Source organism: Phragmites australis, chromosome 5 (genome assembly GCF_958298935.1).
Source record: "Phragmites australis chromosome 5, lpPhrAust1.1, whole genome shotgun sequence".
NCBI classification, from domain to species: domain Eukaryota; kingdom Viridiplantae; phylum Streptophyta; class Magnoliopsida; order Poales; family Poaceae; genus Phragmites; species Phragmites australis.
Genome location: NC_084925.1, coordinates 24114689 through 24186777, shown reverse-complemented (window position 1 = coordinate 24186777; position 72089 = coordinate 24114689). Strand labels below are relative to the sequence as shown.

General features: G+C 43.6%; 3 protein-coding genes across 4 annotated transcripts; 1 reads left to right on the top strand and 2 right to left on the bottom strand.

Annotated features, from left to right (window-relative positions):
• Positions 1-41655: 41655 nt before the first annotated feature.
• LOC133918982 (acetolactate synthase 1, chloroplastic-like) lies at positions 41656-43974 on the bottom strand. The gene has a single exon (XM_062363160.1). The coding sequence runs from the start codon at positions 43887-43889 to the stop codon at positions 41940-41942; it is 1950 nt and encodes a 649-aa protein (XP_062219144.1). The 5' UTR covers positions 43890-43974; the 3' UTR covers positions 41656-41939.
• Positions 43975-44070: 96 nt separating this feature from the next.
• Positions 44071-46680, top strand: LOC133918983 (uncharacterized). Its single transcript, XM_062363161.1, has 3 exons — positions 44071-44426; positions 46220-46284; positions 46370-46680. Exons 1-3 carry the CDS (start codon positions 44215-44217, stop codon positions 46456-46458), a joined length of 366 nt encoding a protein of 121 aa, XP_062219145.1. The 5' UTR covers positions 44071-44214; the 3' UTR covers positions 46459-46680.
• Positions 46681-47334: 654 nt separating this feature from the next.
• On the bottom strand, positions 47335-50730 carry LOC133918981 (uncharacterized). 2 transcript variants are annotated; one of them, XM_062363159.1, is made up of 3 exons: positions 50584-50730; positions 50214-50447; positions 47335-50079 (listed from the first exon to the last, which is right to left on the bottom strand). In XM_062363159.1, exon 3 carries the CDS (start codon positions 49944-49946, stop codon positions 47775-47777), a length of 2172 nt encoding a protein of 723 aa, XP_062219143.1. In that variant the 5' UTR covers positions 49947-50079; positions 50214-50447; positions 50584-50730; the 3' UTR covers positions 47335-47774. The 2 variants fall into 2 exon arrangements, with proteins under 2 accessions (XP_062219143.1, XP_062219141.1); XM_062363157.1 differs by lacking the exon at positions 50214-50447.
• Positions 50731-72089: the final 21359 nt, after the last annotated feature.

The window sequence follows — 72089 nt, the reverse complement described above, 5'->3', positions numbered from 1 at the left end:
CGGTTTCGCGGTTTGGTCTCAAAACCGTGGGAGGACTGGAGGAGTATGTGGCATCATCGCGAAGCTTGCGTCGAGGTGAAGCTAAGTTGTGAAGACACCGTGGCCGCCCGATGAATGGAGAAGAAAATGGACCAAAATACCCTCGGTGGTAGATAGGAGTGCACTACAAGAGAGGGATATTTTGAGGAAAAGCTAGGAAACTTAAGTGCCAAGTTTTTTAGGCCTATAAATAGAGGGATAAGGCTAGAGAAAGCTTTGAACTAGCCACTTGAGCCTCCTTGTGCCACTCATTTAAGAGCCTTAGAGCTAGATTTTTAGAGGAGAGAAGGATGAGTGCTTAGCCTATGTAATATGTGAGAGTTTTAAGAGATAAATCTTTGTAATCCGCTTAAAATATGACTGACCTCTTTTAGTAATTAAGTTTATGGTTTTGCATATGCTTGAATTCCCCTCCTTCTAGTTTCCCTCTATTGGTTCCCTTGCAAGTTTGCAAGTTTTTCGATTTTCGGTTTTTAATTTTCCTTTTGGTTTTTGGGCTGAAATTTCAGCACCTTATGAGATCATTCTTCTTGTTGCTAGAGATATAAAAACTCACATATGAGTGTATGCTTATGGGTCTTGCCCTTGCCTCTAGATCATCAACTTGGAGAGGTTTCTTACCCGGTGGTTTTTTTCTTTGAGCTGTAATATTTCACCTTTGCAGGGTTATTTTTCTTGATGTTAGTGGCTTAAACACTCACATATTCATGTATTTGAGCGGGTCTTGAGTCCCCTTGCCACTAGACTATCATCTTGGAGGATAACTTTGTCCGGTGTCCATCTTATCTAGTTTCTTTGGAAGTTGCGAGTTTTTTTGCACAAAGGCACATGGAATGATTCTGAATGGAACCTATGGTTCATATTCCATCTATGGAGTCATATTACCATGGAAGTAGTCTTTTTGCTTTATCTCTCTAATTTTTTTTCTTCCGCTTGAGCGTTTTGAGGTGTGTTGGGTGAGAAATAGGAAAATGCCATCTATTTCAAAAGAAATTTGTTGATGCGCCTATTCACCTCCCCTCTAATCGCCATTCTTGTTTCTACAAAATGTTATATACTTGGCTGAAATAGAATGCATGACATGTTTGATTTGTGTCTAAGTTTATCACATTTAAAGTTAACTAAATGTAGCTTATTACAAAATGTGTGGCTAAGAAATTCTTAGCTACAAGTATGACAAAGTTGGTAAAAAAAACTAAGTGTATAGTGTGACAACAGAAAGTTAACAAATTATTGCTACAGTTGTGAAAGTTACTCAAACATCTGTCATACTATTATGATATGATTAATCTTAGACGTGATAAACTTAGGTGTAAGCCAAACGGGCCGGTAGTGTTCGCCTTATAGACAGTTAATTAGAACATATGAGTAATTAACTGTATCATGGAAAAATCACATTCAATTCCTGAGTCCCATATAGACATGATTTTGAGAGTAAGCACTAATAACTCATTGAGTGATAGTTCTACTTTGTTTACCCTTTTCATTTTTTACAAGGGTTTGCATTTTTTTTAACATGTCTTATATGAAAACTGAAACACGTGATTTCATACCATGGTTTTGAAATGGGATTATTTGCTTTTGTTCAAAACACAAGGTCAACTATTTTTTTCACAAGCTTCATGGGAAGCTTCACCAGTATTTTGTACCCTTTCTAACAAGAAGCGTTGGTTTGTGTATTTAGACATTAGCTTGATCTTCAGCATGCAGCTTTGGCAATGCCTCACTTTGCATGGAAAATATGTTTGTGAAAACTAGTAGGTTTATTTGATGTCTTGAAGTAAAAAAGTGTTCTCTTTTATTTGATACTAGAAGGTTTCAAGAAGACGCATGACTACTTTTTTATAAAATGCCATTCATCATTTACTTTGTGCTGTAACTAATTTACAATACACAAATCGTAATAAACTTAGTGAGGTACTTCATCTCCTTTCCAGTTTCTTGCTCGAAAAGCACCGATATTTGTTACAGCTAATACTACAATTATACACAAACGGGAGTAGTAGATGACAGAAACATTGGGACACGCGGAATAACAGAAAAGCAAGAGTAGGCAACGGAGAACTTTTTTTTTTTACTCGATAGTCTGAGCAAATAGTTAATGTGTGACGGCAAGGTCGGTGAAGACAACGCATTGCGTTGCTCGAGAAGTTAATGTGAGTTTAATTTATTTTTGTCAGTGTCCAGCCCTTTCACCGTCTGCAGCACAAAAATGGCTTATACTACGAGTACTTCTGCATGGTCTAGCTTAGTTTGTATCTAGCGAACCAATTTCGTAAAACACCAAGAGCTCATTTAGTTGCCCGAATGGTTAGCCTGGCTCGTATCCAGTGAATCAATTTCATAAGATATCAATGGTTTATTTGGTTATCCGTAAAGCTCAGTCTGGCTTGTATATTCAGTGAGCCTAGCTCAAATATGCTGTATGCATATAACGCTATTTATTTGGTTAGCTACATATACTTAGTCTAACTAAAAAAAAATTATGTTTGGTTATCCGCATTAAGTATATGTTACATGAGATTGAAATAAAAGAACAAGTGTTAACATGACATTTATTTTGCATAAATACACTCTATAGTACTTATTTTATCATATTAAACCTTAATCCAATTTAAAATATAATACTCACCAATTATATGTTAATATCATCACTGTTGCAGCTTAGCTTGGGACAAGCAGATTCAAAATCCATTTCCCACCTGCTAGGCCTGCACAATGTTTTTGGATCCACTAGGAAAGACCTATTCGACCGTCCAGCCAACCAAACACCGGTGCCCTGCATGCACAGGGCCAGGCCGGTGCTGGAGCAGGCAACCAAGCAGGCTACACTTGAGTGTGAGCTTCGCGAGATTCATCTCCAAAACCAAAATTTCACAATAAGTAATGAGAGATAAGATCCAACCCTAACCAGGTTTGACGGAGTTTTCTGTAACTTCAAATAGGGATCCACCTTCAACAATCATGTCCTACACACTTTCCACCTCCCACTTGGATCACTATCCACTACTTCTATCAAACTAAAGAGGACCTAGATGTCCCAAATCTTTGAAATTTAAAAATTTCTAGGTCCGAATATTAGGTTTTATGAGAGTTGTCACCTCTGCATGGAATATACATACAAATCATACTGATCCTTCCCGCATCCTCATCAAAAAGCTCCATAACACGACAAAAAACCTCAAACATGGAGCAAGATGCTAATCTCAAATGCTAAGCTACAACGGCTCATGGCCCTCAATGTTATCTTACGGCTGGATACCTTCTAGGAAAACAAAGCATTGTTCATGAGGATCAGGCAACCGAGTTCTTGTTAGATTGTTTGTAGTTCTATCTGTCAACTTTTTGAAGATGTGCGTAGGTGTACAGAGAACTACAAGGCTTATAAAGTTGATATTTGGAAAGGGTATTAAATCTAGTATCTAACAGATCAAACGACATAAGACTTGTAGTTTCCTACTAAGATTGTTTTTCTACTAAAGAAAGATTGGGTGGACAAAATCTTGGACTTCAGACCGATCAGTCTAAACCACTCAATAGAGAATAGCATCTCCAAATTCCTCACTCTAAGCCATACCCTGCACATGAACTCCGTTGTATCATCATGTCAAAGTGCCTTTATCAAGCGACAAAGTATTCATGACAACTACATGTTGGTGAGAAACACGACAAGACACTTTCATCAAAACAAGACACACATCTTGCTTTTCAAGCTTGACATTGCCATAGCTTTTGATTTAGTTAGATGAGAGTACCTCCTTAGTCTGTTGTAGTACTTGGGCTTCCCAGCACATTAGCAAGATGGGATCACAGTGCTCCTCACCACCTCCTCTTCTAGAATTCTCTTAAATGGCATAGCTAAAGCACCAATTAGGCATGGTCGCAGGCTCAATCAGGGGGACCCCCTTTCATTGTTGCTCTTAGTCCTAGCCATTGACCCTTACAACGCCTCCTTGACCTTGCAGTTGAGGGTGGCCTACTCAGCTATCTCAATGGGTGCACCCTGTGCATGCGCATCTCAATATATGCTGATGATTCGGTTGTTTTTATCTCTCCAAAAAGAGATGAGGTCTCAGCTCTCACGTAAATCTTAAACCTCTTTGGTGCGATGACCGGATTAAGGACAAATTTTCACAAATCATCGGTGGTGCCTATCAGATATGAAGACCTAAATTTAGATGATATTCTCAAAGAGCTGCTAGCCAACGCACACATGCTTCTCCAACAAATATCTGAGATTACCCCTCTTTGTCTAGAGAACTTCATAAACATCTAGAAAGCCGTATGCTTTAAAGGAAGCTTGTATAGTTTGGGAATGTTTTTTTAGAAAAAGAAGAACCATTTGATGACTGAAGTGAGAAGATTTTCAACCCTTAGTAGACAATGCAATTGGAAGCTTCACAGGCTGGAAAGGGTAAAATATTGCCACTAGCATACGCCTGACCCTCATCAAGTAAATGCTTATCTCCTTGCCAATCTACTTCCTCACAAACCTCAAAGCTCCAAAATAGGTCCTCAAAGCCATTAACAACAGGCGAATGCAATTCCTTTGGTCCGGAACAAAGGTATTAATAGGAGGTAAATGCAAGGTCAACTAGAAGTGATTATGCATGCCAACAAACAAAGGAGGCTTAGGTATCCTCCACCTCGCCAACTTTTCTAGAGCTCTCTGACTGTGCTGGCTGTGGCAAGAATGGAAGGCTCAGCAGAAATCTTGGATGGGCTCAGAAATTTCGTGTAATGATATGGATAGGCTCATATTCATGGCTTCCACCAACATTGTCATCGGCAATGGTGACACGACATCATTCTAGCACTATGCCTGTCTTTACAGACAACAGCCAAAAACATTTCTCCACATGTGTTCTCAGCACCTAGAGTGAAACGACAAACCCTGCGCAAAGCCATCACAAACAACTCATGGGTGCAAGATCTCATGATTCTTCCAAGCATCTCAGGCAAACACATTGTTGAATTTGTGCAGCTATGGACCGTCGTCTAACAGGTGCAACTACAACCTAACATCCAAGATGACATCACCTGAATTCATTGAGCATGGTGAGTACATAGTGGCATCTACCTACACAGCGCAATTCCTAGGTTCAATGGATACAAACTTTGAATAGCTAGTTATAAAGCATAGGCTCTAGCAAAATGCAAATTGTTTGCCTAGATCACAAACTAGCAGATTGTGGACCTCAATTAGGTTGGCAACCAAGGATGGCCTCGAATTTCTCATTTTTTTGATCTGTAGACGGGGACTATAGACTAGCCACCACCTGTTTGCCGGAAGCAGATTCACCAAATGTATCTGGTAATGCCTGGTGTAGTGGGTTTCACAACCAACACTTCAACTTGATTCCTGGCTGCACACAATATTTTGGTTCACCAATGGTGGACCATTGTCGTGCTCCAAACATGGGCATGCACGACAGCCACCACATAATGATGGATTAGAAACCTGAGAAACCAAGTGGATATATACCTTGGTTTATATGTGATGAGTCATTTACAAAGATTAACTAGAGTTAAATTTGATTTGCATAAGAATGTCTATGTGGATCCTAGCTATACACATGAGAAAGCAAAACTTGAGAAGGTGGATGAAGACAGCGTGTTGACAAAGTCAAGCAAAAAAGTTATCGGTGCAAGTGACAAGGAGGCCCGAGGGATCAAGAGTGAGAGATACTTACAGACGGTCGAGATCATAAGACAGAGTAAACACGTTATTATCAGGAAGGTTACTTGGGATTCAAGAAATCTAGGTTACTTAGGATGCAAGCAATATAGGAAACTTGAAATGTAAGAAATCTAGAAACTTGGGACGCAAGAAAGCTTATAAAGCCTATAAATATGAGGGGAGGGATGTGAGAGCCTCCTTGAGCCATCCATTTGAGAGTTGACTTCTAGGGTTTTAGAAGAGAAAGAGAGGAATATGAGAGCCATCCATTTGAGAGTTGAGCCTATGGTTTATGTGAGAGTTGTGTATCTTAAGCCATTTTGTAATCAGTTGAAAATAGGATGTTCTTTTTCAAAATAATGAATATTGTGTTGCATCTTACCCGTGTGCTCATATCCTTATAGTTTCCCCTTCTTGGCTCCATTGCATAATTGCAAGTTTTTCGATTTTGTTGTGTTTTTTTGTTTTTGTTGGAGAGCTGAATTTTTGTATTGTATTGAAGTTATTCTTCTTGTTGCTAGAGGGATAAGAATCATCTATAAGTTGATTGTGAACCATCCCTTACCTCTTGATTCATCAACTTGGAGAGTTTTTTCAGCCGGTGCTTAGTTATTTGGATTTGAGTGTTTCCTCATCGAGTTGCAAAATTTTGTGAGCTATGTCAATTCGAATGGTTTATATAGAAACTATAATTCAGATCCATCCATTGAAGCTACAATCAAAATAGTCTTTTTAGAGGTGTTTGGTGTATTTTTGTTTCTCTCAGTTTCTTGCTTCTGCTTTTATTTGAGGGCATTGGGTGAAAGATTAGGATATGTCATCCAATAATTTGGTGAGGCTCCTATTCCCCCACCCTCTAGTCACCTTCCTCGGTCCTACAATTGGTATAAGATCCGAGTTTGATCACTAGTTGGCCCAATCAGCTTTGTGATCCGTAGACGACAATAGAGAGAAATATAAAAATACCATTCTTTGACGGTCGTTACTATTTGTATTGGAAGGTGCGCATTGAGGTTTATCTCTTAAGCTAATGAAGTGCTATATGAGAAATTATTGACTCCAACTATGAATTTCCTATTCCTCATACTTCTCAGGCCCAGACTAATCAATATGAGGCCAACAGCAAGGCTAGGAATATCTTGTTCACCAGTTTGGGTCATAGCTAGTTTGATAGGGTTCAACACCTTTGCATTGTAGAGAGATTTGGTCCACACTTAGTATTTTTCATGAGGGCACAAACCATATTAAGGCTAGCCATCAAAGTACTTACAATCAGGAGTATTAGATATTTGTTTAGGGTCCCAGAGAGTCTTTAGATGTCATGTTTGAGAGGTTCGATGGGATTCTGAGCAATCTTAGAGCAACTGGGGTTTTGCCTTATTCTAATCATGAGAGGACAATCAAGCTTCTTTATGCTCCTGATCATAACATTTGGGAGGTGAAGATATCTACTATTGAGGAGTCCTCTAGCTACGATACCCTGACTTGTGATGAGCTTGGCAAGCTTAGGTCCACAGAGATAGTTAAGGCAGCTAGGATAGGTCTAGGAAATCCCCTGTCCCATAATATGGCATTGATTTTAGGATCTAGTGGTGCCAGTCATGCGGGAGGTAGTTTTTCTTGTGTTAACTTTTCACTTGGTGGTTTTGCTTTGTCTTCTTTAGTCTTTGTTACAGAAGAGCAGATAGACGGACTTGATGATGAAAATCTGGCATTGATTGTGAAGAAATTTACCCAGTTCTAGAACAATCGACGAGACTAGAGGAGATATAGTCCTCGTGCTTGCTATGAGTGTGGTGACATCACTCATTTCAAAGCGGACTGCCCCAAACTCAAGAAGAAGGAAGACCTCAACCATGACTATGACAAGCACTTGAAGAACAAGAAGCCTTTCTACAATAACTGTGATAAGATGGCTAAGAAGGTGGCCAAGGCGGCTTCACGAGCCTTTGTGACAGTGCTCAGCCACATCCACACTTCCTCAGGCGAGGATGAGAGCTCAAAGGAGGGGGAGCAGCCTATGAAGAACAAGAAGGAGAACAAGGACTTCACTGACCTATGCTTCATGGCCTGTGAGAACAACATCGAGCCTGATTCACATGAGGTACAACCATCTTATGATCAACTTTCTTTTGATGTAGATCATTTAACTGATGCGCTGGTTAGTCAAGATAGGTTGGTTTGTAGTGCGGCTAGAGAGGTTAAGGAACTCAAGTATAAGCTAGAGTATTCGATGTTTGAGCTTGAGTTGCTTAGGTTTAGGGATAAGGATGAGAAAGAGTGTGAAAGTTGTGTTGTAGTCATGATTGAGCTTACCGAACTTTAGACTTTGCATGCTCAAGTTGCTAGTTAGCTTAAGACTGCTGAGAAGAAGTGTCTTGAGGAGCTTTTAGGTGCTTGTAAAAATTGCCCTTTGCTCGCAAAGGATGTTGAAATGAAACTAAAGTGCATTAGGAAGTTAGAGTCTAGATTGGAGAGTACTGAGTATTATAAGGATATGCAGCCAAATTGTTCCACTGGTATCATCTTTAAGGACAAACTCAGCTGGGTAAAAGAGCATGTTCAGAAGCTCATAGTTGAAAATGAGTACATCTTTTCTCTTGTGGAGAAGTGCTCAGAAAGTAAGGACAAGATGGATTTAATTTTGGCCAAGACCAACATGTGTGCAGATAACACATGATTAGCTCTACGTTTGGGTTTTGAGAGAGTGGCTTACAACAAGCTTGATAAGATTGTGTTCACCACATCCAATACCCTTGAGACTGAAAAATCCAAGATCAATACTACACATCTTGTGCCAAAAAAGAAAAATCCCATGCCACAACCTATGAAGAGAGATTTCACAAACACAATCGAGGAGAGCTCCTAAGCTTAAGTGGAAAGCCCCTATGTAGGTTTGTGAGGAAGCTGAAGGTTTCACACTTGAGAGTATTTGGCTATCGTTACTTCATCCTAAAGCATGGCAATCTTGATAAGTTTGAGTCACGTTCTTTCGATGGAAATTTTATGGATTATTCAGTTCATGGTCATACTTACAGGGTTTATAATCTTGACACTAATATTATCATAGAGTCCTGTGATGTGACTTTTGATGAATCAATCCCTTATGCTAGCTCTATTCTTGAGTGTGCAGGTGATGAAGAGATGAGTGAAAGCATCTTTATAGATGGAAAACTTCCAGCTCTTGGTGATGATAAGGATAATCTACTACTTCATGCTATCACACATAATCCCAAGCTAGCTCCTGCTTCTTCAATATCAATAGAGGGTCCTGCAGTCTCTACTTCCAATTCAGCTGCTTTTGAGTCTGCATTAGCAGTGTTTGAGGGAGAGATATTCTCACAGCGTGAGGCCTCTAAACACATTCAACGGAAACATCCCTCACAACTGATGGTTGGTGATCTCAATGAAAGGGTAACTAGGTCTAAATCTACTTAACATGTTCATTTCATAGATTATGCATTTGTTACTTCTTTTGAGCTCCATGATATTGGACACACGCTTTCTAATTCAAATTGGGTCAAGTGTGTTTTGAGAGAAACCAAGTTTGGACCTGTGTAGAGCCACCTCTAAATATCCATACCATAGACATCAAATGGGTTTTCAAGAACAAGCAGGGGGAGGATGGGTCTGCAGTAAGAAACAAATCTTGACTTGTGGCCCAGTTTTTTAGCCAAATAGAAGGCTTAGACTTTGGAGAGACATTTGCACCAGTAGCTAGATTAGAAGTGATTAGGATCCTCCTTCCAAGGGTTTCATGTTGTATCAAATGGATGTCAACAGTTCCTTTCTAAATGGGTTTATAGAAGAAGAGGTCTATGTCAAGCAGCCCCTGATTTTGAGCACCCCAAATATCCACATAGAGTATACAAGCTTCATAAGGCTTTGTATGGGATTAAGCGGGCTCCTAGGGCTTGGTATGATAGGCTTACGACCTTTTTGTTAGAGCATGAGTGTCGGAGGATTAACTCCTGTCGCAGGGATCCCGAGAGACCCCTTTTTAGAGATTCGGTCGGGGGGATGATCCTGAATAAGTTCGTCGGAGAAATGAATGAGAGTAAATGCGACGGCTGGTGGTGGGGGTGACGATCTAGTGCAAAGAGAAGTAAATGCACCGGAATTTAGACAGGTTCGGGCCGCACGGGGGCGTAATACCCTACTCCTGTATGGATGTAATAACTGTCCTGAGGAAGTCCCTCAAGGATGTTGCTGGTTACAAGAATATTTGTCTAACTAAGAGCTTGAGGCTCCTTGTTCTTGGGCAGGGACTGTGCCTTGAGTTGGTCTATGGTTCGGTTTTTCGATTGCTTGTTCGCCCTTTTGGGTCCCCCCTTCTCTTCTGTGCTGCCGGCTCTTTTAAGCACTCGCCGGCTGTGACATGCCCCAAACAGGAAGGAGGGGAGCACAAGTTCCAAGACGCCATGACTGGGAAATGCGTCATCATTTCTTCTGGGTGAAGTGACCGGGGGGGGGGGTGGAAAACGCGACGCACGCCCGGTCACCTGTCACCATAAATGCCCTGGCAACGGGCGCCGTAGAGAGGGCCCACCGGGCAGCCGCAGAGCAACCCGGCGTGCCTGCCCTGTCTTGTTCCTCTGCCACAGCAGGGCGGCAGACGGAACGCCTTGATCTTGGCGATGTTATCCCGAGACACACCGGATGATACGGGACGGGACCCGTGCAATTAATAGCCCCACGCCTCTCTGCCAAAACATGGCAGGAACTGACACTGCGGCGGGAGCAGTTGGGGATGTCAGGCCATGCACGCTCATTGAATGCGGCCTCGGACCTCTAACTGATTGACACCCCATCGGTGGGTGCCTCGGGGGTCTTTCTGAGTCGTCGGGGCACCGAGTGCTCGGGGGTACTATTCACCTCCCCGAGCACTCTCTCCCGAGAATGCCTATCCTTGCCCTCGGGGTACCGGGTGCTCGGGGTGCTGTTCACCTCCCCGAGCACCCTCTCCCGAGCACTCTTGCACGAACCTTCGGGAAACCGAGTGCTCGGGGGCTGCCACGTGCAGCCCCGAGCACTCTCTCCCGAGCACTCTTGCACAGATCCTCGGGGAATCGAGCGCTCGGGAGCTGCCACACGCAGTCCCGAGCACTCTCTCCCGGAACTTGGCTCTTCTGATCGTCGGGGGACTAGGGCGCTCGGGGGTGACCGGGCACCTCCCCGAGCACTTTCTTCCCGGTACTTAAACTCCGCGGATCATCGGGGAACTGGGGTGCTTGGGAACCACGAACTGTGGCCCCGAGCACCTTCTCCCGGGACTTGAACTTTCCTCACCCCCCGGGAGGGACCTTGCGGGATGATGACACGTGGCGGATGGCCGGTCTGGCCTCGGGACTCAGAGACCCCCGGTTCCTGATACACTGACAATGAGTATGTGATGGGGTCGATGGACAAAACCTTGTTCACCTTCAAGCATAACGATGACTTCCTACTTGTTTAGATATATGTGAATGATATCATTTTTTTTGGCTTTTCTCATACTCTTGTGGTCAAGTTTGCAAAAACTATGAGTAGGAAATTCGAGATGTCAATGATGGGCTAGCTCAACTTCTTCTTTAGGCTTCAAATCAAGCAATGCATATTTGTACACCAGATGAAGTACACAAATGATCTACTGAAGAAGTTTGACATGAGCGATGTGAAACCTTTAGCAACACCAATGCTCACCTTGACTGCGCTTGATCTGGATGAAGATGGTGAGGTAGTAGACCAGCGAGAGTACAGGAGAATGGTTGGCTCCCTCCTGTACCTAATGACGATAAGACCCGACATTCACTTTGTCGTCTTCCTATGTGCTCGCTTCCAAGCATAACCAAGGACATCTCACCGCCAAGTGGTGAAGCGCATCTTAAGGTATCCCAAGTACACCTTTGAATATGACCTTTGGATTTTTGTGTCTTCTTCGCTTTCTCTACGAGGCTTTCAGATGCAGACTTTGCTGGATGTAGGATTGATAGAAAGAGCACCTCAGTTACATGTCATTTCTTAGGTATATCTCTTATTTGTTGGTCTTCTCGCAAGTAGCCTAGTGTTGTCTAGTCTACTATTGAGGCTAAATATGTTGATGTTGCTAGCTGTTGTTCTCAGATCTTGTGGATGGTTGCCACTTTGAGATATTTTGGGTTATATTTCAAGAGTGTGCTACTTTTTTACGACAACACCAGTGCCATGAGTTTATCCAATAACTTAGTCCAACACTTCAGAATCAAACACATAGATGTGAGATTCTATTTTTTGCGAGACCACAATGAGAAGGGAGACATTGACATGCGCCACATAGATATTAATCACCAGCCTGTAGATATATTTACCTAACCTCTAGATGCAACTAGGTTTGTTTTTCTGATGGGAGAGTTTGGAGTGTGTCATCCCTATGGCATTGTGTGAGGGGAGCAATTTTTGAAAATTCTTTTCTTTTGTTTAGAGGGAATAATTCTCTTTCAATCATCTTTTGAAAAATGATTTTTTAATGATTGGTTTGATGGGGAGTTCTTGAATATTAAAAACAATGAAAATGTAATGAGCATTGTACTTTATACATGTATGACATTTAAGCCATATTTATGCTACAAGGTTGTTGCACTTTCATATCTATACATGTAATTGTGTAGTTTTAGTCATGACTTTTTAATTGAAATAAAAAGTTGAATTAAATCTTGTCATGGTCAAACTTTCTTAACTTCTTTGATCTTTTCTAAAAGTGCTAAATGTGAATTATTAAAGTTATATGCTAAATGCTGAAAAATAGTTAATAGACAAAAGATCAATGAAATATGCATTGTCACACTTCTTTACAAGATTGCTTAACATTGCACTTTGATACATAATTGAAAGAAGTAGTATATGACTGAAACCATTGATCTTAAGCGTCTAATTATCTTTTTGACATAGGTTTGGCATGGCTGAAAAGTAAGGCTGATGGTGCATATAATTTCTTGCAAATGAATTATATCTTATGTGTTTTCAAGCAATGAATTAGTTTTTTCAACCACAATGAAGTGTTAAATTTCAATGTTTTCTAAGATTGAAGTAGTTGAGGGAGACCATGCCTTGCAAATAAATTGTTAAGTATACTTGATGAGTTGTGCTTACACCACATTTTTACATGTATAGATGGGTTAGTGTAATTATTTTTGATAGCAGGGCTTGGTTGAGTTTTTGCTTCATATGTGGATGATTTATGATGCTTGTTATAAAAAATGACAATAACAAAAGAGAGATGGAAAAGGTGTCTTTTGAATTCTTGATGAATCCATTGTCAACAAGGGGAAGAGGTTTTGGGCTTTGGTTTCAGGCTTTTGCAAATCCATCTTATGCTAAGTGATCTTGTTCTTATTTTTCTTTGGCTTTTGATCACTAGATATAACAATTGGTTATTGTGCTTCAATTCATTCTTTGTTTTTCATGTATGTTGTCAATGGACTCATCAAGGGGGAGACTGAGAAACCAAGTGGATTTGTACCTTAGTTGATATGTGATGATTATTGACAAAGATTGAGTTGAGTTGAATTTGGTTTGCATGAGCATGTCTATGTATTACAAAGCACTTTGGGAGGAAGTCACACTTCTTATGACTTGTATTTTGGGAGGAAGCCGGAAGTTTCACACTTGAGAGTATTTGGCTATCGTTGCTTCATCCTAAAGCGTGGCAATCTTGATAAGTTCGAGTCACGTTCTTTTGATGGAATTTTTTTGGGTTATTCGGTTCATGGTCATGCTTATATGGTTTATAATGTTTACACTAATACTATCATATCTAAGAAACCAAGTGGATATGTGCCTTAGTTTATATGTGATGAGTCATTTACAAAGATTAAGTTGAGTTAAATTTGGTTTGCATAAGCATGTCTATGTGGATCCTAGCTGTACGCGTGGAGGGCAAGCAAAGCTTGAGAAGGTGGATGAAGATGGCGTGTTGATAAAATCAAGCAAAAGTGTTACGGTGCAAGTGACAAGGTGGCCAGAGGGATCGAGAGTAGGAGAGACTTACCAACGGTCGAGATCATAAGATAGAGTACACACATTATTGTCAGGAAGGTTACTTGGAATGCAAGAAATCTAGGTTACTTAGAATGCAAGCAATCTAGGAAACTTGAGATGCAAGAAATCTAGGAAACTTGAGATGCAAGAAAGCTCATAAGACCTATAAATATAAGGGAAGGGTTGTGAGAGTCTCCTTTGTAACACCCAGTTTTAAAGGAACAAAACTAGGTACAACACATGTATGTCAGGATCAAGTTTCATACACGCGTTACATCATTAGTATATCATCAAAGTGTCATTATTACAATAACATTATAACTTATCACAAAAGGACCCGAGGGTTTAGAAGAAAAACACAGCAAAAAAGAGAACTCCAGTAGACGAGTGTCTTCATCTTCCACAGGCGTCACCGGGGATCACCAGTGTAGAAAAGGAGCTTTGGGTCAATGTTGTCTCCATCAAAGGGTGCAGCTTCATTGACGGCTTTTGAACAGCAGAATAATGCAAGAAAGGGGGCGACAGGTGTGAGTACATAATATACTTCGTAAGGGTAGGGAAATCATGATATGACACTTAAGTCAAGAAAAGGTTAGACACTGGTTAACTGCACTAAGCACCCTTAACCTATGATTTCAACAACAGGCATCATATTTACTAAGTGTGAAGACACTACTTAAACAAGAAGAATAGCTCATCGAATCCCATCCGACTATCTAGACTCACCAGATAATTCCATTACCTGGCTACCCAATCCATACCAAAACCCTGATTCCCAACTAATCAAAAAGAAGTCCAAGCCTGCTCTTGACCGTGAGCACGACTGATCGATCAATTTTATACTCTGCAGAGTTTGCATACTTTACCCATGAGTCATGATTTTATCACCCGCATTACCAAGTGATAGTCTCTATGTTGCTATGCCGGCCAAGCACTTATACACTTCCTATGGTGTGTCCCTACGAGATCACTAAAAGGTCTTTACGAAGCTTCTGCCGACCTGTAAGCACCCACTGAGGTTTTACCGCTAACAGTAATTCCATCACTGTAGAAGTCCCCTCTTATGCTACTCAACCATCCAATGGATGGCTAATTAATTGGTCAGACCGTACCCATATAGGCCTCATGGTTGCGCCGTTTAGCCTGGTTACATGTTCAAGAACTGGTCCTTAGGACCCCACATAGGAACAGACACATTCCCACCGTGCAACACAACACATGCACCTTCTTGCACCAACCTCAAACCAACCATTCTGTTAGAATCCGTATACCATATTGCTACCAAAAGATTACCATATCTGATTTATGTTGCATAAATATTAGTCAAGTTTAACTTCTAACCCAACCATAACAGCGACTAGCATATCTACCCTTTACTTCCCATGACTCATCAACGGCGACAAGGATAATCATACAAAAACTAGTAAACTCTAAACATAGGTTTCCAATTTAAACAAGCATGTATGAAGGATAAACAACTAACACATAAATCCTAGAATAGGTGCAAGATGTTCAAGGACACTTGTCTTCAGCTAAGGGTTGCTCGAAGTCTTCAAAAACTTGATCTTACAGGTTCATGAACTGCTCACCTCCTAATTGAAACACCAAAAAAGCATACAAGATAAACCACTAAGAACAGTACACCAAACAGTAAAAAAACTTGGTAAAAAAAACCCTATAAAAAGATTCTACACATCGCTATGAGAATTTAAGCGTGAAAATTGCTCAAATCGAAGAAAAGCTATATGCATTAGAAGTTCTAGGGGGTTTTCTGCAAAATTTACTTAATTTCGGAGATTAAACCAATAATTTTTATACTTACAAATCTCTTTTACTACACATGCTGACATCATAAATCAATTCTGAAATATTTTTAAACCAGAAAAAGCAGGGTGGATCAGGCCTATGTACTATGAACCGAGAGAAAAGCTTTGGTCCACAGGTCCACCGTGGACCATAGGCGCCGATCGAGCTCGGTAGGGCGGCAGGTGGCCGGAGAGCTGCCGAAACAGTGCTCGGCGGCCGGGAAGCTCAGGCGAGCGATGGAACATGGAGAGGGGGCACCGGTGAACTCACATCGGGCGAGAACAAGGCTAGAGAGGGGTCGAGGCTGCCGGGTGATGAAGAGGATGGCGGCGGCGATCGGTGTGGCATCGGGAGATGTGCTCCGGTAGCCGAACATCGACAAAGACCCACAGGATCGACTCCGAAGGGACTTGCGGTGCCGATGAGAGGGTTAAATTGGCTGAAGAAGGCGTGAAATGCGAAGAAAGGTAGCAACGGCGCAACCTCACTGGAGATGAAGAAGATGATGGCGCCGACAGGGAATTCAAGTGAGAAAAAGGGCATGAGTGGGTGGTGGAGGTGCGGAACTTTGCCGTGGAGGTGCATGGCGGCTTAAATAGGGGTGAGGGTGAGCAGAGTGATTGGGGCTCAGAGATGAAATGACGACAGCAATGGCTGCGATTACCACGTCAATTTGGGCATTAGAGAGGGAATAAAGTGGGGGAAACGGATGAGGGTGCCTTAATGGGGCTTATTGCTTTGAATCCAGCTGTTACAACAAGGGAAGAAGGTGCAGGGAGGTGCGGAAAACTCGACTGCCGATGGAGGGGATCAGAGCCAGCGGAGGAGGAAGAAGGTGAGCCGATGACTGGGTGGCTCTATGTGGCTGTGGCTCAAAGTGGCGGCTTGGCTTGAGCCGGACCCGCACGACAAAGAGAGGGGAGGGAGGGAGGGAGGTCGGCTCAGCTGCGGGGAGCAAGCGCGGGTGGACGGGCTCAGCTCAAGAGAGACAGGAAGGGAAAAGGAAAAAGCAAATGGGCTCGGCCCCACGAGGGGAGAGGGCAGGGAGTTGGCACGAAAGAGAAAAGGAGAGAGAGAATGGGGGGTTTGGGCTGGTTTGAGGAAGGAAAAATGGCCTAGGAAGGTTTAGGGATTAGGAAATTTCTTTTTTCTTTTGATTTTTGAACCATTTTCACAAAGGACTTTTAAACGAGCGCCTTCTAGTGAATTTTACAACCATTTACCAGTCATAAAAACCTATTGCAACTACTACAACATGAATGTATCAAATATAAATATAACCTATGAAAAATTAAATTTACAAATTAATTTTCTTCTAATTGAACAAAGATCTACAACTCCTATTTAATTCTAGCAAAATTTTAAACTATTGCAAAAATTGTGAATTTAGGGTGTTAAATCCTTGAACCATCCATTTGAGAGTTGAGTTCTAAGGTTTTAAAGAGAAAGAGAGGAATGCTTATCCTATGATTTAGGTGAGAGTTGTGTATCCAAAACTACTTTGTAATTAGCCAAAAATAGAGCATTCTTCTGCAAGTAATGAAATTGTGTTGCATCTTACCTGTATGTTTATCTCCTTCTAGTTTCCCTCACTTGGCTCCCATGCATAATTGCAAGTTTTTTGGTTTTATTGTGTTTTTAGTTTTTGTTGGAAAGCTAAATTTTTACATTGTGTTGATGTTATTTTTCTTGTTGCTATAGGGATAAGAATCTTCTATAAGTTGGTCATGAACTATTCCATACCTTTAGATTCATCAACTTGGAGAGTTTCTTCACCCAGTGCTTAGTTATTTGGATTTGAGTGATTCCTCATGGTGTTACAATGTTTTGTGAGATATGTGACTTGGAATGGTTTATATGGAACATATGATTTAGATCCACCCATTGAAGCTATAAATAAAATAATCTTTTCAGAGATGTCCAGTGTATTTTTTTCTCTTGGTTTCTTGCTTCTATTTTTTATTTGATACGTGTTGGGTGAAAGATTTGGATAGACTATCCAAGAATTTGGTGAGGCTCCTATTCACTCCCCTCCTAGTTGCCTTCCTCGGTCTAAAAAACTCATAACCATGTTAAGGCAAAAATAGAAGGTTTATATGTAGCATCAGTGGTTTACAGAGTAACTAGTAGAAGCTTTATTTATACCAAACTGTTACTGTTTATGTGTATACCTTATTCTAAAGTAAACAAACTATTAAAAAAATATGCTATTGGTGTAACCCAAAAGTTCATGTCCAAAACTCCTAATCGGTGATGCCTTGATCATCACTTCAAATTCCGCGTTAAACACCGAAGGCAAGCATGAGTATAAAATACTAAGCGAGAAAAAAGCACTTGAAAACATAATTTCAAGTAATATTAATGCATAAACATGATTTTCTCATATTAACATTAATTTCCCATCATTTCTTTATTTAGCTCTGCAGAGATTGTCAAATCACTAATATCACATCGCTATCCATCACGATGTGATTTGAGCTTTCCTATGGATAGTCCTAATTGATACTTTCAATGCACGTGCCATGCCCACAGATATGTTATATCTTTCAATAACCATCCAACTTCATGAATAGATCTTTTACTCGACACTCCCAGTGAATCTCAAAATTAGTGAGTATCCATGTCACTACCACTCTTACGCTAAAATTACCAAACTAGTGATCAACAATATTTATGGCTAACTTAACTAGACCTTATGTATTTATACTCTAGAAATATTAGTATCACAACCATAACTTCATGTTGTAATATTGATGAATAATAATGTGTAACAAAATATTAAAAGCATTGAAGTATAATATACGGTCTCTCAGATGAAATATATAAAACATAGCTTGTTGATGAAAGCAATAATAATACGGCTATTAATGCAGCTTGCTAATAAAGTTACAATAATAATAGGGCAGGGGTGTCAATGCGGCTTACCTCATACTAAGAAAACCAAGATTCCTTTCTCAACTACTAGCGAAATGCTCCCTTAGCCCCAATATGAAAATCCGGTGTAGTCGATGCTAGATAACCATATATAGCTCGATAGAAATCTGGAGCTATAGCTTAACCACTAACTATAGAATCATAACGGTATACTAGAGATCTAGACTACTACTAATATATATGTGTTTATGATGTAGAAGGCTTGAGCTGGTGTGTGGTTAACATAAGGTGATGGTGTGCTCTATTTATGTGAGAAACCGTCCAAATAGTATTTCAATTAATCATCAGGAAGATTATTTACTTAATCACAATCTTAATGATTAACCGGAATACCATCCCGGTAGTCCTGGCATGTGTTTTCTATTTAAGATCGGAACACATGTCTTTCCAACATATAACATCACAACAAAGCTTAAGAAAGAGCAAGTAACTAACCTTAGATTACAAGTTCATAAGCATTCAACCATTTACAATAATTTACACAAAAGATTAAATCAACTACGTAATGGAAACAAAACTATACATAACAAAAGAAGAGTAGAGCCACATGTCCTTAGGCTCCACTCCAAAAGCTTCGCTATTTGAGAGTAGTTGCCTACTTAGGCCCACCACCAACATCGATAGGCATGAAGTAGCTAAACACTACCTCTTTCTCACCAGCAGAACCTGAAAAAAGCAGCATGAGTACAAAGGAACTAGCAAGACTTAATCCATATAGGGCACATATAAATAGTCCGACTCCAAGGATTATGCATTGAGCTATTAGCAAGAAAATGCCACATGGTTAAGTAGAACAAATGTGACTGCAACCTAAAGACATACATGTGAGCACCTATACTTAACCAAACAAACCTTTCCAAACCTGTAAACAACATCAACATAAATGTAAACGGAACCATATCATGTAATCAACAACCATCGACAACCATGCCCAACAAAACTGTACCAACCATCCCACATTCGTGACTCTACGACTGATGCAAAAGGACATGAGCATACTCATGACCAAGAGTGCAACAATTCAAATTGTTTTTATACCCTGCAGGGGAACAACTTTACCCACACGACACGAGGACCATATGGCTTGAGTGACCACATAGGCCCACCCAAGGAGGGTACTTGTGTCAACCTTTCTCGTACCCTAAACCACCCACTTGCAATGCCCCATGGCACTGGGGTTACCGCGAGCGTGTTCCGGACACCTCCAGCTCTCCGCCACCTTGCTTCTCCTTTTCTTTTTCTCTTACGTGTCGTAGGGACGCAAGGCAAGGGTCAGCATGGCGTATGATATTCGGCTTACCTTATCATTAGGTCAGCATGTGGTTAGTAAGAAAAGTGATAGACCAACTGCACCGACGGACGGTGCTTAAACGAAGCAAGCGGTCTATGGTGCTCGGGCTCCTCTCCCGACTACCCCGAGGAACTCCTCTGAGGTAGAAGACACCACTAGCACCGCCCACATCTCTTCTCAACCTCACCACTCATCCAACCATCAATATCATAATCAATATTTGTGAACAATAAGTAAGCTCTAAGATCGCGAAAAATGGATGAACCATTGCTCGATTTCTATCGAGGACCTATGCATCGCTAAGCATTTCGAACGATTCTTAAGTTAGACATCAACAATATTATCAAGGCTACAAGGATATGGATAATCAACAACTCAAGACAGATGTAATGCATCAACATAGGTTCTACTCATAGACGCCTGATATCGACTCACAGTACATCCAAACTTACATAAAGCATAACTTATCAATTTAGACTCTACAATTCAATCAAAGGGTGCAATATGCTTAGATGCTTGTCTTGCTGCTCTAGGGCTTGCTTGATACTTCCCGCACAACACTCGTTAAACTTCGGAAGGTTGGCGTCGCCTTCACTCGCTTGGATTGTCGGCGCAACGCTCTCTAAATGGAATAAGAATGCATTACATAAATAATAAATGATGGAAAAGTGTGCACATGATGTATGCTTGAATAATAATAGAGCGTCGTGCTTCAAAAATATTTGCAAAAGATTGCTAAATGATTAGGGTTTCAAAGTTTGAAACCCTGGATAAGCTAACCTAAGTCCATCTAGCTTTCAGAGGTTGACGATCAGACCGACATTGAACTAGCGGTCAGACCGCCAGCGTACAAAAGGTTTTGGTCTTTGGTGGCCAGACCTCAGGCATGCTAGCAGTCAGACCGCTGTATGGTGGTCAGACCGGTCCTAGTGGTGGTCTGACCCCTGTATAGGGTTTTCAACTCACATTCTCTGTCCCTAACTGGCGGTCAGACTGGACCTATCAGCAGTCAGACCGCCAGACCTTTCTGGAAGTGCCTTGGCAGGGTCACGGGTGAGGACTCCGGCGAAACCTTCGACAATGAATGGTACCAAAGTGCTCTATGGGACTAGTGGAGTGCTTCTAAAGTGATTTGGACAACATTCACCGAGCTAAACTCAAAATACCCCATGGATTGGATCTAGGCTAGGTTGAACTTGGGTCTAAACGACATGAGGGTCGAATCGAGCTCGGAAACAATGGGGAAATGGTAGGGGATGCCTCACCTTAGTGTCTGGTAGCTTCCTAGTGGATCAATCCACTCCAAAGAAGCTCTGGTTTGGAGATCGTACTCTGGGGTGGCGTGCAAACTTGAGGTTGGATGAGCGTGCCCCCGACGAGGGAGAAGAGGGGAGGAGCTCGGGTAAGTCCTCCGGAAGCTTGGGGAGGTTCCCACCATTGATATTTGGTCATCATGGACATCGAGGTGGAGTTATCCTTCTCTCTAAGGTGGAGTGGGAAAGAGAGTTAGGGAGTGAGTGTGTGTGAGAGAGAGCAAGAGAGAGTGATCGAATTCACTTAAGTTGAGCCTCTGCGCTCTGGCGGTCAGACTGCCAATGCTCTCAGTCAGACCGTAGTAGGTCCATATGGCAAACCCATGTGGCTGCACACCTGGCGGTCAGACCGCGAATAAGCCCAGCCAGATCGCGAGGGTGGTTTTTGCTGAATTTTCCTAAGTGTCCCCTTATCTTCACTCTCCACCTTTTTTCTAAGTATTTGGGGCTTCTCCAAAGTGCTCCAAACCATCTCTAAAGTACTTAAAATATATTTTGATAAACAAATATGTATAATTACATATGATTATGACCACACATGCTTAATTACGTAATTAGCATTTTGGGACATGACAAACTTGCACCCCTTAAGAAGAATCTCATCCTGAGATTCGATAGACTTAGGGAGAAGGTGACGGTGGTAGAATGGAAAATATTTCTTCTCAATTGGAAAGAATCATGTCGACTTTCATTGATGGAAAGAAAAGATAATCATTGGGCTTCCCTGTGAACTAGCGGTCAGACCGCAGCTAGGTTGGACCGTAAAAATTGCGGTTAGACCAAAATCTATACAGAGAGTTTTAGGCTCTAACGGTCAGACCACAAGTCTTGTGGCAGTTAAACCGCCTACCAATGGTTAGACCGGTAGAGGCACCGATCAGACTGCAAGCCAAAATAGGGTTTTGGAAGTCTCAACACCTCTGGCGGTCAAACTAGTAGATCAATAGCGGTTAGACCACTAGGAGCATGTTTCTCCCGGTTGAAAGGTTTCTAAGTGCACTCTTTGGAACAAAATTTCCATTCAACACGATGATGAATATAGATATGGGGGTTGTCCAAATTTTGCAAAATTACAATGACATTTACAAAGTTCTCAAACAGCTCAGGATACTCGGAGTGGATTTTATCCTCACGATCCCAAGTCGCCTCGCCTTCGGTGTGGTTGCTCTATTGTACTTTGATGAACTTTATGGAATGCCATCGAGTCTTATATTCTGCTTCGTCCAAGATTCGGATTGGTCTCTCACAATATGAAAGATTGGGCTACAACTCTTAATTTGCAACTTCGATCACTTTGGTTGAAACTCAAAGGCATTTCTTCAGTTGTGACATGTGGAACACATCATGAATGGTGGAGAGGGACAGAGGGAAGTCCAATTGATAGGCCACCTCTCCACGCCGAGCAATAATTTGGAATGGTCCCATGTATCGGGGTGCTAGCTTTCCTCTGACTTGAAATCATCGAACTCTCTTGAGTGGAGAAACCTTGAGATACACAAAGTCTCCAATCTCGAACACAAATTCTCTCCGGCGGTGATCGGTATAGCTCTTCTGTCAGAACTGAGCCATGAGGAGACACTTTCGAATAGTCAGAATGTGCTCTTCTACCTCCTTGACCAAATCCAGACCTAGGAAATCCCTCTCGCCCGATTCAGACCAATTCAACGGCGACATCTCAATGCTCGCTTGGTAGCTATTGTTTTAGAAGAACTCCACAAATGGCAAGCATATGTCCCACTGCTTCCCATAAGTGAGAACACAAGATCAAAGCATGTCTTCCAGGATTTGATTCACCCGCTCGGTTTAACCATTAGTTTGAGGATGATATGTGGTGCTATGGAAGATCTCAGTTCCCATGCCTCATGTAGGCTTCTCCAGAAATGAGAAGTGAACTGAGTGCCTCGATCAGAAATGATCTTCTTTGGAATCCCATGAAGGCAAACAATTTGAGTGAGGTACAGCTCCGCATATTGCTTGACCGAATATGTGGTCTTAACAGGAAGGAAATGAGTGGACTTTGTCAATCGGTCTACAATGACCTAAATCAAGTCATATCCATGTGAGATCTTTGGTAACCCGATAATAAAATCCATACCGATCTCCTCCCACTTCCAAGAGGGAGTGGGTAAAGGTTGGAGCATACCGACTGGTTTGAGGTGTTCGGCCTTCACTCTTCAGCAGACATCACACTCAACAACATATCAAGCGATTTCTCACTTCATTCGAGTCCACCAAAATCTAGGCTTGAGGTCTTGGTACATCTTTGTACTCCCGGGATTGATGGATAGCAAAGAATCATGAGCTTCATCTAGAATTCTCTTTCTCAATTCCTCAACTTTCTGAACCACTAGCCGGTTCCCAAACCGCAGAACACCTTGGCCATCTTCAGAAAAATATGTGGCCCTGCCTTCCTTCATATTTGCTCAGATTCGGGCCATGCCCTTATCACCCTTCTAAGCTTCCTTGATTTCATCCAAGAGGGTAGATTTTGTCTCCAAGTTTGAAAGAAATCTCTCCGGACCCATCTCAAGTCTAAGCCTTCGAAATTCATGACAAAGTGTGGTCTTTTCGGGCTTGGCCATAAGGCAATTGCGTCAAGCCTTCATACTCATCGACAACAACGTTTGCCTTGTCAAGATGATAATGCACTTCTAGTTCATAATCCTTGATCAGCTCGAGCCATCTCTGTTGCCTCATGTTGAGGTCGGCTTGGGTGAAAATATACTTGAGGATCTTGTGGTTAGTATAGACGTTGAACACATTTTCGAGGAGATAGTACCGCCAAATCTTCAAGGCATGCACTACTGCTGCAAGTTCTAGATCATGTGTGTGATAATTTTCCTCATGTGGCTTCAATTGGCGTGAAGCGTAGGTGGCCACGCATCCTTCTTGCATGAGAACACAACCGAGTCCAAAGTGAGAGGCATCACAATAAACATCGAAGCTCTTGTGAACGTCCAGTTGCGCTAGAACTGGTGCCATGGTGAGACGAGACTTCAATGTCTGCAAAGCCGCTTCACACTCCTCTGACCATTCAAACTTGTCATTCTTCTTCAACATTTGGTAATGGACTTGGCAATCTTGAGATGTTCTCAATGAACCAGCAGTTATAACCCTTAATTCCGAGAAAACTCTGGATGTCAGTGACACTTTTGGGCTGCACCCAATTGAGAACCTCTTGCACTTTGCTCGGGTCAATGGCAACTCCATTCTCAGACAATACGTGACCCAGAAAAGTGATTTCCTTGAGCCAGAACTCACACTTGCTGAACTTGGTATAGAGTTGGTGATCTCGAAGTTGGCCAAGAACAACTCGGAGATGCTCAGAATATTCTTCTTCAGTCTTGGAGTATATAAGAATATCGTCAATGAAAACTACGACAAACTTATCGAGTTCCTTCATGAACATTGTGTTCATCAAATACATGAAGAATGCCAGAGCATTCATTAAGCCAAAAGACATGATGGTTAACTCATAAAGCCCGTAGCGGATGGAGAAAGCCATCTTTGGAATATCCTCCAATCGGACTTTTATTTGGTTCGGATACTTATTCTTAACTGTGATCTCATTCAGCGGACGGTAATCAAAACACATCCGTAGAGTACTATCTTTCTTCTTCACAAAGAGTGTCAGACATCCCTAGGGTGAGGAGATCGAACGAGTGAAACCCTTTGATAGCAACTCCTAAATTTGCTTCTTCAACTCCGCCAACTCATTTGGCAGCATCTTATAAGACTTCTTCAAAATTGGAGCCATACCAGGCAAGAGATCAACAGAGAATTCCATTGATCAGTCGAGTGGTATTCCTGGTAATTTTTCTGGGAAGACACCAGAAAATTCACATACCACAGGAATATCTAGGATATCCATGGCTGGAACAACCTTCAGAGTGTACAAGTGGAGATCACCCTCCCGAAGACGAAGAGAAACTCGATCACCCTTGGGATTCTTAAGAGAAACGACTCTCCAGGCACAATCAAGTTGAGCCTCATACTTGACCAACCAATTCATTCATAATATGATATCCATTCCTCTAATATCTAGCAGGATCAAATTTGTAGAAAACTGAACTCCCTTAATTAGGATCTTAGCCTTAGGGACAACTTGGTTGGTTGTCAACTTAGTATTGGGTGCATCAATGTGATAGGCAGAGGGTAGGGTCTCGGTGACCCAATTGTGACTCAAAACTAACTACCCTTGATAAAAGAATGAGATGCTCCCAAATCGAAAAGAATAGCTACGGGATGAGAGTTCACAAGTAGCAAACCAACAAGGACACTATCATCCTCTCGAGCCTCTTCGTTGGTGATGTGACGCACTCGGCCATGTTTGGGGATGTGCGTAGCCTGAGAGACTTGAGGAGTGGGTTGAGCGGGTGGTGGACTTGGAGCAGTCACCATGACTCCCGACTTTGGATAAGGGCAATCCCGTGTAAAGTGGCCGACGCGCCTGCAGTTGTAACACGAGCCGTCGGGATCACCTGTCACACTCCCCTAAGAACCGGTAGGTCTTGGAGTCTGTCCTTGAGGAGCGGAGGAAGTCGGGCATCGCACCATCCACATTGGTCATGGAGAAGTCGAGGCCGACATGTGAGATGGAGAAGGCTGACTCTCCATCCGTGTACGTTAAGAGCTCCCGCCCATGGAAGGTGACAGAACCTTCTTGTGCTTCTTCTCCTCCTGGTGGTTCTTCAGCTTGAACTCCACCATGAGAAAGGTGCTCACTAGCTTGTTGAAGTCGGCAAACTCATGCGCCGATAGCCAGTCTTGCATCTTAGAATTGTGGTTGTTCACAAAGCGGTATTGCTTCCACTCATCGATGTTAACCTCATCCTGAGCATACTGTGCAAGGTGGTTGAACACCTGCATATACTCCATCACTGATCTACCTCCTTGCTTGAGGTCTAGGAACTCCTATCTCTTTATCTCCATGATCCCCTTGGGATGTGAAAATCACGGATGGCTTGGCGGAACTCCTCCCAAGAGACGCGGTGATTAGCAGCGTGCATGGACAAATAGTTGGTCCATCATGCACCGGGCGTGCCTTGGAGCTGATGGGCGGCGAAGAGTGCCTTCTCATGGTCCTTGCACCAAATGAGAGCGAGCTTCTGCTCGATGGTCCGCAACCAATTATTGGCATCAAGAGGATCCTCAGCACGCAAGAAGGTGGGCGGCTAAGTCCATAGAAAATTCGAGAAGTCATACGGCGTCTGGCCCCACCTGCTCTATGAGGGGCCGTGTTATGCACAAGAGCTTCGAGGAGAGCCATCTAAGCTTGATGGTTCTGTTCAATTTGTATAAGCACATCCATCATACTCGGCAGTTAAGGCAGTAGAGGGTTGTTCTCATTAGAACCCTTGGGAAGATCATTCTCGAGATTCTGATGGGTCCTCATCCTATTGTGACGATAAGATGAAAGAGAAAAAGATCAAACTTTGACATAGAATAGCAGCATTAGCTGGATATCATTTGATTGGATCCCATAATATCGTATATTTGGAGAGAAAAAAACACATGCATATGCGATAGAAAAATAAAGACATGCTCGATTCCTATCTACATGTTTCTTTCTTGAACGTGTCTCTCTGCAACAAACATCAAGATCACAGGCATGTACATATACAATAATTACCAATCATCACCCTTCGCGCTAAGAAAAGAACAGGTAGCATGAACGGTGCTTGTGCATCTCGCCGCATAAGCAACATTTCATACGTTGTTGCCAACGTTTTCAATTCCCGTACCGTTGCCTTACGTAACACCCCATGTAATCGTCACATAGATAGACAACCATATCTACCATCGCATGGTGGATGTTCATATATTATTAGTAACGTATTCACTTCTTGTACCATCACCGTATAGGACACACCAGGCCCCTGTCTCGCACTGGTTGAGTCCCCGAGGCAGAAGACACCCCTAGCACCGCCCACATCTCGTCTCAACCTCACCACTCATCCAACCATCAATATCATAATCAATATTTGTAAATAATAAGTAAGCCTTAAGCTCACAAACAATGGACGAACCATTGCTCGACTTCTACCGAGGACCTATGCATTGCTAAGCATTTTGAACGACTCTTAAGTTAGACATTGACAATGTTATCAAGGCAACAAGGATATGGATAATTAACAACTCAAGGTAGAGGTAATGCATCAACATAAATTCTACCCATAGACACTCGACATCAACTCACTGTACATGCAAACTTACATAAAATATAAATTATCAATTTAGACTCTAAAATTCAATCAAATGGTGCAATATGCTTAGATGATTGCCTTGCTGCTCTGGAGTTTGTCTGATACTTCCCGTACAACACTCGCAAAACTCCGGGAGGTTGGCATCACCTTCACTCGCTTGGATGTCGGCGCAACGCTCTCTAAACTGAACGATAATACATTGTATAAATAATAAATGATGAAAAGTATGCACATGATGCATGCTTGAATAATACTAGAGTGTTGTGCTTCAAAAACATTTGCAGAAGATCGCTAAGTGATCAGGGTTGAAACCCCGGATAAGCTAACCTAAGTCCATCTTGCTTTCAAAGGCTGGGGGTCAGACTGACATTGAACTGGCGGTTAGACCGTCGGCGTGAAGAAGGTTTTGGTCTTTGGCGGCCAGATCGCATGCATGCTAGCGGTCATGCCGGTCTAACCCATGTATAGGGTTTTAACTCGGATTCTCCAACCCTAACTGGCGGTCAGATCAAACTTATCAGTGATCAGACCACCAGACCTTGCCGGTAGCGCCATTACGGGGTCACGTGCGAGGACTCTAGCGAAACCTTCGATGACGAAGGGTACCAAAGTGCTCTATGGGACTAGTGGAGTGCTTCTAAAGTAATTTGGACAACATTCACGGATCTAAACTTAAAATACTCCATGGATTAGATCTAGGCTAGGTTGAACTTGGGTCTAAACGACATGATGGTCGAATCGAGCTAAGAAACAACAGAAAAACGGTAGGGAATGCCTCACCTTAGTGTATGGTAGCTTTTTAGCGGATCAATCCACTCCGGAGAAGCTCTGGTTTGGAGATCGGGCTCCGGGGTGGCATGCGGGATTGAGGTTGGATGAGCATGCCTCCAGTAAGGGAGAAGGGGGAGGAGCTCGGGGCAGCCCTCTGGAAGCTTGGGGGGTTCCCATCATCGATCTTCGGTAATCGTGGACGTCGAGGTGGAGTTATCCTTCTCTCTCTAAGGTGGAGTGGGGAAGAGAGTGAGGGAGTGAGTGTGAGAGAGAGCAAGAGAGAGTGATCGATTCACTTAAGCTGAGCCTCTGCGCTCTGATGGTCAGACTGCCAATGTTCCTGATCAAATCACGGTAAGTCCATGTGGCAAGCTCACATGGCTGCACACCTGATGATTAGATCGCGGGTAAGCCCGGTAAGACCGCGAGAACGGTTTTTATTGAATTTTCCTAAGTGTCCATTTATCTTCACTCTTCACCTTTTTCTAAATATTTAGAGCTTCTCTAAAGTGCTCCAAACCTTCTCTAAAGTACTTGAAATATATTTTGACTCAACTTGATAAATAAATACGTATAATTATATATGATGATAATAATATATGTTTAATTATGTAATTAGTATTTTAGAACGTCACAATTTATGGGCTAAGAAGCCTTATCCACTACGGAAGCTGGATGTGGTGCCGTGATCCAAATGTACAACATGATAGGTACTTGTGTTAAATAACCCATCGACCACAGAATCAAGACATGATGGCTCTATTCTTTGGTCCCACTTGGAAGTGTAACAAATGGTTTACCGACATAGTAAAAATCTAATGTAGCTTCTTGGTGCTATGGGCACTAGGAGTCTGGTTGCATGGAAGGGTGTGAAGTCGATGTGCTAGTGTGCTGAGGATAAAGCTCATCTTACATCGACAATAGGCAAGGCTAGAAGATAAAGATGTTGCACTGTTGGTCCGAACACAATCGAAATGAGACTAGACTTTAACTCCTCCAGACAACACAAATTACAGGCGATGTTGTTGCTGTTTTGGTGTGACGTGTAGGATTGTGCTTCTCATTTGGATAAGACTTATTGGTAAATGGGTCCCATGTGGAAGCCTGTCACCTTTTAATTTACATGGTAAAATCCATGTACTGGTTCAAGGTGTTGTGCATGTTTGCATGTGACTTACATGTAGGCTCCATAGGTATTAGATATAAGGTATAAGGGAACACTACACGTATTCCTATTGGTTGGCACTTATAAGAGGGATCCAAAGTAAAAAAATAACATGAAGGCAATGGTTAAAAGTTTACCTTTGATAATGCAAGCTGCTATACTATCCTTGAGCATTAGGCTCATATGTGGATTGACTCGATTAGTAAGATAATTAATTAGCCAAATTTTTAATTATAGTATATTTAATTAACTAGTTCCTCACAACCATGGCCACCAAACACCCAAAAAAAGAGACTAAAATCGCTTGTCATTCTGACCTGCCAAGAAATCTAGGAGTGAAACACCGGAACTTTTGATAGAAATGAGCAACCCCCTCACTTGTTAGTCCAAATGATCAAGGATGAGTCCAGTACTCAGCATTTGCGGGAGCACGACGCTTACGACATCTTATCCGGAGAGAATAAGCTTTTGTTTTGCATGGATCACCTTATTTTATATTAGCCTATCGGATGTTTCTCTTCTTTTTAATATAATAGGTAACTCTCCGCCAGTTTTTTTTTAAAGCCCTTTCACCGTCCATTGTTTCTCTCTTTATTTGGATACCGTAGGTTTGGTTTTGTGACGGCATTCCCAAACATTGTTAATTTTGGAAGGATTATTTGCAAAATTATTTCATTTTAGGAACCACGTCAAAAATGTCAAACATTTCAGCCGACATGAATCACATGGTGCATTTCCGTCGTACACAAGTTCTATCTAGGATCTAAATCAAGAACCAAATCTCCATAGCAACGTACCCTAATATAATGAACATTTTAAGGCTATTTAGCTTCTGACACAGAGGATGTTGGGATTTGATTATTTTACGAGTAACTGCTAGCGACGGAAGTATTTTAACCACTAACCCCAATGCATGATTACAAAAAAGATTTGAGCAAATAATCGGTCTGCATGCATGCACAGTAAAGTAAAGTGAGCCTGCACAGGAACACAGAATGTTGTTGTGTCCTCGTGGCACGAACTTATATGAGATGTTTTGGAGTCTGCATTTCATATTAGTATATGTTAAAATACCGGAAAATAAATCTCATCGTAATCTGCTGGCTCATCTAGTCGGCGAACTTGCGAAATAAACTAGGTGATCGGCAGAGGAAAAATGGAGCTTTTTTCCTCAACGGGTATTTGACTGGTTAATTACCATTCACGCCATCGTAATTGAACGGTCAAGTATCTTGATTTTGTTTTCTCTGACATATGGTGCGGCGCAGTCACAAATACCTCTCGGCGTGAGAAAATCGCCGGGTGAATTGTGATTTCTACTATAAAAGTTGTCATTCAGAACATTGTGATAACGGAAAATGTTCAGACAAAAATGTGTCAACATATGCTTTCTTCAGGCAACCGTTCTCCTTAGAAAACACATACATGGACCGAAAGCTGACATGTGTCGCAGAAAGAAAACTGAAAAAGAGAAATGGAAAGGAAAAAACCGGGCCGGTGTGTCCAGCGGCGGAGTTTGAACAAAAAAGAGGGGGAGGGGGCAATCAGATTAGAGGGACCAGATTAGAGACCAAATTAGTAATTTATTAACACTTAGTAGTGAATTTAAGTGTTTTTAATAAATTTTCAAGATTAAGAAGAGTCATGGCCACCTTAGCCCCCACTATCCTCCACCACTGGGTGTGTCAGCTTTGTCTGGTCGTCTTGCATTGCGGAGTTCAACGGTATTAACTGTCCTATTATTGCTACGATGAACACCGAATCATGATTGCACATTACTAAACTGATCTCCGTTTTGGTACTTGAAATTTCTAGCGCCCATTTGCAACATGATAATTTTGCCGTGTCTCCTGTTGATCAGGCGACTAAATTTGATTCTGTAAAGTCTTTAGGAGCTCCAGGGAGTTCCCAGCTCGGGCAAGGGGTTTTCCGGATTCGGATAGCACCCCAGACTTGGAGGGACGCCCAAGGCGACACTACTTCCGGCTCCACCATTGCCTGTTGCCTCCCGTCTTCCCCATATCCGATGGCTCATTGTTCCCAAGATCCGCCATCCTAACAACCTTTGCTGCTATGCACTAGCCCTACACCTAGCTTACTACCATACCCTAACCCATCCTATAACTGGCCACCATTCCGCTCATGAGATTTTTCTAAATAATATTATTTTATTAAAAAATTATAAAAATATTATCTAAAATTCAAAATTTAGAGAAATAGATGTTTATTAGCATGCGGAGTACCGACAAAAGACCTATTGATACTTCACGTGCCAACAACCTACATGGTAGTGGGCCATAGAGCCTATCAGCATGCAATATAGGACGAAAGGGCATGTCGGCACACCGATAGGCCCTTGGGTACCTATAGACAGGTATGTCGACAGCGGTGTTGAACCCAACTGGCATGTCAGCAAATGGTTTGCCGACAGGCCTATTGACACACTGAATGATGATAGGCCTGTCGGTACACAATTTACCGACATGTTATTTTTAATTAAGTTACTTTTTTATTGATCTATTTTTTTGGAACAAAAATAATTATTTAATGGAAATTTACAGCAGAATATGATGTAATGGCATAATATTGCAATGTTAAATTATCCTACAAGGGCCATTGAATAAGACAATTATATTTGCACAATAATGTTCGGTACAATTTTCATACCAGCATAGACACGTACTGACTATAAACCTAACGTGCCTTAGGAAATTTAAAGAAGCCATTTACTACTGACACAAACCACAGATGGACCACATACAGATTGTAGCAGCGATATTGGCATGTATGGTACAATTTTCATACTAACATAGACATATACCGATTCTAAATCTAACATGTCTTAGGGAATTGAAACTAGCCGATTACTGTTGACATTCTACTGATTGCAGCAAGGGTACTTTCCCTTTCTCACCGCCTCAGGTATAGCTTCATAAGCCTGATGTGCCCTCTCGCGCTTCCTCTCCCTATCCGCCTCACACACCTCCTCCTCCAGGTGGTTCTTCTGCTCTCTCAGCTTATGTTGTTCTTCCTGTATGCGTTTGCGGGTAGCCTTCATGGAAATGTCTCCATACCATCCAGTGTTGTATGTGCAGGAGGAACACATCTACTTGACTGTGCTCAGTATCCAGCCACTGTATGAAGTCACATAATGGTGGCAGAGACTAGCAAAGAAGAAAAAATTTGTCAGTGGTAAATGACAGATAGTTGTGATATAATTTTGCAATATATGAGTACCTGGTTGCGGTAGCTAGTATAGTTGCTGCCCTCTGATGGGTCATATTCGTAGTTGGAGTACATGAAGAACTTCCTGTTATAAGTGTCCGAGAAGTCGTTAGACTTCCTAACGCTACAAAAGTCTCCATAGCAACACATCAGAACTTCGACCCTAGTAGGGGTAGCAGCTGGCATTGACTTTAGGTTCAAATGCCATTTTGGTATGAGTAGAAGCATTTGGTTTGTTTGAATAAGGTGCTCCTGGTCTACTATTTATACTGAAAATAAATGATGGTTCATGAACTGAGTCCATGGAAAATAGTTGGGAGAAGGAATTGATTACTCTGAAAAGCCTATATTTGAAAAGGCTATGTCTGAAAAGCATACGTCTGAAAAGCCTAGATCTGAAAAGGCTACATCTGAAAAGTCTACATCTGAAAAGGCTACCTCTGAAAAGCCTATAACTAAAGAGACTACGTCTGAAAAAACTAGATCTTAAATCGTTGGAATTAGGGTTTGAAGTTACATTTAGCGTTGTACCTAGCGTTTAAGGTTAGTGTTAGCTTACCTCATTCGCAGCCATGCATCTATAAAAGGGTTCGCAAACTTCCAACCGAAGCCACAGGAAACAATGGTTGTTAGAGGTGGGAGAGGGAGAGGGCGAGGGTCAAGTGGCGCGGGGAGAGCACCGGTGATCTCGCCGGGTTCCTTTGGTCATAGTGCATACGATGAGCCACTCGAGAACTTCCCATTATAGGAGGAGATTGAGTTTCGACCACCACATCATCTTAGGACTTATGACTACCTGAAAGAGCAGTGGCTAAAGTGCTCCCATGGATACGACTCGTTGTGTAGATGTATGTCCGATGTCCTCTTGGGAGGGTGAGAGCACTAACAATTTTAGTATCATATTTTAAGACAGGTTAGCCATAAATTTGTATGTATTTGTAGGACTCTGACGACTCTGACAGCTGCTACTACACGAGATGGGTTAATCCTTCATTGAGCAGAACATCCAAGATTACATCCATCACCTCCAAGACTGTATATTTTACTTGAAACATGAGGTTGATGCTATTCCAACTCCTTCTGAGGAGGACGGCCGGTCAACCACATCGATGATCCTACCGTATGCCTCGATCCCTGGTGCCTCTGCCCGAGTCACCAAAAATATGCTCCTCCCCCTTACTCCTCCTCCACCACCACCCACCACCTCTACCACCACCACCATCTCCACCAATGGTGCACTATGGTGACGTCGAATGTTGGGAGTCAAGAGAGTCATTGCAATTCATTCTAAGTTAGACTAGAAGCACTATATCCCTATGTGTTATCGTAGCCTTATGTTCTATTTCCTTGTACCGTGTTAGTCCTATTTGAATAAATGTTCACCCCATCATGTAATTTTGTATTCTGGGTGCATGTGTATTAGTACTAGGGTTCGAACTGTAAAGGTTTTTATTTGCAAAGTTGCAAGTGCATGGTTTACAATAGATCCTACTGTGTGGAGAGGGGATTTTCTCCCCTTCTTTCACATGCTGCTTTGTGCTCCACTTCTTCCTGACACCTATGTAGTAGTTCCTCACACCTCTTAAGTTCTAACTCCTGCCTCCTCAGAATGTTCTCTCGAAGATGATGATGCTCTTCCCGCCTTTGACGATACTCGGCTTGTTGCTTGTGTTCCTATTCTTGCAACTGACATACCCATCGGTGCTCTTGATGTGCCTCCTAGCATTGTCGTGCTTCTTCCATCCTTATCTCATACTCACGCTTGGTTTTAGCCTCTCTGATGTACCCCCCCCCCCCATGTAATGTGGCCACACCACGTCGATCCATTCCTTGAAGCGGCAAGGTTGTGGATAGAAACTCGGAGATGTTATGAGAGTCATTTATATTATAGGATTGCATGGTGAGAGTGAAGGAGGAAGATGAACACACCATAAAATTGTCGTCAAGGTCAGGACACATGAAGAACCACCTACCAAAAGTCTCGACATCGAAAGAGGTAGAGATCCAAGCTCTGTTGCCACACCTGCATAATGGACGTTCATGCCATTAAGGCACTCCCGTGGGGTGGTTCCTCCAAGAATCCATGATGCACTCCTCCTCCTCCTCTTATCAACTCCTCTCTGCTTTTAAGCTCATGGCTATGCTATGCGCACTGGAAAGAGAAATGATGTAAGGGGGTGAGTCCCCCATGTGGGATGCAGTCGTATTAATAGGGGGGGGGGGTTCCTATCAGCACTCCAAGTGCCGATACGTGCTTCCATGAGATAGGAAGGACCAGACTCAGCACTGCTGTTAAGGGCGAAATGACATGACACTAGAATGCTTTGAAGGTAGGAAATACCGCACGCTGCTACACTTTGAAAATGGATAGGACTGCACAATGCTACGCTTTTGTAAGGAATGAAACGACAAGAAATAGAACCATCGTACATAACATGACATGCATATAACACAAATAACATAAAATGTATGCAACAACTGGCTACTGCAGGAGTCAAGGGGCGCCACCATGGCCACAGACGCGCTTGCTGGGCATGCCTAAGGCCTTCCAACAGCCAACTGCTTGGTGATAGACGTGGTTGGTGGAGTACATCAGGGGGTCACAAGGAGGGTGGCGAGACTAGCATCTGCAGGGGTGGCAAGGTCATCCTGAGAGGGCTGCATCGGCGGAGGTGCCCTTGATGTCTAAGATAGGACATGCACGTCCAGTGGCACCTCCAGCCATCATTAGGTAAGCTCATCGACGATCCAGACGGCGTGACAAAGAAATTTGGTAAGACGACTACATGTGACCCACCTGTCATGCCATGTCAAATGTCATGCAATAGATTATCATGCTATTGTAATGTCTAATAGCGAGTGATCTATTGGAAAGAGACGTACCTGGCACGAAAGTCCCCGTGGCCCAACCTAGAGTGGGTATGAAGCACGGTAGAGGTGGCAGAACAGACGGTGAGGGCTCGGTGTCAAAACATGGTGCCATAGCCTCAGAGCATGCTGTAGACCTCCTCCGTGTGTTGGGCTCAACGTACGGCAACCTTTGGCATGAAGTGCGTCAAACTCCGTCTATGCTACAACGTGTGAGGTGACAAATATATCGGCGATCAGCTCAATCAGGTTAACTCAATGTGAGACCGCCTTGAAACAATTGTCAAACTTGAAGAGCTCGATGCCGACGTCCCTGTAGAAGTCTATCTGTAATGCACACGAAAACATATTTAATATAATAATGCAAGTGAGCATACTACAATAAGTAACACGTACCATGGCATGGTACGTAGCCGTAGGTTCCGTGGCAAATGTGTCGGTGATCTCCAACTCATGTTGTGGTGGATCAGCATGCACTAGGAAGCACCAAACCCATGTCGACATGTGAAACCAACGCAAGTACACATCCTAGGTTGATGGGTCATAAGGTCCGCTAGGGACATAGACATTTGCAGCTACATGCTCCCACTACTCGATCTACGGCTGCATCTTTGCACTCCACGTTGCATCATAAGCGATGCCCTGACCCTTCCTCATCATCTTGCAAAACAAAGTTATGATTATAGAACTAAAAACATCGTAATTAATAAACGTATAACAAAAAATACTTACATGTGAGTACTGTCTGTCGGGTGACGCTACAGGGGGAAGTGCTGGTGGTACCCGGACAACCTGTAGACACGGTCTGTGTAGTAGGGCTCCACGGTGATGTTGAAGACCAACCGCTACCTCGTTACTCAGAGCTTCTAGTCCTGGTGGCACAAGTTGGAGAGTCCAACATGCGCAAGACTCAAGGGGGCCATCCGCAATCTACTCCACGAAGGAGACCAATTGCTTGTCAATGGTGTTACGGTGCGTGCCAGTGAAGAGGACCCACAGAGGAGGTACGCCTTGAGTTGCCGCCTCACTCTCTAGTCCTCCAAGTCTGCTATCAAGCGCTGAGCCTAGAACTGCTCGAGCCAGGCCTTCGTCGACCTCTGTTAGGAGGTGAAGACCGTTTGGTCTAGCCCCTGACCCACAGGGATCACACCGTCGAACTGAGCGTGCATCTCCATCCTCCACCCAGCTAGCACATCTAGGGGTACACTGGCGCCCCCACTATGGGCAAGCAAAGGAGCATGAAGACGTTGTGCAGGGTGAGTATCATCTCACCTACGGGCAGGTGACACGAGTGTGTCTCCAGCCTCAAGCAGTCCATAAGCTCTATCAGCAGTGACCGATTTAGGGGAATCCGGGGGGCCCGATCCCTAGTCAGATCGAGGAGGGCGCCAATGGAATGAGACCTGAGGCCCTCAACCTATCACAAATGTATAAGGAGATTCAGATACTAGCAGATTTATGAGAACAAAAATACAATTGATGACCATATTACCTCAAGATCCAATGGTGGTCAAGCCTCCAGAAGTGGTTCAATGTACATAGCCGCAAGGGTGGGTGGAGGTCGGGGCCCTCCAAGCGTGCGCATCGATCACCGGGTTGATGAGCTCCATACCTGCAAAAAAAAAAGGATGACACAAATGGAACCATTGTGTCACGAATATAACATTATGAATATTACAACCATATAGCAATAAAACACAAGAAATGGACAATAATAATCGAACTCACAATAAATATAACAGAACGAATAGTACGCAGATTGAAAACATAATACAACATCGTAAACCTTCCAACACACAAGTTCGAATATTACAACAGTGCTAGTAGTATTAAAAAAGTTTGATGCATATTGCAATATAGTGTGAATATTACAACATGATGCGAATATTACACCAGTTCGATAGATATTATAATATAGTCCTAATATTACAACAGTTCGATACTATATTACAACATAATCTGAATAGTAAAATAGTTCAATATATAATACAACATAACGAACAATCAGCACAAACTTCAAATTCGAGTCTCGTTTGCAGCGGCCTTCTTCTTCGGCTTTCGAACCGGTACTTGCTTGCCTGCCGCTAGTCTCCACCGGGTACTACTTGCATTGCACCCTAGAATGCGAACCTCCGCATATTAGACACTCTCTGGTGGCTCGTGTCCCCTTGGCAGCATCCATATTATTCCTAATCTGCCAAGTCTTGTGTCACCCCTTTGTGTTAACCTTGCTGCTTGGGTCTGAAATCCTAGTCGGGCCATTCACAAGCAACTTCGTGAAGTCCATTACCGCCCGCCACACAAGCAACTTGCCTCACCAAGTACCTTCTACGGCTTCCTTCCAGCAACGCAGTGACACAAAATGTGCCAATTCTATGTTGCCCTTTTGCGCAACAAGCAAGCACATGAGAGCAAGGCAAATGCATCAGGGGTGGTTTGTTGCAGGTGCATTGACACTTGTTGTCCACTGGCCACAAGTAGCATTCTATAGTTATTTCATGCCTTCCAATGCCAAGTCTTCCCTTGTCACACAACAACACCTTGAACACGTGTTGACGGTTACAAACAAGTAGAACCCTATGCATCTAGCCCTTCCCACTCTTCCTTTCCATATAAGACGTTATCTTCTTTGTGTACACCCTCCACAGGTTAGCCACATGTAGCGAGGCTTACTGTAACACTCTCGGAGATATTGTTGCATTCCTTGAGTGACGTCCATAATTGCCACCAATGGCAGGGACCTATTTTCCTTCATTACCCAATTATAAACCTCTACAAGGTTAGTTGTCATAATGTTATAACGTGAGCCATCAATATCCGCAATGAGTGCCTAATTCTTTAATGGCTCATGTCTTATCCAGTTGGAGAAACACTTAACTCTCCTTCCACCTTTCCTCCTCCTCATTACCCTCTGCGGCTCCAGTGGTAAAGGATCCAAGCCCTCTGACTCCTCCTCCCTTGGGACAACTGGTTTTTAAAAACTTCTTCCATATGCTTACCAGTAAGGCTACCCAGCTCTTGCCATAGAGCGTCAAACTTTCACCTTTGGTTTTATTTGCAAACTTCTTAAAAAGATCCAGCAACCTCTTGCTCCTAAATTGTTTGTAGAAGTTTATTCCCAGATGCTGCATGAACCAACGGCTATGCAAATCCGGCTATGGCAATACCCATCGGCACCACTCTGCAATGTGTCGATAGCATTCAACAAGCCTATATGGCGGTCGTGGAGGACGCACACGTTAGGCATGTTACCAACAAGACCTCTCTTAATCCACTGCAGGAACCACAACCAACTCTCCGTAGACTCACATTTGACGAATGCAAAAGCCAAAGGCACAACCTAGTTCTCACCATCAACCCCGATAGTTGTGAGTATTTTCCCCCTGTACTTGCCCATGAGGATTATCCTATCCACACACATCATTGGCTGACAATGTCTAAATGCCTCAATCATACACCCGAATGACCAGAGAGCGCGCTGAAAGACTCGATCTCCATTCTGATTCGCAAAGTCATGAGTAGCAATATAGGTTCCGGTTTCTCCTTTAAATAACCTCTAGTAGTGAAGGGAGGTTGTAGTAGAAGTCCTTATATGTGCTAAACCTCTTCTCTAACACTTTGTGCTTCGCTCTCCAAGCCATGTCATATGAAATTTCATACCCAAATTTATTGTCAATAGCAAGCATAATGAAGAGCGGGGACATACTAGTCTTCTTCATAAACTCAGGGTACATCTCCTTAGCCACAAAAGCTGCAGTCATGTTCCTATATGACAGATGAGGTCGGTCCAAATTGCAAGTATGCTGCTCAACAATGGACACTACCCATACAGTCTCACACCTTGGCAAGAAACCATGCACTCGCCAGGTGTAACCTTCAGCTATACACTTCACGTCGTATGTCCTAGGATTGGAAATAACCACATCGAATTCCCTCTTCTCTGTGAAACATCAACTCTTCACTGCATGCTGCAAATGAACCTTGTCATGACACATTTGCCCTTTGCTCACCACAATGGAATCATACTCCCATGTAGACTAAAGTCTGTTGTTGACTGTCAAATCTTCCATTCCAAAATTCGTTCATTGCTCAGCAATACCACTCTCCATGCCCTATTTCGTTCTAGCAGTTGAATCGACAAATGTGAAAAAAAAAAACTCATCATCATCTGCCTCCATCTAGTCCATAAGTGTATCGTCCCGCTCCCCCTGATCAGCAACCATCGTAGCCTAAGTATCTTCATCATAGTTATGATCTTCTCTTGTAGTCTCAACCTCCTCTGGAGCACTTGTGCTCACAGGAACCTTTGCCACCACATTCTCCTCCGCAACTACAACATTTTCATCAACCGTCTCTAAGGTACTAGGCCTGGCTTTTGTCGAACAAACATCACTCAGTTCTATAAGGATGACATGGGGAAAACCCCATGTGAACACCATTGTCACAAATTGCTACCATCGCTTTGAATTTTTTACTCCCAAAGCTCCCACTGCTACCTGGTTTCGAGACGCCTAGGAATCAAAACCCTGACCATCAACCGTTGTTATGCTAGACTAACTTGCAATAGATTATGCAGCCACCCAAACACTTCGCCCTGCCTCATCTCTCCTGAACTATTCAGTGTTGTGTCTATATACTGAAAGTTACTCAAATCAACCCTGCTATTATAGTGCATGACATATCCATAACTATAAAAAGCACTGAAACCCACTACGGTCGATATCCCTAATTCAACAAGCATACTGACATTCTGTTAGCTGAAATAACTCTAATGACCATACAAAATCTACTACAATATATTCTTTTTGGCCTCAACATTTTTGTTCTACATATCCATCAAATGTAACTGCTACTATACAACAATTCTACCCTAAATGTTCAACAATGCACATGAACTTGCATTTCAAATTCAACACTGAAAAAAAAAATCTAATGTAAACATGCCTACAAAATTTTCATATCCTAAATCTATGAAATATGTCTCAAGCAAATCAAATTGCCTATTCTACATATACCGACAATTTTTAAACAATGCAGACACTTTGTACATGTATCAAAAAATCTACTCTAAATATTGTACTTGAAATATTCGGACCTACACATCCATTACTAAATTTCCAAAACTACGTATAACTATTTCAAATTTTCTAACTATTCTAAATTTCTGACTCTAACTATTCTAAATTTTCTAGCTACAAGGTCGAACTATTCTAAAATTCTGAACTAGGTCTAACTATTCTAAATTTCAAAAGTATTCTAAATTTTCTACTCTAATTATTTTAATTTTTAACTAGGTCTAACTATTTTATTTTTTCTACTCTAACTTTTCTAAATTTCTGAACTAGGTCTACCTATTCTTATTTTTCTAACTATTCTTATTTTTCTACTCTAACTATTCTAAATTTCTGACTCTAATTATTCTAAAATGTCTACCTAAATTTTCTAAAAAAATTCTAAAATTTTCTAAAAAAATTCTAAAATTTTCTAAAAAAAATCTAAAATTTTCTAACTACTTAGAGATCACTAAATTTCTACTCTACATCTATTTCATGTCTCTAAATTTCTAACTATTACTAGGTTTTCTAAATCGAAAAAAATTACCGACGCTCACCACGCGCCTCGTGAAGTTGCCACCACCTCTCTCTCGGGCGTGAGTGGAAGACAAGAGAACAGAAGAGAAATCAACGACACTCACATTATTATAGGTATATCAACACATAAGAGTGCCAACGACACTGCTCTAGCCCTCACGCCGATCGATCCAGTCATCCAGAGCCATCTCACTGCCTCTGGTCCAGACTCACCACACTAGTTGGCAGCTCAACATCGGTGTAAGTGTAGTGCGCGTACATGTGCTGTACGTTGTACGATCGAAGCGCATGGATGGATGGGCGCCCGAGTGAATGCGTCGACGTGGATTCGACGGATGAGATGGAGGTCCCGATTAATGCAAGGGAGCGGATGGCCCAGCAAACAATTATGATGCTCCATAGGATTGACTGTTCATGAATTTTTATTCACAGAGCTAGCAGGGCCTCCTGCTCTGCAGCCTGGTTTTGAGCTGAAAAAACGGTGTGGAATTCAAGCCCCGAAGTTGCAAGCGGCGCTGCGACCGTCCCCTGCTCCTGCAGCTCAAGTTCGTTGCGCATGCTTTCATCCGGCATTGTGTTATATCGGAATCCCCAGTTGAGAGTTCTTAGCAAAAGAAAAGAAAAAAGAAATGCTTCAACAGGGAAAATGAAGTTCTACTTCCACTGTGACATAGCAAGTAGCAACGACTAATTATACGACGAAAATACTTTATTTCTGAACTGAGAAAAAAAAGCAAACCTACACTCAGCGAACACAATTCAAACTCAGAATTGAATTCATAATCACTGCATGGAAGCGCTTATTATTACTGATATGTAGGACAAGGCACTTGCATGCTCTTATGATGCATATGCCTACAGAAAAACAACAGAGACTACAGAAGGAGTGCCATACCAGAGTACACAAAACACGCAAATTACCAAACGACATGGTTCAACATGGATGGTTCGAAGTTTGTCTACTTTCATTGAACATCAGATTGACCGGGCACATCACTCTTGCAGCCCATATGCATGTCAAACAAAGGCAGGGATGCAGCTGGCCGAAGTTTAGATCAATACACGGTCCTGCCATCACCGTCCAAGATCATGTCCTTGAAAGCGCCACCGCTTGGGATCATAGGCAACACATGCTCCTGGTGAGGGACGATGACATCCAACAAGTATGGCCCTGGAGTCTCAAGCATCTTCTTGATTGCTGTACGTACTTCACTCTTCTTCATCACACGGACTGCTGGAATGTTGAAACCTTTAGCAATCATCACGAAATCTGGATAGATTTCACTCTCATTTTCTGGGTTTCCCAAGTATGTGTGCGCCCGATTGGCCTTGTAGAACCTGTCCTCCCACTGTACCACCATCCCCAGATGTTGGTTGTTCAGCACCAACACCTTCACTGGGAGGTTCTCAATGCGGATCATCGCCAGCTCCTGAATGTTCATGAGGAAGCTACCATCCCCATCAATGTCAACAACTGTGACACCTGGGTTGGCCACTGCAGCACCAGCAGCAGCCGGCAACCCAAATCCCATAGCCCCCAGACCAGACGAAGATAGCCACTGACGTGGCCGCTTGTAGGTGTAGCACTGTGCCGCCCACATCTGGTGCTGCCCAACACCAGTGGCAATGATTGCTTCCCCTTTCGTCAGCTCATCTAGAACCTGGATAGCATACTGTGGTGGGATCTCCTCATTGATAGTTTTATATCCCAATGGGAATTCCCTCTTCTGCTGATCCAACTCATCGTGCCATGTACCAAAATCAAAGGCCTTCTGTGGTATCGTTCCTTCCAGGAGAGCATTCAAGCCCTGCAGAGCAAGCTTAACATCTGCACAAATGGATACATGTGGTTGCTTGTTCTTGCCAATCTCAGCTGGATCAATGTCAATGTGCACAATCTTAGCCCTGCTTGCAAAAGCATCAATTTTCCCTGTCACGCGATCATCAAACCGTACACCAAATGCAAGCAACAAGTCGGCCTTGTCCACCGCATAATTTGCATATACGGTGCCATGCATCCCAAGCATGCGCAGGGACAGTGGGTCATCGCTGGGGAAATTGCCTAGGCCCATCAGAGTAGTTGTGACTGGTATCCCAGTGAGCTCCACAAAGCGGCGCAACTCCTCACCCGATGCAGCGCAGCCACCACCAACATAAAGAACAGGGTGCCGTGCCTCACCAACAAGACGCAGCACCTGCTCAAGCAATTCAGTCGCAGGAGGCTTGGGCAGACGTGCAATGTATCCAGGCAAACTCATGGGCGTATCCCAGGTCGGCACAGCCATCTGCTGCTGGATGTCCTTGGGGATGTCAACGAGCACCGGCCCCGGGCGACCAGAAGACGCGAGGAAGAAGGCTTCCTGCACGACGCGGGGGATGTCATCGACATCAAGGACCAGGTAGTTGTGCTTGGTGATGGAGCGGGTGACCTCCACGATGGGCGTCTCCTGGAAGGCGTCGGTTCCGATCATGCGGCGAGGGACCTGGCCCGTGATGGCGACCATGGGGACGGAGTCGAGCAGCGCGTCGGCGAGCGCGGAGACGAGGTTGGTGGCGCCGGGTCCCGAGGTGGCGACGCAGACCCCGACGCGTCCGGACGCGCGAGCGTAGCCGGAGGCCGCGAACGACTCGCCCTGCTCGTGGCGGAAGAGGTGGTTGGTGATGACGGGCGAGCGCGTCAGAGCCTGGTGGATCTCCATGGACGCGCCGCCGGGGTAGGCGAAGACGTCGCTGACGCCGCAGCGCTCGAGAGCCTCAACGAGGATGTCGGCACCCTTGCGGGGGTCAGTGGGGCCCCACGGCCGGAGCGGGGTGGCGGGAGGCGCCGGGACTGGGGACGGCGTCGGCGCGGCGTGGGACACCGCGGAGCACCTGATGGAAGCGGCGGTGTGGGGGCAGCGGGTGGTGGGGAGGTGGCGCAGGAGAGTGCGGTGCCTCCCGTTGGGCGCAGCGGTGGTGGCGCCGGTGAGCGCGGCCGCAGTGACGGCGGTCGGGGTAGTGACCATTGCGGCGGCTGTCTCGGAGGCGGCGGCGAGGGTTTGGGTGCCACGGAGAGGGAGAGGGAGAGGGGGTGGATGTGCGTGGGTGTTTTGTTCGCGTGCGCGTGGGAGATGTGTGGCTCAGATGGGATGGGAGTCGGAGTGTGACGCGACACGGTAGTGGACGGCAGGCGTGCACGTCACACACTGATTGGTGGGGCATACCAATCCTGGGTCCCACGTGTCGGGGTATGGTAGAAGCGATTTTCCGCTGCGTGCTGGTACACGAGAGAATAAAAGAGACTTGGACTGGAGTGCGGACGGGTGGCTGTCGTGTATTGCTGACACTGACATGTGGGCCCAACAGCGAGGAGGGATCCGGTGTCCAAGCGAGTCGCACCCAACCGCAGGCCGCGCGCACAAGGACACGGCGCGCGTGATGAGCAGCGGCGGCGGCGGCGGCGACAAGTCCGGTTCGGGCTGTGAAGACGCCGTCGGACTTCCTCAATTCCATCAGGGGGCGGCCCGTCGTCGTCAAGCTCAACTCCGGCGTCGACTACCGAGGTCACCCTCACCTCCGCTCTGTTTCCTCCCCTCTCGGCATGTCTCTGAACAACGTTGCTAACCCTAACGCAAGAAGAACGCCGTGCTTCTTTTACTCTTTTTGTTCTTAATTCCCGAGAAATTTGGAGCCTTTCTTGCGTTTTGTTGGCGAGAGCTCTGAGCTTCGCGATTAGGTGGTCAAGAACAATGGGGAAAGTTTTATTTACTGTTCCTTAAGGTTTAAGATAAGTTGTGCTTGACTTGACGTAGCAAAACGATAGGAATAAATATGGTGTTGTCCCCCCCCCCCCCCCCCCCAAAAATGAGATTTTCTGTCAAGCTTATGTGATTTTGACGCTGCTACTCGGATATGTTGAACCCTAGGTGGTGCCTCAGTAAGTTTTTGTTGTAGGTTCCCTGCAAAATTTGCAGGTCTGACATTGGGTGGCTATCATATATGTGAGCGTCTCTTGTAGTTTTGAGCATGAGGGATTCTTTTATCATTTCAAAGCCGTGGATGGTGTTGCAATTTATGTATAAAAAATTCAATCCAGCCAAAAACTAGCCCATATTGTATGTGTGTGGATTTGAGAGAAAATCTTGTGGTGCTCTAAGAAGGGTTATGATTTGGAGGTGGTAAAATTCTGCTAGAATATATAAGATTTGAAGAAATAATATATTCATGCCACATTATTGTGATTTTGGGTAATAAGATAGTGGCGGTTGGGACTTGGGACGGAGAAGATTTCAGAATGCGAGATCTGCAGTTGAAAGTTATGATGATTGATTTGTTTTTCACTTGAATGTTGAATCCTTGGAGTGGATATTAAATCACTGATTAGCATTAAGCTTGCAAGCCCCTGGTTGCAAACATATGACTATGTAGTTATTTTATACTTCTGATGAACATCTAATCTTGTATCACCATACTAGTGTATATTGATTCGTAAAATCTTATCAGACCTTTCATTTCCATTTTTGTAGATCGCTTTATCTTGGGCTCCTCTACAACCTTTCATTTCCATACAGACATTGAAGACTTTTTCTTTACCATAGAATGATGGACAAAAATTCTGTAACCATTTGTCAGTTATGTATCATACATTGAGGATAATCAATATCACCATAATGGAACCAAAGGACTTGTTTTGTTGTTAATTTAGCCAAACATAAACAACAACCATACAAGGTTCACTGCTGTGAGTGGACCTCACTGCATGATTACCCTGTTATTATGTCCTAGGAATCATGGTTTAGATGCACTCTACAGTATCGTTTTCTTCTTAATTGTGTATGGAGTCCCTATGGGCTATATTTTCTAACAATTCTTCAAGGATTAGACAGGTGATACTTAGGTTTCCCACTTTCTTTGTGATTCCCACCTTGAAACAAAAAGAGAGATGCTCTGACAAAATGATTTTGGTTCCTCTATAATGCTACTACATGTCTGTATGCTGCTGCTAGTTTAGTTAGTCCTGTTTAATATTTATACCCTTGTGGATATCTAACCTACGTGTACAAAAGTTGTGGTGTCATGTTGTTAGTATATATATAATAGTGTTAAAGTTTTTGGATGGTCTCATTTCCAATTTCTCCTTTTTTGGTGCCCATGGTGAACAACAATCAGTGCTCATCTTTATGCATGAGGACCTCTTAGATGCTGAAGCATAGTTTTTTCTCTATTTCTACTTCTTGACTTCTTGTTGTATGAATAACTTACAAAGAATTTGATTAGACTAATTGCTTGTTCGATGATGCTGATGAAGAACCTGATTGCCAATGTCTGCTGTCTATCTTTTTCTGATCTAAATGAGGTATTCTGGCTTGTCTGGTCAGCTAAAGAACAAGTACGGTGATGCTTTCATAAGAGGAAACAACGGTACGTGTAGTACAATGTTGATCTTCTGAGATATATGTTGTGCAAATTCTGATAATTGCCTTCTGAAAGCAATTTTGTACATCAGCACATCCAAGCGCACCCTTACAGATGGTTCATGAGATGGTTACACAGTTGGCATCTTCAGTGTCAGTCTTGCAACTTCATCAGTTATGAGCGACTTTTATGTATTACTTTCTTTTTCGTTCACATGACTTTTATCCAGTGAGCGATTATTGCAAAGAAAAGAGAGAGAGCTGAAATGAATTGCATCATCAATGGAGAGTTGTGCCCACGATCATGTTTGATGTTAGCAGCATAAAACTCCATCCACACATTCAAGATATCTGATGATAAACCTTTAGGGGTATGGATAAGATTCTGTGTCTTGGGCTGAAATATCTGACATCTCAATTCTTTCGTAGTGGCCCTGGTTCATTGTACCCTACCTGTGAAATTACCAGACATCATTTTCATTGTTGGATCCTCGAAAGGGTCGTTGGCCTAAAATGATTATGGTAGTATTTTGCCAACACTAATTATGCCAAACTAAATTCGATGCGGGTATGAAAACCATTCACGTCGATACCGGTAAACTATTCACATTCTTCTAGAATGGTATAAATGCAGTGCAGACATTTTGTAAGGTTTGCCGTTTATGAACAGGGCAGCAGATGTAGAACATGCATACCAGTTTCTCATGTGTAAAGTGGAGAACAGAGCATCTAAAAGCAGCAGTTATGGTAACAATGGGTACATGAAAATGAGTACTGTTTGGCTTTGATTCCTACCTCACGCCACAGGGTTCCATCCCAAAACAAGGAACATCACAATTAGTACTTCAGATCCTTACTATCACTGAAAAAACAAATCATGAACAGACAGATAAAATGGCAGGGTGAAAACATGATTAACCACCATTTGTAAGATTTCATTTACACATCAATTTAGACAACGGTAAAAGAGAGCAAGTAATTAGCACAGCAGAAATCTCGTTCTGAATGTTCAATCAAAGTCACTGAATACGCCAAATTATAATCATAATACTATGGATGACGGAAAATATAACGTAATAATCAAATGAGAAGACAGTGCGGGTACAGAGGAAAGTCTGGCAGCAGCCTCAACCTAAGCTCTTACATGAACTAACATCAAATCATTACTGAGTAACACTGAGGGACACCTCGTAGAAGGTCATGATGCCTGCCATCATTTGAGAACTGGCCTCACCACAATAGTGGCATCCCGATAATCTTTTACTCTATGCAATGACGATATTACAATAAAATTAAACGTTAGAAATGCCTAAATAAGTAGTAATAGTTAAAAGTCTTCAACGTTAACTATTTGTCATCGACATCAGCCAGAAGTTAGATGGCAGAATAAGGTTAGTGAGCCAAATGATGCCGACCGGTCATGCTCAGTGAAGTGCATATGACATTTAAGCCATGCTAGGTAGCAATTGCAAGCTTCGAGGCCAGAAAAGCTGAGTTCTACTTGGAAATTCCCTGCACGACATCTTCCTTAACATCCGTAATAACCTTAAGAAGGTCAACTGGAGTTGCCGCAGGGTCCAATTCATGGCAGCCTTTTGGAGCATTATTTCTTTCTTCCCCAGTGAGCAGGCGAGAAGGAACCCGGTGCGAGAAGCGGAAGAGCTCTTCCTTTGGTATTCTTCTGACTACATCAGGGCCTGTGTGCCTGTGGAAGACCGCTTTGAAACCAGCTACCTTCAGCAATGGGATGACATTCACACCTTGCTCTTCGGTGAAATCGTCAATGACTTCTACTATCTCATATTTGTATATCACATCATCAGGTGTAAGCTCATTCCAATCAGAAGACCAGTTCCGGTACAAAGCCCATGTATCACCTTTCTTGGGAATAATCCTGATGATTCCCCGAGGACCTTTACTCCAGCTAACTCTGTGGGAAAAGATGTTGACTGTTTCAGTAATCTGGTATCTTCCAACCCTAAAATCACCGCATGTCTTTGTGAAACCTGAGGCGATCCAGCTTATTGGTGCCAGTTCACTGTTGGACTTAGAATTGAGGAAGCTCATTCGGATCCGGAAAGGTTTTATTGAAATAACTTTCTGCACCATTGCATATAGACGAGGCATGCCATCTTCACTATCGTATGTAGCCCACACCTGATCTTTGCCAAATGCTCTTTCTGTGCGATTTTTATCAAAATCATGGAAATCTGGGTCTGGGACATCAATGGACAGAGGTACACGCTTCTGTTCTGGATTCTTTTCATCAGTTGGAGGAATTTCGACATCAACAACTTTTGAGTTGTATTTCTTGCATTTATTGATTGGATTGTCAGAAAGGACGCCATTAACCATTAAATTGTTTTCAAAATGCTTCTCTTTTCTTTCTGCTTTCCCTTTCTCTCTAAACTGGGTAGATGTTGAAATATTCAAGTCTTGTAATTTTTCACGAACTGCCACCTTGGCTTTATCAAGAAGAAGACCTCGGGTGTCAAGTTGGAAGATCTCCCTCAAGACATTAGCTTTTCTTCCACTTACTGCAGATCTAAACTTTTCCCCTGAAGTACCATTGACCCTTCCTGTATCGGCAACCACAGTCGTACCTGCAGTTGCAGCCACAGTCTCCCTGTTACAGTCCACAGATGCATAGCCATTATTAATATTCCGCCACCTGTTTGAATGTCGTCCTCGCCCTGATGGATACCCATTGCCACTTGAGAAATAATTGTCTATGTAGTTCTCCTCATGTTTTCTTTTTGATTTCTCCAAGGCCTGTGTACTGCAAGCATTTGCAGCAGCAGCGCCTGTTGTCTTGGGGTACTGACTGAACTGGAAACTTTGGTTATTGTAGGACTCATAAGTATTCTCTTGTTGGTAAACTCCATGTCCTGTGCCTGGAATGCTTGAGGTTCTGCTTGCTGAACTATAAGAATGATCAACAGTATTGTGGTTCTTCTGCTGCTGTGGCTTGGTAGTCCAGGAAAACGAAGAAGTGGTTCCATTGCAGGGATATCCAGTTTCTACAGCCATGAATGCATGGTGACAGTTTGGGCAAAGAAGGTTGTGGTTCAGATAAATTCTCAAGTACTCATACTGCATCCGACAGCGGTTGCATGATGTCCAGAATGTGTCTACCCCCGCAGGACGAGTAGTAGCCTCAGCTACTGCAGAGGTGGCGGCGGCACTTTTTCGAGCTCGCTTATTTGCCTTCTTATCATAAGTATACAAACCGTTGGCCCCATTCACGACGGGATGATCTCTCCTCTTCTGATCATAGAGCATCTTCCTGCTCTTGTCAGACAACACACTCCACGCCTCCGAGATAAGTTTGAAGGCAGCCTCTGCACCAACCGACTTGTTCTTGTCTGGGTGCAACTGGAGAGCTAGCTTTCTGTACTGTTTCTTCACCTCCTCTTCATCCGCATAGGCATTGAGAGACATTATGTGGTACCAGTCGCTCTCCCCACCAATCGTTGACTCAGAAGCAAGGTGAACCTCAAGGGTTGAGACCATCTGAGATATGCCATCAAGTGATGGGCATAAGTTATGCGCCTTGATGGCTGACCTCCGGGCACCCTTGATGTTACCCACATGGAACTTGCGCTCTGCTGCATCCTTTGCTTTGAGGGCTTCGTCCATGGCGTCACAGGTGCTCGGATCTGCACTCATCTTCACCTTCAGATCAGCAGTCAGTTAGTCTTGAGCAGGAGCCAAAGAGCCCAAGACCAACCACCATGCAAGAACTTAATACACTGCTTGCATCATCTAAATCCAGAAGTCATACGATTTTCCGCACCACAAGCTGCATGAAATATGACGGTGTCAGGGATATCCTAGAACAGAAACAAGAAATATGCAGCGTATAGGCTAATATAAAGCATCAGCTGCTAAAATTTGCACCAAAATGGGACTTGCAAAATAAGAGGAGCAGAGCACCTAGAATCCCAAACTTTCCTTCACCAAAGATCCAAACTTTCCATCACAAAACCACAAAATATCAAATCTAACGCTCATAACCAGCTCACACCACGACAGGAGCAGCAGAATAGCTAGAATCCCAAATCAGCACAAGGCACCCTCCAATCCAGCTCGAATCAAGCCAAGAAACCTATTGATCTGCGTGATCCGCACCTCGGCACACCAATTAAGCACAAACATGATCCTCAAAACCTGAAAAAAATATGGAGGGTTCCACGAAATCGCCTCAAACCCTAGGTGCCTAGATCTGGCGCTACAGACCACGGCCAGCTGCGAAACGTAGCTGGATCGGAAGCTAAGAACGAGAGGAATCGAATCTATGAAGTACCTGTGCCGATCGGTTCGAGGAGGCGCGCGAATTGAAGCGGATTCGAAGCCACGAGCGCCTCGAAATTGTATTTTTTTTCCCGAATTTATTTGAGGTCTTAAAATACAGGCCTTTTTCTTTTTCTTTTTGCACAAACTTTCAGTCAAACTCCCAAAGATTATTTGGTACCAGGGGTACTTGTATGAAAAAAAAAGTAGGTCACTTGCAGGGTAAGAAAAAAAAAACAGAGACCAGTTTTTGTCGCCCTGCTGGTTTTGAACTGTGCCCTCATTTGATGCCAAAAACTGATTTTTTTTTTCCATAGCTTCCCAAACTTAACCGTGGTTAGTAGAAATGCAGGGGGCTTTCCTGTCATGTCACAGAGCACTATTGAAGCAAATTCATATGCTGGATGAATCCCATTTTTAAAAATATAATTCTGAATTTTAAAGAGTGCTTAATTAATTATCGGCCGGGGCCCTGATGTTAAGCGAGGGCACTTCATGTGAAAGTGGTCATAAATACCCCTTATGGGCCCCAAATCATACAGAGTATACATTCCGTACTGTATACGGGTGTACGTACACGGACTTTATTCGGTCCATTTTGAGTGAAGCGGTGCCAACCAGAGCAGTTAGCTTAACCAGGGGCATTTCGGCCATTTCACGATACTGCCTTAGGTGTTAAAACCACAGCCACCGAACAGGAAAAAGTCACCCTGAGATACGTGTACGCGTGCCAGAAAACCTTTTTGCACGTCTGGGACCCACCTTCCATGTTTCTTCTTCCTTTAATAAGTAGTTAAGTACACTACTCTGCATCATCCTCCTTTTGGTGTTTCTGTACTGTCATGTGGGAAAAAAAGATGCAACAGTGATACTAATGCCAATCCAGTACTGTTACCATGGCTAATCCAGTAATTGTTATTACAAGATGTTGCTGGTAATGGATGTCTGTGTCCAGTTCAGGAGCAAGCGATGAGCAGAGCATTTTGGGCTGCGACTGCAAAGCTTGGCACTGAGCTGCATGCTGTGGAGTGTGGGCTCCCATTCCTGAAGCAGATCGTGCATTTGATCTTGTTTGAGCAGCAGCTGAGTGTTCAGAACAACAGATTCGAAGATACCATCAGATAGATCCTTGCAGTTTGCAGTTGAATCTTACTGCTTAAGTCACAGCTGGGAGTCAGTTCGGCAGTTCCAGAAGCCATGTGTGCAATGCAGTCCAATTGATATTATTGACAGGGTGTGGATGAGAAGCCAAGTGTGCAGGAGCTGCTGCTCATTGGAAGTTGGTGCTTCATTGTAAATTGATCTGTACACATCCATGTAGCAAAAATTGATTTTGTTTGATAATTGATATTCGATTATTATGTGATCTATCTATGTATGGTATAAATTTTTATTGATGTAAAGTAATTATGTGTCATGAGAAATTATAATTCTATAGTCGGTGTTCTCAGTTTGAATTATTCGGGTTAGGTTCGGATTAGGTTGTTTTCAATATCCTAGCATTCTTTAGTTTCTCTATTTTTAAGAGAAAATATAAAAATAAAAATAGTTAAAAGTTTTTTAACTGTTTCCATCAGTTTTCATAATGGATACAGACACGGACATCCGCCTGCTTGTGCCTTGAATATCGATCACTTGAATACTCGATGAAGCAGCCTCCAGTCTTGGCTCATTGGCTGGCTTGCAGAGCGCGGCGGTCGGCTGACGATGTGGCCGGCCACGCGCCACGCGATCTTGGCAGCGGGCCGGTGGCTGGCGCCGGCGACACAGCACGACGCGACGCGAGGAGCCGAGGAAGTTGAGACGTCAAACCGATGTTACGCGATGGTCTGGGAGATTTTGTGGCAATGTCACGCGATCACACATGCCGATTAGGCTAATTAATTATTCTGGGCCAACTTCCTACCTGCTGGCTGGGCTATTGGATTGAACTTCTTACTGCGCCCGGGGGTCGCACATTCGTTGGGGGCGGGGGGTGGGGGCATGCCCCCCTGCTCAGATAGCAATGGCTGCACGAGATTTCAGAATAAGGTTGAGGCTTCCAGATGAGGTGAGAGGAGGCCACCTTTGAGTGATGGCAATTGAACCATGGTTTCTACGTTCTAGGGGTTTGGGTTTTATTTTCAGCTCACGAGTCTAATGAGTCATGTATTCGAAATAAGTTGGATTCGGGTTTAGATTTTATTGTTCTCTTATGGGTGTCCATGGGTTACCCGAAATCTTACTGCAAGCCCTGGCCAGTCATGGCTCACGACCCAACACTTCCGCACGATCGCACTTGACCAACGCTCACCGTCCACCTTCTGCATTGCCCCGTGCTCATCGTACCAACGCTCACCGTCCACCTTCTGCATTGCCCCGTGCTCATCGTGCACCGATGTCGAGGCCCCGGATGGCCTCCTTCAGCGCCACCACCCCCACGGCGAGCCTCTCACTGACGAAGTCAAGCACGAAGATGCACACCTCGAGGACCATAGGTTGCTTGGCCTTGATCTCGGGGGTCACCACGACAAGCTTGTTTGGGTTGCGACTGATGAGGACAAGCCTGAGCCTGGCCACGGCGAGGCTGAACACGATTGTGCCATTGATGTTATTAGTGGCACTGGTGAAGATGGCCCAGGTGCTGTAGCAGCGCGCCACCCTCTCTGGCCAGGCCATCCGCCATCAACGCCTCCCTCTCCGAACTTTGGCCTCCCCATCCACGCTGCCTTCTCCGACCTGGTTGTCTATCGTCCACTCCATTGTCCGCACTGCCCCCTTCTCCCCCATCTGCGAGCATGAAAGCCGAGTGGAGAGGAGAAGGGAGAAGGTGTGGCCACATGGGGATGAACCTGACGTGCACCCGAAACCCGATGGATGCGGGTTCAGGTGCTATTTTCTGTGTATTTATACTTTCGGGTTTAGGTCGGGCTAAGGCTTGTGGGTTTCGGATTAGATGTGATTTTTCTCCATCGAGATCTGACCTAGCCCATTGTTATCCCTATCGTTGTGGCCATCCAGATCCTCGCCTCCATCGACAACAAGCTCTGCAACCCCACCCTCTAGCCGTCTTCGTCCTCCTCTCACCTACAATAGTAGGAACAACGCTAGCTTGGGCATGGGCATGCTAATTCTGATGCCTCCACTGGCGTAGGTGCTAGCCCTGGTGAATTGTTGCGCGCGTCCATCGCTGCCTTATAACCATACAACGTTCACTGCTGTCAGTGGACCTCACTGTATGATTACCAAATTATTACTCCCTCCGATTGCAAATGTAAGTCGTTTTAGACTTGTGCACAAAGATTAAGAAAATATATCAAATGACCTTGTTGTCCTTTATTTATTCTGCATTGGAAAAAAGATAACTCATTCATTTGTGAGAATGGTAACATTTATTAAATAAGGGCAAGAGCAAGACGAGAACAAAAGAGAAAAAAACGTATAGAAGTTCGAGAATGACTTATATTTAGAGAATAGTTGAGGAGGCTAAAACGACTTACATTTACAATAAGAGAGAGTATATTATAGGAATCATGGTTTAGATGCACTCTACATTACCAGTGGCGGACACAGACCTGGTGGGTAAAATGACTCTCTTTTCTTCCACCTCTGCCTCCTCTTTTTCTTCTCATTGCTCCTCTTCTACCTCTAATCTTCAACGGAGTTCTAGCCGGTAGGGTGCTAGAGATCCGCCCCTGTACAGTACCATCTTCTTCTTAATTGTGTGCAGTCCCTGTGGACTATATATATTCTTACAATTCTTCAAGGATTAGACCTTCAAACACAAACAGTGATGCTCCAACGAAATGATTTGGCGTTCTCTGTAAATGCTACGACATGTCTATATGATTTTGCTTGTTTTGTTGGTTCTGTTTTAACACGTATACCCTTGTGGTGGACATCTAACCTACGTTAATTTTTTAATTCTAGGCAAACTTTTGAGATAAAACAGAACATACGTGTACAGAAGTTGTGGTGTCATGGTGTTAGTATATCCATTATGTCAAATTGTATTGAATCTGTTGGATGTTCTCATTTCCAATATCTCTCCTTTTCGATGCTCATGGTGGCCAACAACCAGTGCTCATCTTTATGGTGACCCTGATGGAGAACCTGATTGCTAATGTCTGCCATTTTTTCCCCTGATCTAAATCAGGTGTTCTGGCCTGTCTGGATGGATACATGAACATTGACATGTAGCAAACTGAAGAGTATGTCAATGGTCAGCTAAAGAATAGATATGGTGACGCTTTCATAAGAGGAAATGATGGTATGTATATTACGATGTTGATATTCTGAGATATATGATGTGCAGATTCTAATAAATTGCCTTCTGGCTTTCAAAAAAAATAATTGCCTTCTGAATGCAGTTTTGTACATCAGTACATCCAAGCGTAACCTCACAGATGGTTCGTGAGATGGTCACACAGTTAGCATCTTCGGTGTCAGTCTTGCAACTTGAACACTTGATCGAATATGAGAGACTTTATGTATCACTTTCTTTTTCGTTGTAATTATTTTTGTCTTGTGAGCGAAAATGTCAAAATAAAAAGGGTGAACTGAAATGAATTGCATCTTCAATGGAGAGAGTTGTACCCACAACCATGTTTGATGTTAGTAGCATGCAACTCCATCCACACGTTGTGCGCTTAGTTTTTTTTTTAACCATGCACGTTGTGCACTCAAGATATCTGGTGATAATTAGACCTTCAGAGATTCTTAGGCTGAAATGTCTGCTATCTCGATTCTTTTGTGAATCAATACCAGATATCAATCCGTGGCACTTGGTCATTGTTCCCTAACTGCGATAATATAGTTTATAAGATAATCCGTGGCACTTGGTTATTGTTAGGGTTTGCAGAAGCATCACTAAGATCGATAAGCTAACCGTAAGATTAACGAACCATGATACGATATTTTTTAACGAGATTTGACCATCTTTATACATCCTCAGTGCATGACTACGGACGCTCCTCCTCACATACATCTGTTGTCGTCGCTGCGGTTACATAGTGGTGCCTAACATTTATATGCTCGGAAATAAGAATCTGACTGCATCTCTATCACTAATTCTATCTAATTACAACTCAAATTTATCTGTAACGACTCTTTATACATATATTCCAACAATACAAAATAACATGACACAGGCAATCAGCATGTCCTTCATCATGAAGGGCGTCCGTCGCTTGGCACCTCGATGTCAACTTATCACATCCTAGGGTTAAAGAAGGTCATGAGGGTTATCACATCCTAGGGTTAAAGAAGGTCCTGAGGGTTCTGTTGCTCGCCGATCCTTTGGCAAAATATGCATTCGTATTTTTATAACTCAACATAATCTCATTATAAAATGTATTATAAAATATAAATTGTAACTGAAGCTAACATTAGGAACCACCATTTAGGACAACCATTACAAAATAACAGTGAAGTTGACGCAAACATTCAACACAATCATTCTGAAACAGAGACAAATTTATCTTACAAAACCATTACATATACACACGGCAGGTGAACTTCGATCGGGCTTTTGAATCTGTTGTTTGACACATCAAAACATAGATGGATTCGAACATGGACAGATCGAAACATTATATATAGAACATAGCCAAATATCCATATGTTGCATCAGAATCCAACACAAACACACATATTTTCCATTGCATGTTACGCATGATGTAATACTTCTTTCTACAAGAACTAAAGTTAGAGAAACCACCGCAGGACTTCAGTCAATGTGGCAGCATAAAGTACATGAGTATTTTTGACACGGGCATGGCATATGGTGTTACTTGCTATTTTCTAAACAGCTAAGTATGGTAGTACTCGATATTCCTCGTTAGCGTAATTGTTTGTACGTTTCCTGCGAATTTCAGAGACAGTGTGATAATATTTTCAAGGCCAAACACCAGCAGTAACTGAATAAAAAATATTTGCATGCATATAAAGTATGAAAAGGGGCAAATTGTTTAATATAAATAAATTTAATTCAAATTGACAATTAAGTAGGTAACCATAAAAGAAGCAGCATTTCTAGTACTACTGGAAGTGATATGCAGTGTGAAACCATCTCTGTACTGTGTACAGGTACGCTTCTAGTGTATGCGCATATTAAAAACTGCAAATCAAATAAGTTGTTTGATTTTATAGTGTAAAAGGCAATGCAAGCCTGCTAGCAATATTTGTTTGGCTCCTTGCACCTCTAACTCCAACTCGATCCATATGCTCAAAATGCCTTCTATCTATGTAGAATCCAAAGTTACTACATTCAAGTTGTGCTTGCATGTTGCTAAAGAAAGTACAGTAAAAAGATTGGAGAGGCACTGGACAGTTGATATGCTGCAATAAGAAACGAAATATTAATTATTTATGCATGATTATGAACGACCGACCAACAGTAAATCATGTTTCTACAATTGCATGTGTCAGATCAATGAGTCATCACATTGAACAAGTGGTAGGCAAAAGGAAAACTAACCCTTATCAGCTAGAGATGAGCAGGCAACAGTAGTTTTGATTCCTTCACGGCGGACGGCTATAAAATGGCAGCCTCGGGTGGCGCTCGATGGATGCAGAGGAGAGACGGCGGCTGTGTTTGGTTCGGTTTATTATAGTTTTTGCATTTTGGAATTTAGAAGTCTAACTTAGTTAGCTTTTGAAAAATTGAAAAACTAGTTTACGATGAAATGAAAAAAAAAGCTGAGAAGCTTTATTCGAATATATTACAAAACAAAAGTTACAATCAAGTTTTTTACTCCTCGGTGGCCTCCACTCAGAAGATAGAAGTCACGTAGTCCATTGCTCCTTCACACTCTCGCTACAGCCTCTCCTCATCTTCGGGTCCGGCGACCATGGCTCCCTCCCGGATAAGGTCCTGGTTGAAGTTGGGGTCGCGACTGCAGTAGCACCGAAAAATGTACTTCGCAGTTGACCTCATTGTCTGTGCCATGTCCTCTGCACCCCTCATTGCCAGGGTGGTTGGGAGCTCAGAAAATTTTCTGCCAGGATCCTGATGGCATAGGCCCAGGCCCGGGCTGTGCGGTTGTCCTTTGGCTCGGTGGCTCCCAGTTCGAGGCTCCCTAGAGGATCCGTCAGCACTTGAAGGCGTCCTGGAGAATGCTGAGGGCAGTGTGTTCGTCCTCCTTGAGCTGGGAGTGCTCAGTGGAAAGCGCAACCTGTAACAGCCCAAGTGGCTTAAGCATGTCATTAAGCATCGTAAGCATTAGTGGCATCATGCTTAATTGTTTTGATGAATTATGAACATGCATTTTCATATTAAACATAATTGTGAAAACCAATATTAATTGACACATTGTTAAGAAACTCAAAATATGGCTATACAACATAGGGTTCAAAACAATTTTAGAAATTAGTCCCTACAATATGAAGAATATATATGATTTTTCCCAAATTTTTGGGGATGGTTTTGAAGGCATAAAAATTACCACAAATTAGAAAAGGTTGCGTGTTTGGAGCATTTTAGTTTGAATTTGGCTCAGGAGTTATGGGTCAAACTAGTTAAAATGGGTTGCATATAAATTGTAGTTTCACACAAAATTTGTTCCACAATTTTTGGACCATGGGAAGATATTCTTTTGAATAGAAGAAGTGGAATGGATATTTTTGTTGGTCGGCTACTATTCATCACCCATCCCTCCCGTTCTCTCTGTGCTCTTTGCCGTTGCTGCCGACTTCGTGGACTTTGGAAGCTGGCCAGTCCATCACGTCGTTGGGTCACAGAAGCCGAACCTTCAAAGGCAAGTGATCGGCCTCGCCCTTATCTTCTCCCCCTCGCTCTCTCTGCTCTCCTCTCTCTCTCACTCGGCCGCCCAGTCTAGAGCAAAGCTGAGCGCCCCGACACGGCCGCCGCCCAAATCCGTCGTGCCCGAGCACGAATCCGTTGAGCCCAAGCTGCAAGAAGCGAGAGAGAGAACCCAGGGAGCATCACCGACTACCTCTCACGCGAATTCCACCTTTCTCCGGTAGGAATCACCGCGCGGGCGTCGTCTTCCTCGGCGTCGGCCAAGTGGCTCCGCCCCTCACCGTCGAACTGCTGGTCCGAAGCTTCTCCGCCCCGACCAATCATGCGGTGAGCTTCTCCTCGCTCACCTCTTCCTTTTGCGTGCGTCCGTTTCCTTTGAGCCTGACGCTGGTGTGGCTCTCCGCGAGAGCCGAGCGCCGCCGCCCATGGCCGCATGTCACCGGCCATGCTCCGGTCGGGCCCAACGGCCGATGAGCACACTGTTGAGTCCACATACCTATGCTGATGCTGTAGGAGTGCTCGGCCGGGTCGATTACGCTGCTGTTTGGCTGCCGGCGTGCTTGACTGAGCCGCCACCGTTGATTGCCGCTGTTTGCCGTCGATGACTGCCCTCCGGTCGTCACCGGCGACAACATGTCCCTCAATCGAGTCTCCCGTGTCACATTGGTGCCGCCGGTGATCTCCACTGACCGCGCCGTGCTGCCGTTCGCTGCCAGCGAGTTCGTCGTGCCGCCGGTACTGTGCCGCCCCGCGCTCGTTCAATTTTGACCCGTGTCAAAACCCACCGAGCCCACTGTCAGTGACTGTGGCTAGCCGGCCGGGTGTAAAAAAGTTTATGGGCTGTTTTTAATTCGGATATTCGAGAAAATGTGAAATTGAATTTTGGTTCAACACATAATTCAGCTGAAACTTGTAAAGTACATAGAAAATTGTATATAGCTCCAAAAATCATGAAACCAATTTTGTTACGTTTATATGATCAGTATCTACATGTTAAAAATATTGTGAGCTATGAAATGTGTGTTTAAATTTCATAGGTTAATAAAAATAGGTTTGAGCTTTATTAATCCATAATTAAATATCGGTAACTCCAAAATTGATGAAATCAATTTTGTAAATCTTGTTAATTGTTTCCCTAATCATTAAAAATAATCACCCTCATGTTAGACATGATTAAATTCCTATTTAGGGTTAAGATTTATGTTAAGCTTAATTAATCCAGGAAAATGAGTAGATGCTTAACATTAATCTTAATTAAGAAAATTTTGAGGCTTTAAAACTCATGTCGTAATGCATTGCATCTCCACCTTGTCATGCACTGTGGAGCATTTGTCATTGCATGTCATTCGTGCTCATCATTGCATGCGTTCTTCAGTAGTGAACGAAGAATCAGAGGGTGACGCGAGTGTGATCGAGGGTGACACCGAGGCACACCACTTCTGCGAGTTCTGTTCGGGAAGTATCAGGCAAACCTCGGAGTAGCAAGGCAAGCATCTAAGCATATTGCACCCTTTGTTCAAATTAAATGGAGTCTAAAATTGATAAATTATGCTTTATGTATGTTTGCATGTGTTGAGTCCAGTGTCGGGCTGATATGGGTAGAACCTATATTGATGCATTATCTCTACCTTGACTTATTGATAAATCCTTATCCTTGTAGCCTTGATGATATAGTTGGTGTGTAGCCTCAAGGTTTATTCAAAATGCTTAGCAATGCTTAGGTCCTCGATAGAAGTCGAACGACGGTGCTGCTGTTGTTCGTGAGCTTAGGGCTCAATCACTATTTACAGATACAAATATGAGGTTGAGGTGAATGGTTGAGATGTGAGATTGAGGTGAGATGTGGGCGGTGTTAGGGGTATCTTCTGCCCAGGAGGAGTCCTCTGGGTAGTTCGGGAGAGGAGCCTGGATGCCATAGACTACTTGCATCGTTTAAGGTCGTCCGTCGGTACAGTTGGATCAAGCACTTACCATACTCACCACATGCTGATCTAATGGTAAGGTAAGCCGATTATCTTATGCCGTGTTGACACTTGCCTTGCGGCTCTATGACGCGTAAGAGAAAAAGAAAAGGAGAAGCAAGGTGGCGGGGAGCCGGAGGTGTCTGGGACACGCTCGCGGTAACCCCGGTGCCATAGGGGCATTGCAAGTGGGTGGTTCTGGGTATGAGAAAGGTTGACTAGAGTACCCCCTTATGTGTACTTTCGTGAGTAGCATAAGCCGAATGGTCCTCAAGTCGTGTGGGTAAAGTTGTACCCCCTGCAGGGTGTAAGAACAATTCAAATTGCCACGCTCTCGATCATGAGCATACTATTGTTTCATTTGTATCGATCGTAGAGTTTACGAATGTGGGATAAAGTTACGGTGTGATGGTTTGGTTGGTGGTTTGTCGATGAGGTACTATGGTTATGCCAAGGGAAGGTAGCGTGATCAGCTTTTCGGATCAAGATTCTGAGGGCATGTTCAAGTTGTGGTTTACAGGGTAGAAATGTAGTTGTTTTTGAGTTAAGTATAGATGCTCACACATATGTGTCTAGGTTGCTTACCGTATATGTTTATTTAACCTCGTAGCCTACTCTTGCTAACAGCTCAATGCATAATCCTTGGAGTCGAACTAAGTATATGTGCTCTATATTGTTTAAGTCTTGTGAGTACCTTCGTACCCATGCTGCGCTTTCAGGTTCTGCTGGTGAGGGTGATGCGTTGTTTGGCTACTTCGTGCCCGCTGATGCAGGTGGTGGCAAGAGTAGTGCATCCTACTCTGGTGAGGCATAGCTTTTGGGGTGAAGCTTAAGGGCATATGGTTTCACTATCCTTTTGTTGTTGTTAAGGTTTATTTTTCGCTGCATAGTTCCTCTTTGTGTAAACTGTTGCAAATGGTTGTATGCTTAAGAACTTGTAATATAACTTTAATTACTCACTCTTTCTTAAGCTATGTTGTGATATGCATGTTGGAAAGGCATGTGTTCTGATCTTGGGCATAAAACAAGTGCCGAGACTACCGGAATGGTATTCTGGTTAATCACTGAGGTTGTGATTATGAATAATGATCCTCCTGATGATTAATTAGAATACTATTTGGATGGTTCCTCACACAACCTTCTCCTGCTGGAGCTCGCCACACCTTTGCTGCAATAGGCGCCCGGCCTCCCTTTCTTAGGCCAGCTTTTTTCCAGCTCGTTACAGCTGCTGGCCACCGCTTTCTTCTCTTTGACCAGTCTGTGAACAGAAGCGGGGATACGACTGACTAGAGCGAGCAAGTCGGGGGCCAGCATGGACTCCTCAACCGGTGCCACGGGGACCAGAACCACCGCCGATGCTCCAGAGGGAAAGCCAGAGCTGGCGGAGGCACTGGGACGTCCTACAGGGGCGCTGTCGGAGGAGTCATGATGGGAGCCGCAGTGGCTACCACGGGCCTACGGCCAATAACAAAGTTACTGAATTAGGAAGGAAAGGAAATCCAAAGCATCTATACCTACCCAAAGAACTTACCGCTGTGGCGGGAAGCTAAGCACAAGTCTATTCCTCACGAAGCCGCCGGACCAACCGGCCGGGGAAGATAACCCCGCTAGGGGTCTGCCAGTACTCGGGGTTTCGCGAGCACGTTTGGATGCCTCCGTGGAGGACAAGTCCTTTGTCGGCCTCTTCTGTGCAGACACTTGGTCCTCGATGTTCTGGTTGGGAGGTCTCTGGTCAGACTTAGCCTGGTCGGAGCAGGCCTGGCCTGTTCGCGTCTGGATGGGCGCTGGGTCTTAGTGGGTCTGGTCGGGGCTCTACAGGTTAGCCTCCTGCTAACCAGCACTGCTCGTAGAGCTGCTATCTGCAATTGCCACCTGACCCCGAGTAGATTGGTCGCCTCCCCGACCTAACGAGTTGGTGTCGCGACCAAGTCGGTGGGTGTCTGGGGCAGCGATAGGCGATGGCGAGGGCTGGCGGCCCTCGTGATCAATCTCCCGGAAGGCCTCCTTGACCTCGTTGACTATCGGCCGCAAGACATCTAGCTCGGGGAGGAGTTGGAAATAACTCGAGCCATGAGACCATGACGAAGGAAAAGGCTCATGCAGGAAATTTTGGAAAAATGTTAAACATACCAGTCTCACCTGAGCCCTCTTCGATGGGGGGAGCTCACAAAGGGGACACACAGAGGGCCACCCTTCCAGGCGGTCGCCGCCATCAGCGACCTGACCCGCAAGTCGATGACCTTATCGGGAAGATCTGATCAAAGGGAATAAGACACCGCTTGGCCAACACATAATGACAGAGGGACGGTTGTGATGTTACATGCGGAGCTCTCCCGGGTGTCATCATCACTCCCAGTATACAGATACGCTGGGTGCGCTCTTCACCGAAGGGGACATAGTTGTAGACGACGTCCGACCCCAACAGGCTAGCTTCTACAAGCGTCTTGACCCGGCCGGCAAGGAACAATAGTTCGGCAATCGGCTTGGGGAGCTCCCCCAACTCTCCGCAAGATGTGCCGGCACATCTGGCACACGGAGGTTGTCCAAAGAGTCGTCGGTCGTATGGTAGAACCACTCATCCCTCTAGCCCGACCATGATGATTTGAGGTTCATCTCCAGATGGGAGCTCGCGACACCATCACGGAGATGAAAGCCGCAGCTCCCAATGGTCAGCCCGGGCTGCACCCTGGCCATGTAGAAAAACTGGAAGAGATCAAGGCACGGCTTGATCCACATGAAGTTTTCGCACATGTGAGCAAAGATGCTCAACATGATGATGGAGTTGGGGTTGAGGTGGAGGTAGTAGATGTCGTAGAATGAGATGATGGTGGTGAAGAACTCGGAAAAGGAGGGGATGAGTCCCGCCAGGAAGAACAAGGCGAAGATCACGATCTCCCCCTGGTAGGGAGCAGGGACATCTCCCCCAGGGCGATATCCCAAAGATAGGCGATGTGGAAGCAAGCGATTCTCATACATCTGCTTCAGCTTTGTGGTAGTGCACTTTGACTTGGGGAAGTCAGGCTTTTTTTCGGTGTGCAGTGCCATGGGAGCTCAACGGTGGTTTTCGCAGGAAAGACGGGATGAGGTTGGGGGCGATGGACTTTGGCGCAGGGGCTTAGAGTGCGAAGGGGTTTCCAGGAGTTCTGCCTTTCGATTTATAAGATCGACTCGGTCCCGCCGCCTCGAGTTCCCGTTTGGGGAACCGAAATTCCCTCAAAATTCGATGGCCGTCAAGGTTTCTCTCCCCCACGATCTCTCTCTGGATGGTTAACCTTCCCTCAGGATGTGATTTCCTAAGCCAGATGCGATGGTGGACCATGTCGCCGACCACTCCCTGGGCAAAGCTCTTGTTCACCTAGGGCCCAAGTAGTAGGACTGGGTCCGACCACAACATTACGAAAAATAGCTCAGATCATCACATCTGCGAGGGAACTTGGGGGCTACTATCAATTTAAAGAATATAGCCTATGACCCCCGCGTGACCAGTCGATGCCAACACAACCACGGCCAGGGCCTTCACAGGATTCCCCGCAACCAATCCTTACTAGTCGTGGGGCAGGTACTCGTCTAGGCCAGTCAAACCTCATTTAATACCGCTACTCACGTCATTTTCCTTCCCAGGTAGTTCACTCCAGCTGAGGCGGCGTGGTCAGCACAGAGTTCCCATATCTCATCCCACAAACATTAATTGTTGTAGGACGGGCTCGCAAACGTGACAGGGGGTGCAACAGGACAGGGCTCGCATATGTGATGGAGCGCGTAGGAAGCCTGCGACAGGACAGGGCAGGCCGGGTGCTTCGGGTGTGACAAACGAGGGTGCGACATATGGACGGGACGAGTGCCTCTGGGACCCAGGGCAGGCACAACACATGTTTTCTTGTAATGATTATTTATATCGTTTCTCTACGCAGGCATGAGTCTTTTTGTTGGATCCACTTGTACGACTTGTACCCCTTGGAATATAAACGGGGATATCTTTTGTAAAGAAGAGGGAGAAAGAAGAATACACATGATGCAGGGCTATTACCCTATGGGGGACCTGAACCTGGATAACTCTGGTGTTCTTGAGCAACAAACACACACACATTCCACAGGCACACCCGGAATGCCGATCACGCACCCACTGTCTAGCATACCCAAATCATTATCAAGGATTAACCTCCACACATGGTTTCTTTGCTTGAATCTTCACTTCATTTTGTAAGCCAAGTCCCCAAATCCCCATAGCCGCTTCTAGCTTCAAGTCTTCTTTGGAACCCAAATCGATTGGGGCCCCTTCGGGTTGGTGATGATTTACTTGGGCACCCAAATGGGTTGGTTCCACCTCCAATCTTTTCTCCCAACTATGCGTACAACCACCTTGCCATTTTCCTTTTACTTGAGCTTGTAGTGGTTGCTCTTAGTCTTGATCTTGTAGTTGGGCTTGGTGTAGAGAGTAGAGGTCTTGTTGGAGAAGCTCATGATCTTCCTCTCCTTGGTCTCCTTCTTCACTTATTTGCATTGGAATGACTTGTGGTCTTCTTGATGGCATTTGAAGCATGTCACAGTGGACCCATCCGTAAGTTTCTTCACCATGAAAGCATAATTATTTTAAGGAGGTTGGACATGTGCTTTGCCCTTTAAACTTGCCAAGTCCTTCTTGAACTTCTCCACTTCTTGCTTACGCTCATCATTCTCTTGTGCAATGAGGTTGTTAGATGATTCTACAATAACATTCTCAACACAAATCTCATTGCAAAAGGGTGAGCTAGATAAAGCAATTAAATCATCACAAGAAGTATAAGCATCTACCATAGTGATGCACGTTTGCCCGATCTTCTGATGGTAATATGATAAGTCGATTGGTAGAGTTTCGATGTTGATGATCAAAAGGCTCTGATCAAGATAGATCGAGAACCCTTGTAACCACTACACAACTACTTCATGGTTATCAACTGTGCCAAGATGCGATTGACCTCGCCAATGAAGGTGATATGCCATAGAGGCAATCAAAGAGATGATTGTATCACACGTCTATGTTCATGTACTACCGAATAATGTGTTATTCTAAGAATGACTATCATTTACATTGATTGGAAAGTATGAGACTTGTTCAAGAAACTCTTTTTTTATATCATGATGTTATTCTTAGTCAATCCCTAGCCGCATATCATTGTGATGATACATAAGACCAGCACATGTATTGATTGATGATCACGTTTCATGGATCATAGGTATAGAGATACCAGGTCAATAATGTGAAAATTTATGTTAGAGAATATGATGTTGGATAGACCCACCTTGAGATACTGCTGGGATTATTATTTATGATGTGCCATCAGTTGTTATCTCAAATGGTGTACCTGCAAGATCCTTAGACCTGAGATCGTCATTGATTTCCAGAATGTGTAGTGGCATACTTTGAGGCTGTCAAACGCTATATCGTAACTGGGTAGTCATAAAGGTAGTTTTCGGGTTTGTCATGAAACATGTCGTGGGGTATGAGTGATCAAGATGGAATTTACCCCTCATTGATAACGGGAGAGATATCTCTGGGCCCCTCGAGGTAGGTGGATTGAGAAAATGCATGGCCATGGTAATATGATTAAAGAGTTAATCATGATGAATCCACTACTTGATCAAGTGAATGGTTGGGCTATCACAAGGGTGGCACGTATCTCACCTTGAGCTTGATTGGTATCGTAAAGCGAAGGGATCGGTGCATGTGTATATTGAGGTTCAATCGATATGATTTTTTATGTATACTTGGGAGTCAATATGTTCTGCCAGGGACCGCTATTGATTTCGGTTTGGAAAGGGTTTTCGAGTCGTAGCCATTTGAACATGAACCTAACGGGTCACACACTTAATGGGTCGGAACAAAATATGCGAATTGGATTCGTATATGGGTTTTGATTGGATTGTGATCCATGAGAAGTTAGAGTCCTAAAGGGCTTCCAACGTGAGAGCCCATTGGCAAGCTCTATATAAGGAGAGGCGTGGGTAGGGCATGCTGAGATTGAGCTACTTCAAATCCCTAGCCGCAACCTTCCACACGATCTCCCAAAAACTCTTGCTGCGGTGTGGTGCTAGCACATCGACATTCAACGTTTTTGCCCAGTACGTATGGATACCATAGAGGCGCTGTTGCTATTGTGATGTTGATCTTCTCGGTGAGTTGATCGCGACGTGGTCGAGGAGCACAATCACCTGCTTGGAGTTGGTTAAGGAGCACGACCACCTGCTTGGAGTTGGTCGAGGAGCACGACCACCTGCTCAGAGCCTACTCGTTCCCCAACAGTGGTATCAGAGCCATCTTGCGTAGTTTTTGATCTGGATCGGTCACATATATGTGATATGTGGTAGTAATAGATTGGATCTATTATTTTAGTGATTGGTTCATGTGATGGATCGGTTGCTGTGCAGTTTGGTGTAATTGGGATCGAATGAGGTGCTACTCGATGGAACCATACGGCCAAAAGATTAGCTCGATCTCCCACCTGGCCGCGCGTGCAACTTGCCCCTGCCGGCTGGAATCACTATCGGGGCTGACAGCGCGCACCACTTAGTGGTCGGGAGAACAGCAAATCGAGGTTGTACATGTTGTCGTCATTTCCAGAAAATCTCACTCGATGATCAATATGATTGATCCAATGAAAATTGAGGCATTGTGAATGACTCGAAATCAGCTTGATATGATCAATCCGATGATATTTTCATAGCGATTTCATAGATATGATCATTTCTGAGAGTTTTCCAGGGCGCTGCCCTGAAATTCATGGGGGGCGGTTTCCTCCTCGCCCCACCTGCTATCCGGCTAGCGGGACCACCATGCTGTCCCAGCCTAGGGCTTATAAAGATAACGTGTTGACATTGTGATATTAGAATTCGATTCCACGCTTAACTCGTTTTTGCAGAGAATGTTGTGACTAGTATGGCCTTATTATGTATGTGATACATGTTTGTAATTTTCATGACCTGCATGTCATGGTTAATTGCAGCCCAAGGCTATCATATTATTGTACAACGGCCTGCATGCCGACATGTGATGCTTCATATGCTCATGTAATTTGTCTAGTGCTATTAGGTGTAATAGACTAATATATAACCATGAAGACTCGAAGCATGATGAATCGAAGGACAGGGACTATGGTGATAGAGATCACCATGTAAAGGGGTCATACTATGTTACAACTAATATGATTGCCTATGATGCTTATTTATGTTCCTGTCATGCTGTTTATTCATGTTTTCTATGAGATGGATATGTTTACATGATAGAATAACCTCCCTTAGAAAAATTAAGAACAATTGATGCCCTTCCAATAGCTGCACCTACTTAGGTTTTGATCATTGTTTGGTAAGTCTGCCAAAGCAGGGTGCCATTTTTTATCTTAACCAATTAGGGTGAATATCGGACATCCACACACATAGTATTGGTTTACTTAACAAAGCTATCAAAACGGTTTTGTGCTTTGGGGCATAGTGTTGGCGCCGGGGCATTCGATGCCACCCAACAAACAAGAGTCACACAAGGATGTGATTAGCAAGATGTTGCTTACCTATGTCACCTAAGTTTGTAGCTGTGGTGCCAAAGCTCACTAGAACCTAGTTGAATATGGATCTTGTTCCACTATATGTCGTTAGAGGGAAACAGTTTCAAAACATATAGTGGAAATATCTTTTGTTAAATTGTTTAATGAAAGGTTTACATAAACATAGTGCTAAACTTTGCATATTTATTTCTGTTGTAGATCATGGCACCTACTGTTAATGCCAATTCCAGTTTTAATCTGCGTTCGATTCTTGAAAAAGATAAGCTATCTGGAACAAACTTTATTGATTGGTATAGAAATCTGAGAATTGTTCTCAAATAAGAGAAAAAGTAGTATGTTCTAGAGGTTCCCTATCCTGATGAATTAGCTGATAATGCATCTGCTGCTGATTGCAGGGCTTACGAGAAGCATACCAACGATTCACTCGATGTTAGCTATCTCATGCTTGCCACTATATCCTCTGAGCTTCAGATGTAATATGAGAACGCGGATGCTCATGATATGATTGTGGGACTCCGAGGCATGTCTAAGAACCAAGCTAGGGCTGAGAGGTTCAACACCTACAAGTCCTTATTTATATGCAGGTTGACAAAAGGCGGTCTAGTTAGTCCTCATGTGATCAAGATGATTGGTTACATTGAGAGCCTGGAAAAATTTGGTTTTCCCCTTAGTCCTAAGTTGGCTACGGATGTGATTCTCTAGTCACTTCCTGCAAGCTTCGAGCCATTCATTTTGAATTTTCATATGAATAGCATGGAGAAGAGCTTGGCTGAATTACATGGGATGCTTAAGACTGTTAAGGAAAGTATTAAGAAAAGCTCTAGTCAAGTGATGATGATTCAAAAGGATAGCAAGAAGAGAAAGTGCAAGGCCAAGGCAAAAGCGTCAGATGAGATATCGAGCTCAAAGCCTAAACCTGTTGGAAAGTTCAAGGTTGGCCCTACTGCTTCTCATGCTTGCCACCACTACCATAAGCCTGGTCATTGGCGGAGGAATTGCAAGCTATACTTGGAAGAACTCAAGAAGAAGAAGGGAAGTAAGACTTCCACTTTAGGTATAAATGTTAATGAAATTAATCTTGCTACTCGTCCTAAAAATGCATGGGTATTTGATACCGGATTAATGATTCATACTTGCAAATTTTTGTATTGACTGAAAAGGACTCGAAAGTGTGCGAGAGGTGAGATGGATGCTCGTGTCAGCAATGGTGTAAAAGTTGCTACGTTGGCCGTCGGTGTTTATACCTTATCGCTACCCTCAGGATTAGTTTTGAAATTAAATAATTGTTATTACATTCCTGCCTTGGGCAAAAACATTATCTCTTCTTCATGTTTGGAAGAAGATGTATATGATCTCATAATAAAGAACGAGTGTTTTTTGATTTATTTGAATGGTATGCTCTATGGTAATTGCCCATTGGTGAATGGATTATAATTCTAGATCTTAAGGATGTTCCTGTTTATAACATTAATACGAAGAAGCCTCAGCTTAATGATTTGAATCCCACTTTTATTTGGCATTGTCGCTTAGGTCATATAAATGAGAAACGCATGCAGAGGCTCCATAAAGATGGTCTTCTTGATTCATTTGATTTTGAATCATTTGATACATGCAAATTTTGTTTACTTGGCAAGATGACTAAGGCGCCTTACACCCGTCAAGGAGAGAGGTCGACTGAGTTGTTGGCCCTTGGACATACTGATGTATGTGGACCAATGAGCTCTATCGCTAGAGGTGGTTTTTAGTATTTCATTGCTTTTACTGATGACTTTAGTAGATATGGCTACATCTACCTAATGAGGCACAAGTCTGAGTCCTTTGAAAAGTTCAAGGAGTTTCAGAATGAAGCACAAAATTAACTTGGCAAGACAATTAAATTTTTGTGATCTAATCATGGAGATGAATATTTAAGCCATGAGTTTGGTGATCATCTAAAGTAATGTGGAATTGTTCCACAGTTGACTCCATCGGGGATGCCTCAATGGAATGGAGTATCCGAACGGAGGAACCGAAGTTTCTTGGACATAGTCCGGTCCATGATGAACCAATCTGATCTTCCATTATCCTTCTAGGGATACACTGTAGAAACTGTTGTGTTCACTTTAAATAGTGTTCCATCTAAAGCTGTAGAGAAGACACCATATGAGATATGGACCGGGAAGCATCCCGGGTTGTCTTTCCTTAAGATCTGGGGTTGTGAGGCTTATGTAAAATGTTTGACGTCCAATAAGCTCACTCCCAAATCAGATAAATGCTTTTTTGTCTGGTATCCTAGGGAAACCAAAGGATATTACTTTTATAACCGGGAAGAAGGCAACATGTTTGTCGCCCGAAATGGTGTTTTTCTGGAGAAAGAGTTTCTCTCAAGGAATATCAGTGGGAGCACGGTGCAACTCGAAGAGATTAGGGAACCATCAGAAAGTGTTTCAGCTCCTACTAAATCACAATTGGATATTACAGAACATGTTGTGGAGACACCAGCCCCACAACGGTCAGAAAGGATTAGTCGTGCACCTGAGAGGTTTATGTTCCTAACCATGGAGCAGCGCGATATATTATTGTTAGACAATGATGAACCTAAGACTTACTTGGAAGTGATGGTGGGACCGACTCTGAGAGATGACTTAGAGCCATGAGATCCGAGATAGAATCCATGCACGATAATCAAATTTGGAACTTGGTTGATCCACCTTATGGTGTCAAAGCAGTTGAGTGCAAATGGGTTTTTAAGAAAAAGATAGACGTTGATGGAAATGTTCACATCTATAAGGCACGATTGGTGGCAAAAGGTTTCAGTCAGATTCAATGTGTTATTTATGACAAAACATTTTTGCCCGTTGCAATGCTAAAGTCTATCCGGATTATCCTAGCAATTCCTGTATATTATGACTATGAGATATGGCAGATCGATGTCAAAACAGCTTTACATAATGGAAACGTAAGTGAGGATGTGTACATGACACAGCCTGAAGGTTTTGTCAATCCGAAAAATACTAGGAATATATGAAAGCTGCAAAAGTCCATCTATGGGCTGAAGCAAGATTCTCAGAGTTGAAATCTTCGTTTTGATAAAGTTGTCAAAGGGTTTGGTTTCATAAAGAATGAAGAAGAGCCTTGTGTTTACAAAAGGGCTAGTGGGAGCGCACTTGTGTTTCTGGTCTTATATGTAGATGACATATTATTGATCGGGAATGATGTTCCGATGCTTGATGCTGTCAAATCTTCGTTGCAAAAGAGTTTTTCAATAAAAGATCTAGGAGAGGCAGCATACATATTGGGCATAAGGATCTATAGAGATAGGTTGAGAAGGCTGATCGAATTAAGTCAGAGTACATACATCGACAAGGTATTGAAGAAGTTCAATATGCAGGATTCCAAGGTTTCTTGCCAATGTCACATGGCATCACTCTCAGCAAGATTCAGTGTCCTTTGACCACTGATGAGCTCGAGAGGATGAGTGCAATCCCGTATGCTTCCGCTATCGGGTTCATTATGTATGCCATGCTTTGTACACGTCAGATGTCTCCTATGCTCTAAGTGTTATGAGTAGATACCAATCAAACCCGGGTGAAGCTCACTGGGTAACAGTAAAGAATATCCTCAAGTACTTGAGAAGAATTATGGATGTGTTCCTAGTCTATGGAGGTGAGGAAGAGCTCGTTGTAAATGGTTACACCAATGCTAGCTTCCAAACCGACAAGTTTGATTCGAGATCGCAATCTGGTTTTGTGTTTTGCCCCAATGGAGGAGTAGTGAGTTCGAAGAGTTCCAAGCAAGAAACGGTGGCCGATTCCACAATGAAGGCCAAGTATATTGCAGCTTCTGAAGCTGCAAAGGAGGATGTTTGGATCAAAAAGTTTGTTTCTAAGTTATTTGTGGTGCTTAGTGCTTCTAGTCCAATAGATCTCTATTGTGACAATAGTGGAGCCATTGTGCAAGCCAAAGAACCTAGGTCACATTAGAAGTCCAAGCACATGCTGCGGTGCTATCACCTTATTCCAGAGATTTTAGATCGGGGTGACGTGAAGATACGCAAGGTGCACACGGATTTGAATATTTCTGATCCGTTGACAAAGCCACTCCCGCGGCCAAAGCATGAGGGGCACATGAGAGCTATGGGTATTAGATACTTACATGATTGACTCTAGTGCTAGTGGGAGATTGAAGGTGATATGCCCAGGCAATTATTGAGATGATTGTATCACACGTCTATGTTCATGTACCACTGAATGATATGTTATTCCAAGAATGACTATCGTTTATATTGATTGGCAAGTATGTG

Excerpts from the sequence above, each read along its gene's own strand:
- LOC133918982 (XM_062363160.1), bottom strand. The coding sequence starts at position 43,889 with ATGGTCACTACCCCGACCGCCGTCACTGCGGCCGCGCTCACCGGCGCC.
- LOC133918983 (XM_062363161.1), top strand. The coding sequence starts at position 44,215 with ATGTGGGCCCAACAGCGAGGAGGGATCCGGTGTCCAAGCGAGTCGCAC. Across the intron at positions 44,427-46,219 it reads CTCCGGCGTCGACTACCGAG|GTATTCTGGCTTGTCTGGTC; the intron begins GTCACCCTCACC and ends GATCTAAATGAG. Across the intron at positions 46,285-46,369 it reads TTTCATAAGAGGAAACAACG|CACATCCAAGCGCACCCTTA; the intron begins GTACGTGTAGTA and ends TTTGTACATCAG.
- LOC133918981 (XM_062363159.1), bottom strand. The coding sequence starts at position 49,946 with ATGAGTGCAGATCCGAGCACCTGTGACGCCATGGACGAAGCCCTCAAA.